Source organism: Sinohyriopsis cumingii, chromosome 2, assembly GCF_028554795.1.
Source record: "Sinohyriopsis cumingii isolate HCF-2022 chromosome 2, ASM2855479v2, whole genome shotgun sequence".
NCBI classification, from domain to species: Eukaryota; Metazoa; Mollusca; class Bivalvia; order Unionida; family Unionidae; genus Sinohyriopsis; species Sinohyriopsis cumingii.
In genome coordinates this window covers 146,114,080-146,186,168 of record NC_142962.1, presented here as the reverse complement: position 1 = coordinate 146,186,168, position 72,089 = coordinate 146,114,080, and positions in this window count along the sequence as shown.

The window sequence follows — 72,089 nt, the reverse complement described above, 5'->3', positions numbered from 1 at the left end:
GGGTGGTACGGTAGGCTTAGTCACAGGGTTGACGTGTTTAGCTCGGGAAGGTCGTATTCTCTTCGGTCGTGATAAAGAAGTCTGATACATTTGTTTCAGACTTCTTAACTCTGCTAAAATGTCCAACAGTACCGTGACCGTTTGATTTTCACCCTCTTGTTTCTTTGCTGCTACTTCTTCTTGCTGTTGTTTTTTTCTTACCTCTTCTTCTTGTTGCTGTTGCTGTAGGAGAAAAGCCTGTTCCGCTTCCTTTTGTCGTTGTATAAATTTCTCCAATTCTTCTTTCTGTCTCTGTCTAAAATTCTCCACTTGCGGTAATGAAGAAGGTAACGAAGGTTCCGGAACAAATTCTTGCGAGGAGAGAAAATCCACAAAATCCCAATTCACCTCTTCTGAAAGTAAGTCCGGGTTCCCTTGGGCGGTCTCCCCTGCTGGTGCACCCCAATGGATCGTTTTCTGAGTTTCCGTCATGTTGAATCACTGTCGCATAGACTGAATGCACACAAGCGCTAGCGAATCTATATTGACTACGTGACGTCACAGACTGCTCTCTTCGGATTGGATGCGAGCTGACTGAATTCTGTAACGCGTGTTCGGATTGGTGAATGAACTCAATCCGTTTCAATCCTTTCTGTCCCTATAAATAAGCGCCGTTCAATGCATTGATTCACCTGTTCTCGTCGCTTCAAGATGTGGACTACAGTTGAGTCATCCACCCTTGTGTCTTCCATGATGTTTCGGACAGACTTGCTCATGTATGTCCGATCCAAGTGGACCGTTGTCCACAGGACAAACACCAGCCTGTGGATACGTAGGATCTACGTCGAAAGACAAGGATGCCTGAAAAGAGTGCTGATGTACGGACCAACAGTAAGACGCAGCCTAAGGACAAGAAGAAGACCAATGCGGTGCCATTTATGTTAATGAATACATTAACATAAAACCCAAAGGCCCTTTTCAGGGCCAGCCATATTTCTCGAAAAGAGATAGTCTTTTGAATTGCCTACCCCTTTTTTAAAAAATTTTTTTTTAAAAAAAATCCCATGTTCAATTCCCCTTGTCCGTAAAGTGACCCACGATTTATTGCCATGTTCAATTCCCCTTGTCCGTAAAGTGACCCACGATTTATTGCCATGTTAAATTCCCTTGTCCGTAAAGTGACCCACGATTTTTCTCCATGTTAAATTTCCCTTGTCCGTAAAGTGACCCAAGGGTGTTTTTAATGCTAATTCCCATTGTCCGTAAAGCGCCCCCTTTCACTACTGTCACAGTCTTTTCCTCCTCTTCATCCTCACTTTCTTCCCTTCTTCTTTTTTTCTCCTGTTTCTGTTTATTCACCTGTCTGCTTTCTTCCTCTTTTTCCTCTCCATCACTCCCCTCTTCTTCTTGCTCCTGTTGTTTCTTAGGGCAATCTGGAGATCAATGTCCTTTTTCTTGACAATGGTAACAAGTATCTTGACTTTTGTCTCTTTTAACCCCTGTTTGGCTTTTTTGACGGTCTGGACACTCTGAAGACCAATGCCCTTTCTTCTGACAGATATAGCAAGTATCTTGACTTTTATCTCGATAGGGGGGTGAGTAGCCCCTCGGCTGGTCTGAAGAAAATTTTCGGATGACCCCTCGCAAAGCTCTGATGAAAAGTTCGATTTGTGTAGTCTCGTCCATCGTTGTGCTCAGTTTGAGAGTGAAATGAATAGTGGAAGGACAAGACACACACCCTTTATATACGCTGGTCTGTCAGGACTTTAAAGTAACCCATGGTGTTTAAATTTTAGTCATTTGACGTTTTGCTATCAAGATGAAACGATCCAATTCATTCAAGAAGAAAGAAGAAGAAATTAAGAGGAAGAAATGTGATCTATCGCCTCGTACCAAGGCTGAAGTCTTGGCACAAATTCATGCCAGTGATTTTGAAGTGGACATAAGTGAACCAGAATCAAAACCCAGAGAGTTTTCCTCTAAACCAAGTTCACCACCCTTAGTCAACCCTGAAAAGTACTATTCCATTCAAGAGACGGAAAAGCGAACCTCTAGAAAATTTAGAACCACGGCTTACAGATGTGCTTAGTCCGAGCCATCGTGGTGGGACGAACCAATGCCAACAAGAACGACACGGCAGAATGGAAAAGAGCCTGGAAAACTATTCAACAATCGGACCTAGCCAAACAACGAAACGAAGCAGAACTCCTGTTGCAACAAGCTGGCCTGTCCAAAGACACACCCTGTGGCATTCCTGAGATGCAAAAATTGCAAGATATCCTAGCTCCACTCTACACCTTGAAAGTGCAACCTCAAGAAGTGCGCGGGCCTCTGTTGTTTCGAGGCCAAGATTTTAAGGATGGAAAATACATTCACCTTTATCATCACGATGAACATTTAGATGCCATTACCGCCATCACCGGATTCCTGGGATACAGTTATTACTGTGAGAAATGTGACTATGACTATAACAATCGAGGGCAACACAAGCATTGTGGATCGAAATGCTCAGGATGTTTGGCCTCTCAACCCTGTCTGGACGAAGGGCAAGAACGAGTGCATTGTCCTGCTTGTCTGCGCACGTTTGTCAGCCCTGCTTGTTACCAACAACATTTGAAGACGCAAGGTTCACAGCAGAAATGTGCTTGTCAACTGCTGAGATTGTGCCCTACGTGTGGAGAAGGCATATGTACCAACAATGCCAAGGCACACGTATGTCGAGGAAAGAAAACGTCACATTTGTCACCACATCGTGGACTTGGAACATCAATGCTACATGCAAAAAATACCAACCCCAACCAGAGAAACAGGATGGTCACAAAAAGAAAGGCAATTTCATCTTTTTCGATTTTGAATGCATGCAAGAGACTGGCATTCACATTCCTAATTTCTGCGTGGCTCATCGAGCATGCGAGAAGTGTATTCAAGAACCTATCTTCAGTTATTGCCCTCACTGCAGCAAAATTCCTGGAGGGCGTGAAAAAATCTTTCGAGGACCAAAGACGCTAGATGATTTTGTCAAATGGGTCTTAGACCCCATCGACAAGACATGGAGCAAAGAGGACATCGAACGTTACCGAGATTGTCATCGCCATGCCACAGTGATGGCTCACAATTTCTCGGGATACGATGGACAGTTTCTTTTGAGGCACTATACGGAACATGGCACCGAACGTCCTAAAGTCACTTTGAACGGAGCCAAAATCATTTTCATGCATGTGGGACAAGTACAGTTTAAAGATTCGATGAGTTACTTGGCCATGCCTTTGAGTCGAATACCTAAAACGTTTGGAATTACAGAAATGGCTAAAGGGTACATTCCACACTTTTTCAATACGGAAGCCAATCAACACGCCGTTCTACCCCATTTGCCTGAGGCTCACTATTACGACCCTGACTACATGCGTACCGAACAACGAGAAGCTTTCTACGCTTGGTACCAGGCTAACGCCTCAGACCCTTTTGACTTTCAGGAAGAAATGCTAAAGTACTGTCGTTCCGACGTGGTCATTTTACGGCGTTGCTGTGGAAAATTTCGAGAACATTTCATGGAACACGGAGGAGTTGATCCTTTGAAAGAAGCTTGCACCATTGCCAAAGCGTGTTCCTTAGTGTACCGACAACGATTCATGCCTGAAAACACCGTGGCTGTCATCAGTCCTCAAACGACCAACTATGTCAAACGTCAATACTCGGTCAAAGCCCTACGCTGGTTACATTACTTGTGCGACAAGGAAGACAAATGGATTCAGCATGCCCGCAACGGAGGAGGCGAAAAGACCATCGGAACGCATTCAGTCGATGGTTGGGACTTAGAAAACCCCAAGATCGTGTACGAGTTTAACGGTTGCTTATTTCACGGATGTCCTGTCTGTTACCCTGACCGTAGCACTAAAAATCAGTTTTTACATCGAACCATGGAAGACTTGTAACAGGCCACTTGTCAGCGACGCCTAAAGTTAGAACAGCAAGGATACCAAGTGGTGGAAATGTGGGAACACGAAAACGATCACCGTTTGAAAACGGATCCTGACTTTAAACGCATCGTAGAAAGTTACCAGTTCATGGACCCCCTGAATCCGAGGGATAGTTTGTACGGAGGAAGGACCTATGCCACCTGTTTGCTGTACCAAGCCGACGAAGAGAAAGGAGAAGAAATCAAATACTTGGACGTGTGTTCGCTGTATCCCTACGTGTGCAAATATTGTCGCTTTCCTGCAGGGCACCCACAATTGTTCACCGAACACATCGACCCGAAAAACATTCGACAACACGAAGGCTTGATCAAGTGCAAAGTTTTGCCTCCAACCGATTTGTACCATTCCGTGCTACCTCACCATTGTCAAGACCAACTGATGTTTCCTTTGTGCCGTACATGTGCCGAAACGTGCAACCAAGACCAGCCTTGTCAGCACACCCAGGAAGAACGCGCCTTGACGGGCACGTGGGTTAGCGTAGAATTGTTCAAAGCTCTGGACATGGGATACCAACTGTTAGAAGTTTATGAAATTTGTCACTTTCCCAAGACACAACAATACCACAAGGGTGACCCTGCTGAGAAAGGCATTTTCGCCGACTACGTGGATGCCTTTTTGAAACTGAAGCAAGAAGCCAATAGCTATCCGTCCTGGTGTCACACTCCCGAAGACCAAAAGACATTCAAAGAGAAATACTGGCACAAGAAGGCATTCCTTTAGATCACATCGAGAAAAACGAAGGCAGGCGATCGTTTGCCAAAGTGATGTTAAATTGCTTGTGGGGTAAAATGGCACAACGACCGTGTTTATCCATGACGGAGTATTTGACAGAACCTTCCCGCTACTTTCAGATGATTCACGACAAAAGCAAATTTATGAAACACGTGGACGTCGTTCGCGAGGATTTGATCTTAGTCAATTACGAAGAAGATCTGGACTTTGTAGAAGCTGACCCCTTTGGAAATGTCATCATTGCGGCTACGTGACAGCTCATGCTCGCTTAAAACTGTACGAAGCTTTAGAACTGTTAGGGGAACGTGTCCTGTACTTTGACACGGACAGTTGCATTTACATCGATCACCCGAGTCAACAGCACCCTGACATCGAAGGAGACCGTTTAGGAGCCTGGACAGACGAACACCCCGGCGACAAGATTCTAAGTTTCGCAAGTGGCGGTCCTAAAAATTACGGCTACGAATACCGGGACAAACAAGGAGAAGTGCACACGAAGTGTAAAGTGAAAGGATTGACTCTGAATTATCGTACCAGTCGAGTGGTGAACTTTGGGGTATTGAAGGAAGCATTACACTCTGGAAAAGATGACCACTTTAAAGTGACCACCTATTAGCCCAACAAGATTGTACGTTTACCCACTCATCACATCGTCAGTCGACCCTTGGAAAAAGTCTATCAAATCGTGTACCACAAGCGAGTGCGACTTCCTAATCACTTTACGTTGCCGAATGGACATGTTGGTATTGGTTTGTATATAAAAAGGGACAATGTCCAAGATCGATAGTTCATTGTGACTACCAAGACCAAACGAACAAGATGAATCCTTTGAAAGAGACATCGTTCCAGTTTGGGGATTGTAAAAATGTTTTATCTTCCCCTAGTGTGACTAATATTGGATGGATAAGACCCATGCATTGCGACGGAAAATGTCCGGAAGGAAACTGCAAGTGTCCGTGCGATTATCATTGTAATTGCGTAACGGAGTTTGCAGACGAGTGCGATTGTGAGCCTTGCGATGGGAGCGATGCTGTACGTTGTGACCTTATCGATGCTGTAAAGCATCAGGGGAACTTTAGTTTCACTACCCCTATCATGGAAAGTGATGCTGTACGTGTCAAACCTGAGGGATGGAAAATCGATGTCCCTGGTCATCGTGGACACTTTATTGGGTTTCATGGTCAGTGTGGATGTCAACCTTCACGTCTACCACCCTACGGTTGTCATCCAGCCCTGAGCAAACTCCTGTCCATGTCACCCTTCCCTCATCGAAACGAACCTGTGAAAGACGAATATTCGTTCCCTGTGCGTTTGTCTGAAAACTACGACTTTGAAAATCGTCTTCAATCGTTCAAAGGAAAATGGTCTAAGTATCTGGGAGGACCAACCCCCGAAGAATTAGCCAGAGCCGGATTTTTCTACTTGGGCGAAGGGGATAAAGTCAAGTGCTTCAGTTGCGGTGTGTCACTTCACCACTGGGAACCACAAGATTCGGCCTACCTAGAACATGCTCGATGGTCACCGAATTGTCATTACTTACCCTTAGTGGGACCGAGAGATTGAAGTAACTTACCATGTCGTTGAAGAAGAAGAAACCAGTTTGGCTAGGAGTCAAATGTTGGACATCACCGAGACCAGTATTTAAACTTCATTTCAAAAATGATATTGAATCATTACCCAAAGAACTGCAAGAGAAGATTTACAAGGAAGTTTGGCAGGGGCTTGCCAGAGTGAAATCTCAATGGGTAATTGTAGAACTTTTGTGTCGAGAAATTCACAAGAGGAACGTGAAAAAGGTCAACCACTGTGTTAGATTTTTGTGGGTCAAGCGTGCATTCATCCTATTATATCGCTTTAGACCGTTTACATCAAAAGATTTCAATGAGATTCTTGGACGTTACCCTGAGTGGCAGTGGTCAGAAATTACTTATTATGTGGATTACTTTTGCTCTAAGAGAAGATTGTAAATTGTACTGACTGACCTATTCGTTGATAATTTGCTAGAGAATATTCGTGGCTTGCCTGTGGAGTTGAGAGAAAGGATTTACCGAGAACTGATAAAAATTCAAGTGAAACGCAAACGCAAAGTCATTCATCCGTTTTTAAATTATGCTCTTTTCCAAAGTATAAGAAGACTGATTATGATTATCAGTCACAAAGGTAAACGAGGCTATTGGCCACCACCCAGTGATTCCAAAAACAGTGTATATACTTATAGATACTTTCCAAGAGAACATTTTGGGCTTGCCTGTGGAGTTGAGAGAACGCATTTACCTAGAGCTGGTCAAAATACAAGTGAAACGTAAATAATAGTTGCATCCGTTACGTCACCAGATGTTTAAGCACTGGTACCTGAATGGTATAAGAGAACTGATTCGTCGGAAATTGTTTCAGTGGTCAGACATTGTTCAACACTTTGAGATAGTGAATGATCGAAATGTTCATCATTTTGGTTACTTCGAGCTTCACCTAGATCAACTAACTGAGGAAGACAAGTTAAAGGATTACCAACATATTTTACGTGGAATCTACTTAGAGGAAGAGGAAACTAATAATCAAACTCTGAAGTTTAGGTAACAGTGTCGAGCATTTAAATTTCCGACTGGAGAACGAAGATCTCTGGCTAGAAAGTACGTGTATTGCTTCCGAAATAAAGAGACTATAAAACAGGCTGCCATTCCAAGGCTTTTATCACATGTGATTGAACAGATTCCGTGGAAGGAACTCAATGAAAATATTCAAACCGTGGATCATTACCATCAATTATTACAAGAACTGTTTCCGTTCAATTTGGGTCGACAAGTGGTGTGTGTCTTAGTGACTTGTTTTCTGGGATTTCGTTTACCAGCCGATTCCTTGTGGACCCTTTACGAACAGTATTTGCCACCCCATTCAACATGAAAGTGGTGCCTTTAAATGTTCATGAGAGACTCATTTTGCCCAAAGCCTTACGTTTTCATCTGGATACTTCTCGACTTCTACGGGAAAAAAAGATTCGTCAACTTTTAGCTACCCAAGACGTGTATGACGATGTGTGTGTAGCTTATGACTTACACCCCCATTGGACAGATGTCCGTGCCTGGAAAAAATGGGATTTTGAGGCTTGGACCCAAGAAGTGGCCCAGTATGCACGAGAGTTGTTCAAGGAAAAAAGTTACTTTTTAACCAGTGTTAGTGACAGTACCAGAAGAAGAACTCGTCACTCAGGACAGGACTGTCGTGGACATGTCTGAAAGACCCTTTCGGGAGGACACTTGTGTGACCTTACCCCCTATAGAACTGGTCAGAACATTACCCAAAACATGTTGTACAGAAACTTGTTTCTATTCCACGTTGATCGTTTTCATGTGCCTTTTATCGTTGTACTTAAGCCTTTGGCTTTTATGTATTTTTGTCTTTCGTGTTCATGTTTAAAACATTCAATAAACGTGTCCTGTAAAAAGTATATAAACTCTTGTCTTGTCTGTTTTCGTGTCAATAGTGACATTCCTAACACTATGGCTACCTCTGCTGCCTCTGCTCCCTCTTCCTCCACTGTCAAAGTCATCAAAGAACACTTAGATAGTGCCAGTTGGGAGGCTTTGTATCTTCGCCATCCCTTTAACATGCTCATTGCTGGACCTAGCGGTTCAGGCAAAACCGAATTTGTCAAACGTTTGATCGAACATAAACATCATTTGAGCGATCCACCACCTCAGCGCATTATGTGGTGTTACAAAGAGTGGAAATCGGCGTCAAGGCGATTCCATCGTGTTTGTGGAAGGCATTCCTAAAGAAGATGACGGAATTGTCTCTGACTCCTGTCAAACCCATTTGGTCATTTTCGACGACATGTTAGGAGAAGACGAAGAAATTAAACTTTGGTTTACAGGCAAAGGGCATCATTGTAATGCCAGTGTCGTTTACATCACTCAAAATTCGTTTCAACAAAGTAAAGCCCATCGCACCATCAGTCTCAATGCGCATTATGTCGTCTTGTTTAAAAGCCCTCGAGATAAATCGCAAGTGCAAGTATTAGCCAAACAGTTAGGAACGCCTTGGCTGACTCAGGCGTACGAGGATGCCACTCAAACTCCACACGCTTATTTACTCGTCGATTTGAAACCTACTACCCCCGATGATTTGCGATTTTGTACCCAATTTTTTCACGACTGGTGCCAAGACGGAGGGCCTGTCCTGTACACGTCTCCCTCCTTGACTTAATTTCACTCAAAAAAATCTATAAAAACCTCAGACACTTTTCGTCTGTCTCACACACCGTCAACATGACGTCCCTTCAGTCGCATCTTCCCGTCAAATTGATTAGTGCCTTGTATGGCATCAGTCGAGAAAAAAATCCACAAATACGAGCTCGTGTCTTAGAAGCTAGTCTCAAAGAAGTCTTACGATGGTTCACGGTGACAGCACGTCAATTGCTACAAGGGATCATTCAGATTCCTCATCAAACCAAACGCTTTTTTGATCGAAACAAAGTCGCTTTGACCCAACTGGCCGATCCCCCCATCGACACTCAAACCAAAAAACAAATCATTTTGAAACCTGGAGGGAGCGATTCTCTAGGAGGGGTCATCATTCGCTCTCTCTTAAGATGGGATCCTAATCCTCCCAAAGTTCTCCCCAAGAAAAAAGTCAAACGAAGCTACAAGAAGAAAAAGAGCCACGGTGTCAAGACCAGGTCCCCAAGGAGACCCGTGTCTCCAAGAACTTCTCCAGTGGCGGGACCCTCCTCTTACCAGTCACCACCCCGGCAAAAGAAAGTCCCCAGAAAAAGAAGCAGAGAAAAAGTCCACAGAAAAAGAAAAGCCCACAAAAAACTGGTCGGAAGAGAGGCACTTCGGCCAGGACGCAACCTTACACTCGCACACAACGGCGGTGACCGCGTCTCCGGTAGCCTCAGGTTCATTCACTTCTCCGTTGATGACACCAAGAACTGAAAAGTACTTGGAGACGTTGATTACACCAAGAACTTCTCCGTTGATGACCCCAAGAACTTCCCCAGTGGCAGGACCCTCCAATTTAGCGGCAGTGGCCGCTGCTCACAATGTACCTGCTCCCAAAATCAACGTTCAAGAAAGATCGGGCATGTTACAAAGTTAACTGGATTTGTCCAAGCAAGAACTGGCTCGATTTAGTCCGTTGCGTACCCCTGCACGACGTGTCATACCTGTCCTCAAGTTGATACGACGTAAAGACAATCAGTGGCGACGCGTTCCAGTATAAAAAAGGTCTGTGACGAAGTCGGGGTATCAGTGTTTTTGGTGCTCCTGAAGACTCAAAGATGTCACCCTCCAGAAAACATTCCTCTTCTAAAACCCAAGGAAAGAAAAGGAAAGGACTACCTCCTCGTTTAGTCAAACATGGGGACATGTTATCTGTCTTGTCCAAAGCTTCTCCACCCTTACGAACAAAACTCATTCAATCAGCCTCCAAAGAGGTTATCGATACCATGTGCGAATGTTGTTTGAACGTCTTGAAAGGTACGATCCCTTTGTCCAAACACCAGAAACAATGCTTAGGCAAACATCGTCACGTTCTTCGCCAAATGGTTCAAAAGAAAAGTCTCATCGGACAAAAGAAGAAGATGTTGGTCCAACGTGGAGGAATTTTACCCCTCTTGTTAGGTCCATTGCTGAAAGGAGTCTTGGGAACCATGTTGGGAGGACTGGTGGGAGCAAGATTAAAAGGATCTCTGAAGTCCCAAGATCTCAGAATTGACCCCTGACATCCCATGGAAGGACGAAAACTAGCTTTAGTGCCTTACAAACGATGGATGGAATACCATCGTTGGCAAGAACAACGCACCCCGCATTTAACTCCCAATCCCAATTTGACTGAGATGTCCCAGTTACAACACGAATTGCAGTCCTTGATGGATCGCCAAGATTTGTCCGAAACAGAAAAATCGCAAAAGTACGGGCAACTCTTGCAACGACTGCAACTCTTTCACCAGAAAGCTTTGGACGAAACAGCTCTACCCAATCTGAAAGATTTTAAGACCTTGATGAATAGTCCATCCCCCACACTATCACCACCACCTCCACCACTACTACCATCCCCAGGGGTCACCAGATATGCTACCCCACGAAGACCTGAGGAAGAAGAGATACGAGAAGTGTTTCAAACACCGTCAGCAGCTCCCATGTCTAGTAAGATTTCAGCATCCTTGTTGACCCCGTCCCCCACACCCCAACGAGAAGAAATTAAAGCTTGGGTTAAAAAGATGATGTCCACTTCTCCTTCGACAGAGGTGAAAAAGAAAGAAGGGAAACCAGAAGTGAAAAGAGAAAAGAAGACCAAAGCCATTCCATTGCCACCTCCACCACTACCTTCGACTTCTACCCCCGTAGCCCATCGGACACGTAAATCCGTTTCCATACCACCCTTTCGTCCCACCCGAAGTAGCATCCTCGAAGAGTGGGTGCCTTATTAAGAACCAAAAAAATGGAGTAGGTGTTAGCCAGCATTTACTACAATCCCTCGCATCCTGCAGGTTACGCAGGAGTTCAAAAATGGTATCGTGCTGCCAAAACTCGACTGAAAAGTCTCCGTTTACCTCAAGTGCAACGATGGTTACAAGAACAAGCTACCTACACTTTACACAAACCCATTCGATGCAAGTTTTCCAGAAGTCGCACCCGACTGGAAGGCATCGATCATCAATGGCAAGCCGATTTAGCCGATGTCTCTCATTTGGCCAGCTACAATCGTGGCTACAAATATTTGTTTTGTGTCATCGATGTCTTTTCCAAATTTGCTTGGGTCGTGCGCTTGACTTCCAAATCGAGCCACGAGTTAGTGCGAGCCCTGCAACGGGTGTTGAAACAAAGTGGTCGTCACCCTCTTCGATGGCAAACGGACAAAGGCACCGAATTTCTGAACCAAGCTTTCCAAAACGAATTAAAGAAACGTGACATTCATTTTTTTACCACCGAGAATCCTTAAACCAAAGCCAATTTCGTGGAACGTTTTCAACGCACTTTGAAAGAACGCATGTGGAAATATTTTACGCATCACCACACTCTGAAGTACATCGACATCTTACCACACCTGGTGCAAGCGTACAACCAATCTTACCATCGAAGCATTGGACGTGCCCCGCAAGAGGTGACTCCCGAGAACGAAGTGCTGGTGTCTGATCGCCTGTTTGGTACGTCCCCGACTAGGGCTGTCCCCAAGAAAAGTGGAGCGTTGGCCGTAGGAGATTGGGTACGCATTGGCAAAACCAAACGCACTTTTGACAAAGGTTGCTCATCTAACTGGACTACCGAATTGTTTCGTGTCACTGAAGGAGTGCATGGCCGTGATCCTGCCGTCTATAAATTGGAAGACATGAACGGAGAAGTGCTCAAAGGAACGTTTTATTTGCCCGAGTTACAACGTGTCACCAAAAAAAAGACGACGTGTACGACATCGAAAGCATTCTCGAACGAAAAAAGAAGTGACCATCATGCCCTTTCACACAGACGCAGCTACGGCTACCACTCCTTCACCCAGTTCTTCTCTGCAAGATTTACAAAAACAACCCTTGTGGGTGTGGTGTGGAGAACGTGTGCCTAAAACGCAAATCGTCTTTTTCTGCCAAATCTTTCTGGTGTATTGTGTCATTGGAGCAGCCATCGCCAATTTGAGTTTGCAAGAAGGAGACAAACAATTGTGGACCATTTTATTGAGCAGTTGCATCGGTTACCTGATTCCGATTCCCTCCCTTAAATTCTCTTCCAACGGGAACAACGGGAACTTGTGTCCAGTGCCAGTGCCAGTCACCACTCCAACAACAATAACAATCCCATTTTGAGCGGAGACACGCCTCTGACGTCCAGTAACCCCTCGGACAGCCACAGAACTCTGGAATTATGAGCAATAACAACCAATTTTACTTATCCTTACCCAGTGACAGTTCCATGGAGGTGTTTCCCAAGAACACGTTGTGCTGTTACACGGTCAAATTACCTCAGACCATCCAATTAGATCACGAAGCCCATTGGGAAGTGGCTTTGGTAGAAATCATTCAACCGACCCAAGTCCTCAATGTCCTTCCTAATCAAAATTTTTTTACGGTGGAAGTTCATGACGAGCAAATGCAAAAGTACTTGAATAGTTTAAACTATGACAATAAAACCTATGATGACAAAACTCAAAAGTGGACCTACCACTTCTTCATTTCCCCAGGATATTATTTTAGTGGTCAACATTTTGGTCAGCACCATTACCTCCAGATTTAATGTCGTGTTTCTGAAAGCTTTGGAAAGTGTCAGAAAAAGTGTCACCCTGGAGTACCACAAAGCAGCTCGTCGCTTCCTGATGAAATTTGACGGGGGTAAAATCATGTCTATTTTATTTTGTCCTGAATTGTTTGACGTGTTGGGCGGAGACATGGACATGAGAATGGCCATGATCAAGAAAAACGAATTACCAGTCATTTCCGACAACGATTCTTTTACCAAGTTATTTCGTTCCCCGGTAGAACTGAACCAAGGACTGAATTTGATCTTTGTGTACTCTGATGTGGTGGAGTATAATGTGGTGGGACACACCTCCGCACCGTTACTGCGTGTTATTCCTTTCAAAGTGGATTCTGCCACGTCGCTGACGAGGAAGGTGGAAACACTTATCACGTCCACCACGAATTTGTACATCCTCACTATTTGCCTGTCAGCAAGTCGTATTTGGACACGGTCAACATTGCTATAAAAGGAGATCTGGAACAAAATATTTCATTCACCAAAGGTAAAGTCACGGTGAAACTCCATTTTCGAAAACGGTTCTCTCACGAGTTGTAAGTCATGTATCCAGTGTACAGAGGGGTTGCTCGACAGCGAGGACACGGTTTAGGAGATATGTTAAAATCGGCTTTTCGTTCGGTGGCTCTGGTGTTGAAACCGATGGTGACACGCGGATTGCACGCCTTGAAAGATGCGGAATTGACACACGGCAAAGAATTTCTCCAAAATGTTATCATCGACAAACAAAACCCCAAAGAAGCTTTCTTGAGAGCAGGCAAAAATGTCTTGCTGAAAACAGGTAAAGACCTTTTAGGCCGACGAGAAACACCTATAAATGCCCTACACGCTACCGAGTCAAGCATTCCTACTTCCCTGAAGCCACAGCAAGGACAAGGCAGAAAAAGACGACGAAGAAAACACCCTTTCACCAGACTTCACACGTCTAAAGCTAGAAAGACAAAGAAAAGAATTACCGTTCGAGACTTAGACGTTTTCGTTTATTGAGTAAGAGAAAAAAATGATGCACCGAGAGTCTTGCGCTTGTTCCAAGTCGGAACTGGATCTGTTTGCCATCCCACCCACCATGATGACGATGCAAGAATCCCAATGGGTGGAATTTCATCCCGTCTCCTCTTTGACGGATTCAGCTCCCATCGAGTTTGATATCAAAGGTCAGCCCGAAGATTACATCGATCTGAATAGCAGTTACCTGTATTTGAAAGTCAAAGTAATCAAAACGGACAAAACCAATCCAGGAGGCGATGCTAGAGTAGCTCCAGTCAACAATTTCATGCATTCCTTGTTCAGCGAAGTGGACTTACTCTTGAATAACAAACTGGTCAGCAGCAGTATGGATACTTACCCGTATCGTGCCTACCTGGAAAATCTCTTGACGTACGGAAACGAAGCCAAGAATACTCATCTGGATGCTTGCCTGGTATGGAAACCTGACACAGCGGGTGATAACACGTTTAACGATACAACCCTCACAGCAGATGACGATCCTCACAATGTGGGGTTAAACACACGTAGAAATAAAATTCTGTAAGGACGTAGTTTAGAACTGATGGATCGTTTGCATTTGGACATGTGGTTACAAGAAAAGTATTTACTGAACGGAGTGGATATTCGCCTGAGACTGAATCGTAGCAGTACCGCTTTCCATTTGATGGCCCATGCTAACGAGTACAAAACCATCATCCAAGAAACCAGGCTGTGCGTGGGACGCGTGGAAGTGTTACCCAAAGTGGGAAACGACATCAGTCAAACGTTGAGCAGAACGACCTCCAAGTATCCCATACGACGCGTGGAAGTAAAAACGTTCACTATTCCTGCTGGACAGCGATCCATAATCGAAGATCATCTGCTCCAAGGCCAGTTACCCAAGCGTTTGATCATTGGTATCGTCAAGAATTCAGCCTTCAACGGAGTCCACAACGAAAATCCTTTCCTGTTTCATCATTACAACGTATCCAAGATCGAAGTCAGTCGCGATGGCAAGACACTGTGTACCGGACCCTTTGAGCCTAAGTTTGGTGACAGGAATTACTTGAGGTCGTACTTGTCCCTGTACGAAGCCACCGGACAGTTAGGAAGCAACACCAGTCACGGCATATCGTACGAGGATTATACAGGAGGCTACGGTTTGTGGGCGTTTGATTTCACTCCAGACCAAGGCAGCGACGAGGGACATTTCCACCCTATAAAATCCGGCCAGATTCGTGTGGAACTTCAGTTTACTTATCCTCTACCTGACACAGTGAACGTCCTCCTGTATGCAGAATTTGACAATACCATAGAAATCAACAGTTTAAGAGAAGTCATTCTAGACTATTAGAAGCTATGGAAGACTGTTATCCCTCTTTACCTAGTGGAGAAACTTTAGACATGGGATGTGAGGAGACTGTGGAAGAAGAAGAATCCCAAGACAAAGACGAAGAAGTTATCATGATAAAGTCAAGATGGCCAGAACGAGAAGCCCATTTAGTCTCCTGTTTTGCTACAGTCCTGGCAGATTAAATGAAAGAATTGATCAAGGAAGAGTGCTATGGATGTCACAACGATCATCCCAGTCAAATTCAACACGACAAATGTCTGATGCTGAGTCAAGAAGAAAAATTGGACGAATATCTGGACAAAGCTTGGGGTCTCATAGAGTTAGAATTCGTGTTGAATGAGTGGTATAAAGGCTTGGATAAACATTCTTCTCCTCCATTAACGTCTCTGGAGTGTCGTCGCATCGAATCTCTCTTTGACCAGAGTAAGAAGTCGGAGCTAAACGCCTTTTACTTGTCAGACATTTTCAAGAAAAAAGTCAGGATCGAATTGATCACTTATCATTACCTGTGAAGAAGAAAAAAAACACACAAAACATGGATACCTGGGAACTTTATTACCTTTTGAACCACAGTTCGTACACTGCTTCTTGGAATCCTGTCGTCTGTGCTAAAGATGAACTCCCTCAACGCAAACCTCAAGACCATCAAGCTTATGTGATCAACACGGACGACAGTCATCTCCCAGGAACTCACTGGGTAGCCGTCTACTTTCCTCAAGAAGGATGTGTGGAATATTTCGATTCGTATGGATTGCCTCCTTTGGAAGACAATATCATTGACTTTATGAGAAGATATGCTCAGACCACACGATTCAATAATGTGAAATTACAAGGCACAAATTCCTTGGTGTGTGGACAATATTGTGTGTATTTTCTGCATCATCTTAGCCTGGGCTATTCCTTAGAACATTTAGTGACTCATTTTGATCCTCGTTCTTCTTCTAGAAACGATGTGAGAGTAGATCGATGGTTTTGTGACCATTATGCTTATCTTTTGTCTCAAGCTAGGAAACGTAGTGTCCATCAATGGCCTAATGACTTCCAACAGTGGAATCCACAATTTCATTCACACCGTTGTGAGCCCTGTCCAAAATAATGTGTTAGTTGAAAAAAGTATTTGCAATTTGAAAAAAATGTTTAATGTTATATTGTTTGATTATTGTTAAAATGTTATAGTTACTTGTTAGTGTTAAGTGATTCTGAATAAAAAATGTTGTGTTTTGAAAAAGACGCCTTTGTGGTTCGTTTGGCTATAGGTATCTTAATTCATACTCTTTGATTTCTCTCTATCCCTCCCATAACACTCATTGAACGTTCAGATTCGAAAACCGTATAGGGATGTTTTCCTTCACGTCCGCGTTTTGACTTTAAAACCGGGGCAGTCTCCAGTCTAACCAAAAATTCTAAAAATTCTTGGGTATGTATTTCGACGAACATCTAAATTGGGGACACCATATACAAGAAGTAGTTAAGAGATGCAATAAGGACCTTAATCTCATACAAAGCCTTAAAGGAACGAACTGGGGGGCCAATCTAGAAACACTGTTAACATTATATAGGGCATTGATCAGATCTAAACTTGATTATGGGTGCCAAGTATACAACCTAGCGCCAACAAACCATCTCAAAAAATTAGAACAAGTACAAAGAAAAGCCCTAATTACAACCACTGGAGCACTGCCATCAACATCGCTAGTAGAACTCCAGGTACTAACATGAGAACTTCCGCTCTATCTCAGAAGAGAGGAACTAATACTGAGATATGCAGCCAGATTACATACTCAATCCAGTACACACCCTACACTACTAGCAATTGAGAAATGTAATATACCTTTCAGAACCACCCTCAAGCATCACATACCAACAGGAAAACTAGCACACGAACTAGTCAAACTACTCCCCATAGAAATAAAACAAACAGAAACTATCAATACCTTCGATAACGAACCTTGGTCTAACGAAGGCCCCAATATCAATATTACCATCACCAAACACGGCAATAAAACAAATCAAGAACTGCAGCTGTGCACTGTAACATCAGAAATATTAACAACCAATTATCCAAACCATTTACAAATATACACAGATGGATCGAAAACCACAGAACCTGCAAAAACAGCAGCTGCTTACGTAATACTTAAACTAAATATAGAAAATGGTCACCGATTACCGGACCACTGTTCCATTTATACAGCAGAATTCTGGGCAATTATAAAAGCACTAGAATGGGTAGAAAAGAACAACCCACCCCAAACACTAATAATAAGCGACTCGCTCAGCGTCCTTACAACCATCCTAAATAACAACACCAAATACAGAGAAAACTTTCTAAACCAAACAAACCTAATACTTAAAAAACTGAAAAGCAATCAACAACAAATAGAATTTCTATGGATACCATCCCACATAAACATACTAGGAAACAATCTAGCAGATGCATTAGCTAAACAAAAGCTAAGCGATCTAAACCACCTACCACTGGCTTACAGTGTTAATGAAATATACAGTCTAATCACAGCCATGATCAACCAAAAATGGCAGGAAAACTGGAACCATAAGATGAAAGGTAGAAAACTATATAACACACTAAATGAAACCATCAGAAATAGAAAACCACCATTACTTGAAGGAAAAGATCAAAAAGTAATAAATAGAATCTACACTGGAAAAACCAAGCTGGCCAACAGCTGTGGAAACACATAGGACCACAACCTCACAACTCAAATTGCTTTTGCTGTCGGGTGCCAGAGGATCTGCACCATATCTTCAATACATGTAGGGGATGTTTTCCTTCACGTCCGCGCGTTTTAAGTGATGATCTAGGTAATATAAGATTTGGGTCTTAGGGGGGATGTTTTCCTTCACGTCCGCGCTTTTCGTATAAGAACCCATAGTGTTCGTCGTTCGCACCATCATCATCATCATTCATCATCATTCAGGCAGGCAGTGGACAGGGACGAAGCAGGACCGGCAAACCAGCAGCGGTGAATGAGCGGGAAAAGCAATAAACACGTGCGTTAGGAGTACAGAACAAAGAATGTACCCACAGCACTGGAATTAGTAGAGTAAAAACTCTAATGCTTAATAACTTCCATTCACTAAAACAACGTTGTTGATTTGAAATACCTACATGACCGGCAAAGGGGAAAGAAGGTAGCAGCTCTTAACTGGCGGCCATCTGACAGACAGTGCGGGGAGGAAGTAGCTATAGGAAGCACTCCACCTGAACCCTGTATACCAACGGAGGGCAAGCTGTGAGAAGCGCACCGCTGAAACCTTGTCTGTGTTATGGGGAATTATACAACCAGCTGAGCGATGAAAGAATGAAATCGCAGAATCTTAATGGGAAGTCTATTACCGGCCGTCCACCGAGGTACCAGAAAGATTTATGCGAAAACCTTCGGACCGCATCAGCTACCTACACCGGTTAACCTGCAGCTCTAGAACGATAGCAATCTATGAAGAAAAGATGGGAGAAATATAAGATTGCTACCATTGCCTTAATGTATACGGCTCTCAACTGGCAGAAAGCCGTATTTAATAATACTCTATCTAAACAAATTTGACCTTATTTGGTACCGCCGTCAAATTTTTTTTTACTTTTAATTATATCCATGCGTGATTTTAACTTCTACAAGTCATTCTGACTTAACTGATTGGTTTATTTATTAGAATATTGAAAGTACACTTTGTACACTAAATTCAAACTTGTCCGTAAAAATTTATTCAAAATTGATAACTCATTTTATTTGATCAATTGCAGAGGTGGCTTACACATTATTGGTATTTTTATTGTCCATTAGCACAACTGGACTTAATTTGAAATAAGTACGGGCTAGCGTTTCAGGAACTACACAACATCCATGGCTGGCTTGCCGAGTGCCTTTTCCTCCTTCACCACGCTCGGATATCGTACACGTGGCAAGATGTGGAACGATTTCCACTTGCCACACGACCAGGTGTCCTAATGTGACGATGGTGGATGGAGCCTACGTAGTGGAAAGGATTGAACGTGAATGGAAGCATGAAGTTACCAGGGATTTTGTTAGAAGGCAAGTGACAAACCTGAAATTAGCTATGGATCTGGTGAAAGAGATGATAGAAGAAGAAGTAAAAAGACTAAGAGGCTTTATTGATCCAGAGTATGTAAAGATTGGTCACTTGAAGGAAGCCATGGATAATGTGATAGAAGTAAGGTGCTTTTTGGAAGACGTAATGGAATGGACAGAGTGGTCCTTTGTCAAAAAAGGCCTGGACCAGCTTAAGAAATCGGAAGAACTTATGAGAAAAGTGATGGAGGAAGAAGTCATGAAGATCAAAAACAAGTGGAATACAGAACGAAAGGATAAGGAAAACTTAAAGAAAAAAGAGGCCTTTGAAAAACTCAACAACAATTGGATCATAATACAGGAGAAATTCAGAGAGATAGGTCATCCAGACTGGATGCCAGAGAAGGAGAAGAAGAAGAAAGGAATGATGGAAAAAGTGAGAACTTGGTCGAAGAAGTGGAGGAAATAAAAGAAGAAGAAGACGATGAAACCAAAGGCCCTTTTCAGGGCCCCTTCATATGCCTCGAAAAGACATTACCGTTCATGCCTACCCCCCTTTTTTTTTTTAAAAAATGTCTGTTGTCTATAGTGTGTGTGTGTGTGTGTGTGTTATATTCCTCTCCCCTGTTCCATTTCCCTTGACGCTATACAGACCCACCCTGTTCAATTTCCCTTGACGCTATACAGGCCCACCATGTTAAATTTCCCTTGACGCCATACAGGCCCACGATCTATTCCCATGTTAAATTCCCCTTGATGCCAAAGGGCCGGAACAGTTTTTCCCATGTTAAATTTACATAGACGCCAAAGAGCCGGGACCTATTTTAACATGAAAGTCCCCTTGACGCTGAATCGCCCCTATACACTACTATCCTTAGTGATGAGAAGAGTTTTTGGTGTTGGTTGAGAAATTCCATGGTATTTTGGATTCAAGAAGGTGGTTTTTCAAAGGAAGGCCGGGGGTGAAAATCACAGAATTCAGACATTTTTTCAGTGGGATGATTGTTTCCAGAAATGATAGGCCTCTCCGGTTTCCATTCTACTTGTATTTTAGGGAGCAAATAAAAGCTCCCCGATTTGAGGTCAACTAGTAGGAGGAAAATTGGGTTTTTGTCGTCCCGGTGTCATGCGTTATGCACGTCTTCTAAGGTCTGACACAGTTTCAACGTGTTCTTTTGTTGGGCTATGACTGACTTTTTATATTTTTGAAATTTATCGTCGGAAAGTTGCATGGTCGCCCGAGCGATGTAGTCAGACGTCTTCATGACAACTACGCAGAACCTCTTGCCTGTGTTAACAATATTTTCACTTTTACGCAGTTTTGTTAGGCGACTGCCTTTTCTGTGTGATTAAAATGTTCTCTTTGACGTGGCTCCTTTCATGAGAATGTATGTCATTTTCTACCGCGGACAAGCGTGTGTTTCGAGCTGGAAGTTTAATAGGGGGTGGGGTGGAATTTACTCGCTTTTCTTGAAGGAATATTTGAGACTCATCGGTAACAACGCTGGGATCTCTAGTATCCTTATTAAACTTCAACAGTTTCAGTCTCCGTACAAAACTCGCAAAGTATTCTTTCAAATCCAGTACTTGTTAGTTCTCGGTTGTAAACAAGAGTCGAGTCCATTCAAGGGGAGACTCGTGTCTGAGTCAGACAACTTAACTTCTGGCAGGTTTACAACAGTGTTCATATTTGTGTTCATATTTTGGTTTGTCGGACATTTTATCCTGCGAAACTTGCTATTCTTTTCCGATTTGGTTCCTTTAGTGACCAAATCTCGTTTAGGATTTCTCTCTAACACGTGATCTTAGAACAGTTGCAGTGCTGTTTGTCAGATAGTTGTCGTTTTGGTCTTGTTTGAAATGTGTTCAGTTGTCCCATATAGTTACTAAAAGTGTCTTCATCGCAAAACCATTGTAGAAGTTCAGTATGAAATTTAACTGCTATTTCCAATTACCTGATTTGATGTAGAGATTAAACTTTCGGGATTTCCCGAAGGTTCGGAGAAGTAAAATTAAGAACAGAGTTCCTTAAGGACGCGGAAGCTTTTCCCGTACATAGGAGCGAAAACGAATTTTCAAACGTAATAGAAGTTTTATTTTCCAAATAGGTTACATAATTGGCAAAACGCTGTTTCACCCTGATTTTCCATTTTGCTGAGAAATTTCAGATTGGAGAAAGAGACCGAGTGTCAGTGCTTAAAAGGATAATATGATACACTAAAATAGGTAGATTGTAAACAGATAACTACGATAAGAGAGACGATAGGAGAGAGTAGACATACATTATACTAATACACAGAGCTAATGAAGAAGGTCGGACTTTCACAAGAAGAAAAAAAATTCTTCCAGACAATGCAGTTTGTGACATACAAATATAGTTTTATTAAACGATACCAATTCTACTAAAGACCTAACACCCCCACCCACCCGCACCCATATATATATATATATATATATATATATATATATATATATATATATATATATATATATATATATATATATATATATATATATATATATTGTTTGACAGAAAATACTGTAGCAAAGACCATTAACTTTTAATGCAAAGTACGTGAGCTGAATGACATAACTATTTTGACATTGCCTGTCCTTATAGATAGGTAATAATGCAACGGAGAAAATTGCACGTGGATCAAGTTTTATCGATCGAAGGGTTCAGCATTCTTCCCGAGTTCTCTGGTATGTCTTAGAGCACAGCAAGCCGTGTATGGCAATTATGTTATGTAATCAATAAATGAAATACATAAATTGGATTCCACAAATGTATATCAAGCGTTTATTTGCACGAGGCAGAACGTGCATTTCCGATGTTTGTGTACCGTATTGCTCGCTTGCAAGACGAGTCCAACTGCAAACTGCACAGAGTCAAATTTGCCGTCGCATAATGAACCGGCAGATCAGGGTCTGTACATTTATCAGGAGTAATCAGTTAAAGAAAAAACAACATAGACTCTGATCTTTCAAGCGCATTATGCTACGGTACATCAAGATCGTTGTAGTTTGCAGTTGGATTCGAATTATAAGTGAGTACTGTATCCCAAACAATTGCACACATCAACCTAACTGTAACCGGCAAAATCATATACAACTTGAATTAGACGTACATAATGTTGTTTTTTTTTTATGACCAAAAGCTACAAAGGTTATCAAGTTTGACAGCGTCTGTCAACCATACGTTTGGTCACACCTGCTGCCTGTTTGACTAACTTAATAGTCATCATCAAAGTGCGACTCTTCGAATTGTTATCCAATTATTTTGATATTAAACTCTGATTGCATGTAAGCTATGGTTTGTGTTTATTGGGTCATCAGCGTCAATTGAAAAATCCTTATGTTGCTTGATTTTATATCATCAACTTAACTAACAATGTTACTTTTTTATAAAGAACAAGCAGGGCATATTCATCGGCCTTTGGAACTAATGAGATTGCAGTAGACTGTATCATTTGACAAAAGGAAATAAATCATTGAATATACCTTCCATACCATGAGCTTATTTATAGGTCATAAATTCATCCTCGTTTATTTCAAAATAATCGGAGAGATTCGGCTGGAAAGATAATTATTTAAGCGCGATCCAAGATATCATCCTATTAGATAATTATTGGAGGCAAAGTACTCCAATGAACTATTGATTATTATCTGTTTATTAAAGAATAATTACAAATTCCCATTAATTATTATCGCCTGAATATTCAATAATGGTGAGCTAGAATGGGTTTCTGCTATAAAATCTAACTGACCGGAAGAACACTGAAGTGCGTAGATAATATGACACCAATTGCCTTATATGCTACAGTGACCCAGATCTATCGGATGCACGATGTCCTCACAATTGTAATTAGTTATTCATGAGTGATAGAGTGCTAAACAATACGTAGTATGGATTCTGTTGATCCTACTCTGTCTCGACGAGCCGAGCACAGTTACCCGGATATAATCTAGTGTAGACTCAGAATGATGCCGCTATTTTCAAGCAATACAGTCGCCTTTGTGCAGACAGCATGGATTTAACACATCTAGGAGTAAGTACGGTATGACCTGTTGATAGATTAGACCCTCTGTCATAGCCGTTTACTGTAGCAAGAACAAGACGTAAATTGGAAATATTGATTATGTTAGGATCAGCATGACTGCGGTGCCCTTTGGGAGACAGGAAGGAGACACACTCTGTCCTGTTGGACAAGTGCTGAGGGGAATCTATTGACTCCGTAACACTTATCATCGGCCTAATTGATTACATCTCCATGGATCGCAACCTAATGTGAACCTGGCATCCCGCAATGGTTCATAAATGAGACACCATGCAGATGAGATCTTTGATTAATCTTCACATGTAAGATGGAAATGATTTTGTAATGCTGTTGCAAAATAGAATGTAGGATTAACTTATTTATGTATTTAGTGAAGGTCTTAGATAGCAGAAAGCACACAATCAGGTGTTTTGTACTTCTGACCACATCAGTACCTCCCAAATGTACGTGTGATTGGACGCCGGTCCATGTTTTTTTGCTTTTCCAACGGTTCTTTAGTTTATTCATCGGAAAACCAAATCTTGCACCCATCTTAACGAAAGACGTACTTCGTTCTGAGGACTTCAGTTCCATTTACGTTAAAAAGCCATCATAATCCCATGACAGTACAATATTAACATTTAAACAGAGTGTTGCAGTCAGGAAAAAGTATACATGAATTATTACCTTCCTGTTTTTAGAATCAATAATTAAAGTACACTGCAAAAAATCGAGATGAGATCATTCCTTGCCACACGACATGACAAGTGATATGATAAAATTCAAGTGCATGCTGATAATTTACGAACTTGGAAATCGTTCTTTCTTCGTGTCTGCCTATCATATGCTGTCTGTCAATATGTTCTTGTCTTACCTAATTGTGTTTGTTTTTATTTTTTAAATTGAATATTCTATAGGAAGAATTACGTATTTGCTGTAAATCGACATAAACTTTCTTTTCGTAGGGAATAAGCGGTGCATTGCCTCTTTATAGCAGATTTTCTTTATCAAGAAACCAATGCTATTGCTAAAACATTTTTCACATCTGTAACCTTTCCTTACCCAGATGGTTGCCGCTTTAGCTCATTCAGCAGAGAACCAAACGTAAGAATGATGATCGACTTCCGGAAAGGGGGGAAAATCGCGTGGAAGAAATGTTTTGGGACGTTGTGAAACTTACCAGGAGCATGTATTTCATGGTCTCTGCAATATATGTTAGTGACCTATTCCAAACAAGACGTGTTTTTTGTTGTGCATCCGTTTCCATCACTCAAGCATTACGCCAAATAGCAGAATAATCATGTACCGTTAAAGTGCAACATGACTACTATCATAATTTATTTTGAAGTACTGACCCAGTGCGAAGTCTATGTTAAAGCCAATTAAATGTAAGCGAGAGTCCACAAGAATGGTTATTTCTAAAGTAAGGACTGAGAAGGGCCCACATTAATGTTTTTCTGCAACTGCAGATGTGATCTATCAATAACCATAAATCAACTACTGCTTAGCAGTGATCGCAGTAGACTCTTAACCAATGGGAATGCGAGCCACCCAACATTCATTATGCAGTTGCCCATTACCACTTGCTCGTCCGATACTGAACCTTTGACACGTCGCATACCAGGTGAAATTTCCTGTATAACAATTTATCTTGCTGTAAGTTTTCTATACATTTGTTCCATTTCATCAAATTTAAAACTGATATTTGCCGTTTTCATAGATATGAAGATTGAAGAGGCTGATACACTTAAGTGTAAACGAAGCAAAGTAGATAGGTCCGTTCTCGATGATTGCTGAAGTGAAAGTGGTACCGTCATTAGTCGCTTATAGTTCGTATCCAGCTGCAAGCAACATATACCCTGATCTGCTATTTCATAATGCGCCTGCAGATCAAGGTCTATGTTGTTTATTCTACTGATTAATCCTTACAAACTGAATATAGCCAGATCTGCGGGCGCATCATGCGACGGCAGATCTGGGTCTGTGCAGTTTGTAAGTGGACTCGTCCTATAAGCGAATTTTTATGGGATTCTATTTTATTTACTTTTATCTATAATTGTGCGAGTATGATCTTGCAAGCTATATTTTATTTATATTTTAAAAGACATTGGACCGCTACATCATTTAAGAACGATGGACTCACTTTGGCATACTCTTCAAAATTAATGATACAAATTGACTATGCACGCACACATGCATGTATATGTATGCATGTATATATGCATGCATGTATGCACATATGTATGTATGTATGTATGTATGTATGTATGTGTACTTCTAAGGCTCCCAATATTGCCATGCAAACCATTTAATTTGATTTTTCAAATGAAATCATTCCAAAGACAATATAAGAAGTCAAAGAACTGTGGTGAAGATATTTATTTCAAGTAAGTTAACATTAAATGCCTACACCCCGCGTGTAAGAAACATAAAATATCGGCTTCATCATACGATTGAAGAATATTTTGATATTCATGTATTTAGATTAACTATTGAGCTGTTGGAGTCACTTTGGATAGAGAGAGAGAGAGGACATACCGATTTTTTTCTCTCACGAGGCACTGTTAGATCGTGGTCCCAATATCAAATCAACACGTCATCGGGTAAGCATGTAAAAAAGAAACATTTATATTGTAACTTTATCACATGACGGAGTGAGTGTAATCGCGACTTCATGAAATCTCTCCATTATTGTTTGTTTGTTTTCCTTGTCTGTTTTTTTTTTATTCTTTCACTTCACTAGAAAAAGCGACTGCACCATTTAGATGGATAAAAACTAACCGCTTGTCTACTTGACATATCGCTTGCTTAAAACGGTAATTTACAGCACGACATAGCCCAGGAGAAAACGACTTTAAGTGTAAAGGTCATGCTGAAGTCATTAAGTGTGCAAATGGAATGAATAACTGAATTCCAATCATAAAACTGTTTTAAAAGAATAGATTATTAAACTTATGATTAAATATTTTACTAACATTTCTAGCAGACATTTGAGGAGTGTATAATTTCCCCTAAAGTGAAAAGGGCCATGTACTGGCCATTTAGCGCAGTTCTGGTAACATTTCCGGTTTTCTCGTCCAGTTAATGTAAACATTGTTTCTGTTTTCTTGATTGAACGACCTGCCAGCGTAAAGTAACCATCGTGCAAGAGATGTTATAATATGGGTTTATCCAGTAAGGTAGTCGTGTTATTAAAGGGTGCAAATGTCTTATAAAGGTCAAGATTCCAAAGAAAAGTAATAAAAGTTAATTAATTTATTGATTGCCTTTTTTCCTTATATATTCTTTTGTATATGATCTGTCAACATTTATTATTTAGGACCTAATTGGCACATTGGATTTTGTGCATGAAACATCAAATATACATTCTCTGAAGTTGATTTATCCGTCGGAGGATTCAAGTGTCATACAGATTATTATAATAATGGGGATTTAAGACCGGCTAATTACTTTTCGGTTCCCAGACCCGAAACCCTTTCTGGATCCCCCAATATGTTTTTCCAATGAGGATTTCTTTTTTGCATTTGCACACGGGTGCATCTGTGATTGTAATTCACGTGAGTCGTGGAAGCTTTGGTTATCAAGCCCACGTCATGTGTTGGGAGCTGCAGTGCTGAGGTTCGCAAACATATTTATATGGACAGGAAAACAGAGATATTTACTGAATGTAAATCAGCTAGCACCCCGGTTCCATATATGCGAACGTAGTCTTCGGTGGTTTTCCATTTCGACCAGTACCATTTCAAACTTAGCCATTTTAATTGCTGTCAATGGCCACTAACAATAGTTTACTGATTGTGCTGACACTAATTTGTGCTGCACGAGAATTTCTGAATAGATTCACCAATGCAGCCGTTACGAAATTATTTTTCAGTGACATATTCAGCAAAGCTTACTATCGATATAACAGTGACATCAAATCAGAATGGTGTACGGATGATGGTTGCTGTTGTCACAATTTCAGAAATGCCCAGGCCAGTGGTGTTCGCTGCGGTGATTCCGCAAATAGTACATACAACCACACACCGGTTTGAATGTCGCGAATAAAACGTGTATATTTGTGACAATTTCATCTCGCAGCAGTTGTTCCGTTTCGATTTTTTTTCTTCACATCGGTAACTTGAATGATCCATCACAGTTCTTTTATAAATATTGTCATGCTGAATTACAAACGCTTGACAGTCTGATCTTGTTGACATATAAAACACACACGTTCTTTCAACCCATTACCATTATTCTTAACTGGTAAAACTGCCATACCATTATAGGAATATATTCATGGGAAGTATCTGTTTTCGGGGACTGTGCGTTACTGGGTCTTGGCACCACGTTCACTACGTTCATTTAGAAAGAGATAGATTAAACCCGTGCTTGGTGTCAGAAACGATTCGTCTAAATGTTTCCCAGCAAGTGTTTTGCAGACAAGTAAGTCCTTTCTAAAATAAAGTCGAGATGTTTCTATGTTGGTTCGATATCATTGACGGGGAATAATATTGGCGTGGTCTGGTTGATGAATTCCACTCTATTGCTGTGCTAGCAATTCCTTGATGCTTTTACGCATGGTGGGTAGTCAGCTTTCTAATGGTATGATAACAAGCTGGCGGGGTAAACTGCACACTAAAGCTATGATTCCAAGCTGGCATCGACATGGCATTGATACACCAAGATGTGATCCAAGCGGTCGATTTCTATCTGGTCCTTACCAAGATTATATTTCTGTGCATATACGAAGGTCTGCTAATGTCATAATTTTTAAGTACATATTCGTTGACAAGTGGGACAAAATTACCATTGATGTTGCCATCCTCTTTCAGCTATCAATCACCTAGTCGGCAAACTGCACACCATCATCGTCGCGTGGATGATCAGAATCCATGACGTATACATAATGATAAATCTTAAACACGAACACCAAAGACCGTTAAGCACTCTTTCGGATGGCGACCAATGATATTGATATTGTGCGTGTAACATATTCTACAACACCACCAGATTTATCAATACGAGATATTGGCCAGAAACAAACCATGACGCCGCAAATTATTCACCATCATTACTATTCTCTCAGACCGACAATAACTTTCGCTTATGGTAAACCAGTATGATCCGGACTCAAGCACCTTAAAGATGTGACGTTTAAGTGTATCAAAGCCATTTTCAGAAGAATAGAATAAGTCGACCACTTACTAAAGTTTTAACTTTCTATCAATTGTTTCTTTAGTTAATATTTCCTGAATTTGTCTCCCAAAAAGTAGTACGTGTCTTGGTAAGGGTAGGGCTGGTAGCATGGTGGCAGCATTTACGTCCACGTACTGTTTCATTATATTATTAGCATCGTCGACGTCATGTTTGATAAATTCAACCGATACACTAGAGTCTCTGATTCCGTGGGTCTCTGCTATTTAGGCCGGATTTTTGCGATGGCGCCTTGAAGCTTCTAAAGAATATTCTGGATGTTCAAGTGTGACGTTTACAGTTTTCCAGTTTGATCTCCACCTGGCGGAGTCTCATCCATACTGAGCTACAGACTTTCAACAGAAGAGAATTGCAGAGACAGTTGTGAAACACGAGCAAAAAAGGAAATCTCTAAACTTCAGCATGTCCTATATTGATCCAGCAAACCCAAGCGGTATCTTAAGTCGAATGTGCCACAGACAGTTCAGAGTATAAATTGGCTTCATTAGCCATTCACGTGTTTACAGAAATCAAGCCAGTTAATAATGCCATGGTCATCTTTGAACATAAAGGACGAACAACAACAGTGCCATCCGTACATAACAATACTATTTTCCACCGCTAGATTATATCCTACCAGAAATTTCATTGGCTCATAGAGTACTATATCTGCCCACATTTAAATGGAAATTAAAACAAATAAGTAGATGTTCTTTCAGGCAATAAATGTTACGAGGTGCGAAGCGAACTTCCATGGAAGCTTATAACTCCGAAAAGGAAAGCAAAATAAATATCACAAAGCTATCCCAAATCCCACCGCTGCACCATAAAATCTTTCTTGTCACAAGCAAGGGTTCTCTCTTTACCGAGAGAATCAAACACTTGAGTGAGTCTGATTTAAGGCCGATTGCTTTCCCATATTTCCCAATGACATCAAGACAACATTCGTTGTCAAATGAAAGATTGTAAACCCCGCAAATACGACAATATCATTTTTCATCTAACTACCTATTGACCACACATCACAAAAGACTAATAATTTCACACTTGCATATTTTGCTCTTGTTTCACATTTGTCTAACTTTTTAGTGAGCCTTTCTGAGCTGAATAATATAACTTCACGTCATGCAATATAAAACACGACCCAAACATCCAATACAAGGAATTATTGATATCTCATTCCTGAGTGTTTACGCCTATTTCCCCAACCAAAACCTTTATCGACGTATGGGCATTCTATATGCTCATCGTGGTTGTTTAATTGCTTTACATTTTTGAGTTTGATTCCGTTCGATCCTTGCGCGGCCCATATGACAAGACTACTGTGAGGAAACTATTCGGGCCCTTGGTGACATGCTGCAATGTGGTCTGCGGCATACCAGGTCCAATGAATGTTTGCAAGGATGTGCCGGTCAACCCAACGAAATACCATCCACATGCTGCAGTTGTCCATGGTCATTTAAGGCACGCGTGCTTATCGCTGTGTCACATTGATCACGGTTTTGTGTCTGTACCGGCCATGGAAAAATGTTATAGCGGGATTGTCTTGCCGGTCAAGTAATGTATCATCGTACAAGACAAAACATTATGCTCCAGATCAAGGCTGTCAATCACAGGGACTTGATTTATAGTGAAAAAGACCTGATTGATGGAGGACGAAGATATCTTTGACGACACAATCGCGTCCGTGAAATCCTTGGGTATATCAAAGCACAGTTGATTGGCCGCGTATAGTGCAGTCACGTGCAACCGATCACACGTTAACTATCGCATGATCGAATACAACTGTTGAATGCTCTTGATTTGGCTGGGACAATGATCAGCGCACGAGTTGAACTCGGAAACATGGAACACTGTTTGAGTGGTCGATGCTTCACCGACACAAAGAAATCGATGATAGTGTAATCTTTTCTCGTTTGTAATGCAACGTTGAATATTAATTGTTGTATAATATAATGACGTCTTCATACTGTGTGTGATGACTCACAGAACACGTACCTTAATCCAACCTGCGTTCGATGTGGACCAAAGAAATTTACATTTATAAAATAAAAGTCGGTTTGAATGATCTAGTTACCGCGCTAACAAAGCTATCGGTGATAAAGTTCAGTCAATATTCTGGTGGATAACATATACCTAGAAATAATTGTTGTGGGCCTGGAAAACGGCTAGACATACGACTTCATGAAAGCTGACAGAAGCCCTGAGGAGAGATTGTAAACCGCGTTGATGTTGCATGTTACTGACATAAAATGATATACGTACACGTTAAAAATCTGACGTGGATCTCGTCCATGACTTAAATGCAACTGCAGGATCAACTGCCAGAGAAAGAATCGCCAGATGGATTGTCATAGGAGATATTAAATCATAGGCTGAATTTGATGGACTCTAGCGAGCTGTTCAATAGAAATAAAACACATTTATATAACAAATATGGACTCGAAACTGTCCCCGGTATACTAGAGTCTACTCAGTGTGTTGAAAAGTTAGCGAGAGCGGCAACAGTTACTCATGGGGTCGCTCGAGTCTGACTTGCTAAACAATCCTCTTGGCAGTTTTATCCACCCAAACAGTCAAATTTCCCGTGGATCATTTGATATGAAGCTGGTCTTTTGTTTCTCCCACATGATCAGGTAAGTTCGCGTACATACAAATTACGCGTTAACCGTCGTGAATGTTGGCAGCAGATACAAGGAGCCGCTGACGTCCAAATATTCAGTGAATGACAAACACGCGTTTAAACGCATCGATGAACGTTCACCGCTAACACGACTGTGGCTTTTGCAGGTGGACTCAGACAAAAAAAATTTCAGGAGCCTTTACTGTATTGCCGGTGAAACATGATGTGCTGGTTTGTCGTTGACCTGTCGGAATACATCGTTATCAGGCCATCATGTCACCATTTAACCATACACATGCGAAACGATTGTTCGGGTACCAGTACTCGCAAGAAGTATTGCTGAATCGTGAACCATGAGCTGATGAATGGGCGACCATGCTTCGGTCGGTCATAACAGCGTTAATTGATCAAACTACACGTTTACATGGGTTTTATAACCACTAGTGTTATACCCACTCTGAAACAATTTAAGTCGGTATTCGTATACAGAGAGGTAGTTTGAGGGTGGAAAGTGTCGTGCTACTGACCCGATGTGGTCTATTGATGCATTTAAGATCTCACATCGAATCGATATTTTGGAGCAATGGGCGTAATATAAACTCCCATTGTATAAACTCCCTTCGGTTCTCACGGACGAGCGAGCTGTACAACCACCAAGTAGAGCTTTTGTGCGAGAGAAATTACAAGTCATTTCAGCAAAGACACAATTATCGCCAAGATTTTGCGTACGGTAATGACACCATAAGGGATAACCCATCGGTTGGTATCCTGCGGAGACAAAATTTACCATGGTCATATACTATACACCCATACTATGGTTCCTTGACCGAATAGGATTTGCTGCGTGAGTAGTGAATAGGGGCGATAGGGGGACTATAGGGACTATCATTAAAAACCACCCTGGTGGATATAGGGACTATGTAAATTTAACATGGGGAAAAGTAGACTTACCTTATAGGGACAATGGGAATTTAACATGGGAATATAGTGTGGGCCTGTCTAAGGACAAGGGGAATTTAACATGGGAATATAGTGTGGGTCTATCTAGGGACAAGGGGAAATGGAACAGGGTCGGGACCCTATTTTAATACGGTCCCGACCCTATGGGTCTATGGAAATGGAACATGGGAAATTGAAACAGGGAGAGGTCTCTATTTAAAAAATGGGGTAGGCAATGAAAGTCAAGATCTTTTCGAGACCTATGAAGGGGGCCCTGAAAAGGACCTTTGGGTTTCTTCTTCTTCTTCTTCTGCTTTAATTTCCTCCACTTCTTCCACCAAGTTCTCACTTTTTCCATTATTCCTTTCTTCTTCCTCTTTTCAATCTCTGTCATCCAGTCAGGATGACCCATCGCTCTGAATTTCTGTTAGATCTTCATCCAGTTGTTATTCAATCTTTCAAACTCTAATTTCTTCTTCTTATTCTCTTCTTCCTTTCTCTCTTTGCTCCATTTTTCTTTTATCTTCATCACTTCATTACCTCTCTAATTAGTTCTTCTGCTTTTATCAACTGGTTAAAACCCCACTTTACGTACCACCAGTCAGTCCAATAAAAGCTATTTTCTAGGAAGCTCCTGACTTCTATGACATGATCCAAGGCTTCCTTTAAACTACCTACTCTCACGTAATGTGGGTCAATGAATCCTCTGATTCTTTCTACTTCTTCCTCAATCATTCCCCCTATTAGGTCTTTTGCTACTCCAAGTCTCTTCACATTGTTCAGGCTACCTTCAAATCTTCCTTCCTTATTCAATCTTTCTACTACATAAGTCCCATCCATGATCCAAAAATAGCTATGTATTAAATCGTTAAATAAACTTGTAACTGTTGCCATGTTTTTCTTTCAGTTATTCCTTAGAATGGTGCGAACGACGAACACTATTAGGTCTTATAGGAAAAGCGCGGACGTGAAGGAAAACATCCCCCAAGACCCAAAACTTATATTACCTAGATCATCACTTAAAACGCGCGGACGTGAAGGAAAACAGCCCCTACTTTTCTCATCTCATATTATCTACTATTAACACAAACGTACTTGAGTGCTTACAAACACACACACACACACACATAAACAAATACAATCACACCAGGAAAAAAGAGTCTGTGTTTATATTCACACTACTCCACAAACACACATTGGCAAATCGATTACTATTTCTTTTCTAAAGGTTTGGGTAGCCCTGAAAAGGGCTGGGGTTTTTTTTAAGAACTCTACTACACCTGGTTAATGATGGCACCTTCCAGGCCTGGCACCACACACACATCTTCTACTCCAATCTTTCCAGTTGACTCTCTTAGATGGGAGTGCAGAGGCTGGATGAGTAGAATCTTTACCCCAATCTTCTGTCTCTGTGATTCGGAACACTTCTTCTTCATTCTTTCTTTCCTTCTCCTCTTTTATTCTGCCTTCTTGTACGATGTCCTCCGCTGCCAGTTCATTTAGTATGCGCCTGGCATATTCCAGGTGCATCTGGAGTTCTAACAGTTTAGCTAGTCTGGTGTTCATTCTCTAGTGTTGATCAATCAACAAGGGTAGCTAGACTGCCGAGCGATTTTCAATTTATACGAAAAGCGCGGACGTGAAGGAAAACATCCCCTAAGACAAAATTTATATTACCTAGATCATGACCAAACAACGCGCGGATCTAAAAGAAACACTCACTCACTTTTTTACTACCCATAACTAATTTAAAAATGTTCATTAAAGAAATAATGTACTATCCATACACATAAAGCAGTCAAATCAAACCCAAATCTACTATTCCCACACTTCAAACAACAAAAAACATTACCATAATCTACTATCCACACAAACGTACGTGAGCGCTTACAATCACACACACTTTCTAAGCAAGATAAATAATTCGTGTGCTTATAAACGCACTTCTATTTTTTAACTTATTATAGGCAATCGATTTTTATTTCTTTTCTAGAGGTTGGGGTAGCCCTGAAAAGGGCTGATTTTTGTTTGCTATGGCAATCTTTTTTAGGTTCTAAGATTGCGGCCTCCTTTGACGATAGGCTTTCTCCCAGGATAAGGTCTGCTTCTTCGGAAAGAGAAGAAGAACTCTTTGGTATCGATACGACAGTCGACAAAGCCTCTGTCAGGTTCAGGTTGCTGTTGCTGCTGCTGCTGTTGTTGGTGTTGCTGCTCTCTCTGTTGTTTCTGAAGTCTGTACTTCTCTGTCCATTCTTCTTTCTCCCTGTTAATTTCTTCTCTGAAGAGCTCTTCTATCAGGTCTTCAGTGACTTTTAACATTCTCACATTCTATATCTCTTCAGGCTTCGGTATCAGACTGTGTCTGACCCTATGCAAATTCACGTAGGCTTCGTTTAGCTTAGCTAGTCTGGAGCACATCTTCGTAGGAGGATGAGTCGACAATGGATGGTTAGACTGGAGACTCCCCCGGTTTTAAAGTCAAAACGCGGACGTGAAGGAAAACATCCCTACACGGTTTTCGAGTCGGACCGTTCAATGAGTGTCATGAGAGGGATAGTAAGAAGTCAAAGAGCATGAATCAAGATTCCTATAGCAAAACAAACTACAAAGACATTTTTTTTCTTCAAAACACAACATTTTTATTCAAAGTCACTTAACACTAACAAACAATTAGAACATTTTTAACAATAATCAAACAATATAACATTAAACATTTTTTTTTCAAATCACAAACATTTTTTTCAACTAACCCATTATTTTGGACAGGGCTGACAACGTTGTGAATGAAATTGTGATTTCCACTGTTAGAAGTCATTAGGCCATTGATGGACACTACGTTTCCTAGCTTGAGACAAAAGATAAGAATAATGGTCACAAAACCATCGATCTACTTTCACATCGTTTCGAGAAGAAGAACAAGGATCAAAATGAGTCACTAAATGTTCTAAAGAATATCCCCGGCTGCGATGATGCAGAAAATACACACAATATTGTCCACACACCAAGGAATCTGTGCCTTGTAATTTCACATTACTGAATCGGGTGGTCTGAGCATTTCTTCTCATAAAGTCAATGATATCGTCTTCCAGAGGAGGCAATCCATAGGAATCAAAATATTCCACACATCCTTCTTGAGGAAAGTAGACGGCTACCCAGTGGGTTCCTGGGAGATGACTATCGTCCGTGTTGATCACATAAGCTTGATGGTCTTGAGGTTTGCGATGAGGGAGTTCATCTTTAGCACAGACGACAGGATTCCAAGAAGCAGTGTACGAACTGTGGTTCAAAAGGTAATAAAGTTCCCAGGTATCCATGTTTTGTGTGGGTTTTTTCTTCACAGGTAATGATAAGTGATCAATTCGATCCTGACTTTTTACTTAAAAATGTCTGACAAGTAAAAGGCGTTTAGCTCTGACTTCTTACTCTGGTCAAAGAGAGATTCGATGCGACGACACTCCAGAGACGTTAATGGAGGAGAAGAATGTTTATCCAAGCCTTTATACCACTCATTCAACATGAATTCTATCCCGATGAGACCCCAAGCTTTGTCCAGATATTCGTCCAATTTTTCTTCTTGACTCAGCATCAGACATTTGTCGTGTTGAATTTGACTGGGATGATCGTTGTGACATCCATAGCACTCTTCCTTGATCAATTCTTTCATTTTATCTGCCAGGACTGTAGCAAAACAGGAGACTAAATGGGCTTCTCGTTCTGGCCATCTTGACTTTATCATGTTAACTTCTTCGTCTTTGTCTTGGGATTCTTCTTCTTCCACAGTCTCCTCACATTCCATGTCTAAAGTTTCTCCACTAGGTAAAGAGGGATAACAGTCTTCCACAGCTTCTAATAATCTAGAATGACTTCTCTCAAACTGTTGATTTCTATCCTATTGTCAAATTCTGCATACAGGAGGACGTTCACTGTGTCAGGTAGAGGATTAGTAAACTGAAGTTCCACACGAATCTGGCCGGATTTTATAGGGTGGAAATGTCCCTCGTCGTTGCCTTGGTCTGGAGTGAAATCAAACGCCCACAAACCGTAGCCTCCTGTATAATCCTCGTACGATATGCCGTGACTGGTGTTGCTTCCTAACTGTCCGGTGGCTTCGTACAGGGACAAGTACGACCTCAAGTAATTCCTGTCACCCAACATAGGCTCAAAGGGTCGGGTACACAGTGTCTTGTCAACGCGACTGACTTCGATCTTGACTACGTTGTAATGATGAAACAGGAAAGGATTTTCGTTGTGGACTCCGTTGAAGGCTGAATTCTTGACGATACCAATGATCAAACGCTTGGGTAACTGGCCTTGGAACAGATGATCTTCGATCATGGATCGCTGTCCAGCAGGAATAGTGAACGTTTTTACTTCCACGCGTCGTATCGGATACTTGGCGGTCGTTCTGCTCAACGTTTGACTGATGTCGTTTCCCACTTTGGGTAACACTTCCACGCGTCGCAGGTAGAGCCTGGCTTCTTGGATGATGGTTTTGTACTCGTTAGCATGGGCCATCAAATGGAAAGCGGTACTGCTACGATTCAGTCTCAGGCGAATATCCACTCCGTTCAGTAAATACTTTTCTTGTAACCACATGTCCAAATGCAAACGATCCATCAGTTCTGAACTACGTCCTTGCAGAATTTTATTTCTACGTGTATTGAACCCCACATTGTGAGGATCGTCATCTGCTGTGAGGGTTGTATCGTTAAACGTGTTATCACCCGCTGTGTCAGGTTTCCATACGACGCAAGCATCCAGATGAGTATTCTTGGCTTCTTTTCCGTACGTCAAGAGATTTTCCAGGTAGGCACGATACGGGTAAGTATCCATGCTGCTGCTCACCAGTTTGTTATTGAAGTACAAGTCCACTTCGCTGAACAAGGAATGCATGAAATTGTTGACAGGAGCTACTCTAGCATCGCCTCCTGGATTGGTGTTGTCCGTTTTGATTACTTTGACTTTCAAATACAGGTAACTGCTATTCAGATCGATGTAATCTTCGGGCTGACCTTTGATATCAAACTCGATGGGACCTGAATCCGTCAAAGAGGAGACAGGGTGAAATTCCACCCATTGGGATTCTTGCATCGTCATCATGGCGGGTGGCATGGCAAACAGATCTAGTTCGGACTTGGAACAAGCGCAAGACTCTCGGTGCATCATTTTTTCTCTTTCTCAATAATCGAAAACGTCTAAGTCTCGAACGGTTTTTCTTTTCTTTATCTTTCTAGCTTTATATGTGTGAAGTCTGGTCAAAGGGTGTTTTCTTCGTCGTCTTTTTCTGCCTTGTCCTTGCTGTGGCTTCAGGGAAGTAGGAATGCCTGACTCGATAGAGTGTAGGGCATTTATAGGTGTTTCTCGTCGGCCCAAAAGGTCTTTACCCGTTTGTACCAAGACATTTTTGCCTGCCCTCATGAAGGCTTCTTTTGGGTTTTGTTTGTCGATGATAACATTTTGGAGAAATTCTTTACCGTGTGTCAATGCCGCATCTTTCAAGGCGTGCAATCCGCGTGTCACCATCGGTTTCAACACCAGAGCCACCGAACGAAAAGCCGATTTTAACATATCTCCTAAACCGTGTCCTCGCTGTCGAGCAACCCCTCGGTACACTGGATACATGACTTACAACTCGTGAGAGAACCGTTTTCGAAAATGGAGTTTCACCGTGACTTTACCTTTGGTGAATGGAATATTTTGTCCCAGATCTCCTTTTATAGCAATGTTGACCGTGTCCAAATAAGACTTGCTGACAGGCAAATAGTGAGGATGTACAAATTCGCGGTGAACGTGATAAGTGTTTCCACCTTAATCGTCAGCGACGTGGCAGAATCCACTTTGAAAGGAATGACACGCAGTAACGGTACAGAGGTGTGTCCCACCACGTTATACTCCACCACATCGGAGTAGACAAAAGTCAAATTCAGTCCTTGGTTCAGTTCTACCGGGGAACGAAATAACTTGCTAAAAGACTCGTTGTCGTAAATGATTGGTAATTCGTTTTTCTTGATCATGGCCATTCCCATGTCCATGTCTCCGCCCAACATGTCAAATAATTCAGGACAAAATAAAATACACATCGTTTTACCCCTGTAAAATTTCATCAGGAAGCGACGAGCTGCTTTGTGGTACTCCAGGGTGACACTTTTTTGGACACTTTCAAAGCTTTCAGAAACACGACATTAAATCTGGAGGTAATGGTGCTGACCAAATGTTGCCCACTAAAATAATAGCCTTGGGGAATGAACAAGTGGTAGGACCACTTTTGAGTTTTGTCATCATAGGTTTTGTGATCGTATTTGACATGGGTATTCAAGTACTTTTGCATTTGCTCGTCATGAACTTCCACCGTAAAAAAGTTTTGATTAGGAAGGATATTGAGGACTTGGGTCGGGTGAATCATTTCTACCAAAGCCACTTCCCAATGGGCTTCGTGATCTAATTGGATGGTCTGAGGTAATTTGCCCATGTAACAGCACAACGTGTTCTTCGGAAACACCTCCATGGAACTGTCACTGGGTAAGGTTAAGTAAAATTGGTTAGGGTGACTCATAATTCCAGAGTTCTGTGACTGTCCGAGGGGTTACTGGACGTCAAAGGCGTGTCTCCGCCCAAAATGGGATTGTTGTTATTGGAGTGGTGACTGGCACTGGCACTGGACACAAGGTTCCCGTTGTTCCCGGTCGAGGAGAAATTCAGGGAGGGATTGGGAAGCAGGTAACGGATGCAACTGCTCAATAAAATGGTCCACAATTGTTTGTCTCCTTGTTGCAAACTCAGATTGGCAATGGCTGCACCGACGACACAATACACCACGAAGATTTGGCAGAAAAAGACGATTTGCGTTTTAGGCACACGTTCTCCACACCACACCCACAAGGGTTGTTCCTGTAAATCTTGCAGAGAAGAACTGGGTGAAGGAGTGGTCGCCGTAGCTGCGTCTGTGTGAAAGGGCATGATGGTCACTTCTTTTTATAGTCGATGACTTGCGAAGCGTCGATCCAAGAATCAAAACTGGCTGGATATCCTTTCCAACGTACTTTGATTACTTTGACACGTCGTTTGCCTACTTTACGGGTTCTGCGTTCGAGAATGCTTTCGATGTCGTACACGTCGTCTTCTTTTTTGGTGACACGTTGTAACTCGAAGAGGGTGACGACCGCTTTGTTTCAACACCCGTTGCAGGGCTCGCACTAACTCACTGCTCGATTTGGAAGTCAAGGGTACGACCCAGGCAAATTTGGAAAAGATGTCGATGACACAAAACAAATATTTGTAGCCACGATTGTAACTGGCCAAATGAGAGACATCGGCTAAATCGGCTTGCCATTGATGATCGATGCCTTCCACTCGGGTGCGACTTCTGGAAAACTTGCGTCGAATGAGTTTGTGTAAAGTGTAGGTAGCTTGTTCTTGTAACCATCGTTGCACTTGAGGTAAACGGAGACTTTTCAGTCGCGTTTTGGCAGCACGTTACAAGTTTTGAACTCCTGCGTAATCTGCAGGATGGGAGGGATCGTAGTAAATGCTGGCTAACACCTTCTCCATTTTTTTGTTTGTTTGTTAATAAGGCACCCACTCTTGGAGGATGCTACTCTTTTTCTCTTGGGTATTTTCTTGGATTGCAATGCTTTGCGTGTGCAAGCAGCAATAGGTGTTGCAGAGGAGGATGTCTGAACAGGGGATATCGGTTCTTGTTTCACTTCTGTCTTCACCTTCTTTTTCTCTTCTGATTAAGAAGGAGTGGTCATCATCTTTTTAATCCATCCAATTCTAGAGGCAGGTGGTGATGTTTAACTTGCGTACTTTTTCTGGAGGAGTTTGAAACCCTTCCTCTTCTTCTTCTCCTTTTTCTGTCTTGGTCACTGGCAGCAGTGGTGGTAGTGGTGATGGTGCTGAACGTTTCATCAAGGTCTTAAAATCTTTCAGAGTGGGAAGAGCTATTTCATCTGAGGAAATCTGGTGAAAGAGTTGCAGTCGTTGCAAGAGTTGACCGTACTTTTGCGATTTTTCTGTTTCGGACAAATCTTGGCGATCCATCAAGGACTGCAATTCGTGTTGTAACTGGGACATCTCGCTCAAATTGGGATTGGGAGGTAAATGCGGGGTGCGCTGTTCTTGCCAACGATGGTATTCCATCCATGGTTTGTAAGGCACTAAAGTCAGTTTTCGTCCTTCCATGGGATGTCAGGGGTCAATTCTGAGATCTTGGGACTTCAGAGGTCCCTTTTATCTTGCTCCCACTAGTCCTCCCAACATGGTTCCCAAGACTCCTTTCAACAATCGACCTAACAAGAGGGGTAAAATTCCTCCACGTTGGACCAACATCTTCTTCTTTTGACGAATGGGGATTTTGTTTTGAACCATTTGGCGAAGAACGTGACGATGTTTGCCTAAGCATTGTTTCTGGTGTTTGGACAAAGGGATCGTGCCTTTCAAGGCGTTCAAACAACATTCGCACACGGTATCGATGACCTCTTTGGAGGCTGTTTGAATGAGAATTTTTCGCAGGGGTGGAGAAGCTTTGGACAGGACAGATAACATGTCCCCATGTTTGACTAAACGAGGAGGTAGTCCTTTCCTTTTCTTTCCTTGGGTTTTAGAAGAGGAATGTTTTCTGGAGGGTGACATCTTTGAATCTTCAGGAGCACCAAAAACACTGATACCCCTACTTGGTCACAGACCTTTTTTATACTGGAACGCGTCGCCACTGATTGTCTTTACGTCGTATCAACTTGAGGACAGGCATGACACGTCGTGCAGGGGTACGCAACGGACTAAATTGAGCCAGTTCTTGCTTGGACAAATCCAGCAAACTTTGTAACATGCCCGATCTCTCTTGGGCTTTGATTTTGGAAGCAGGTACTTTGTGAGCAGCGGCCACTGCCGCTAAATTGGAGGGTCCTGCCACTGGGGAAGTTCTTGGGGTCATCAACGGAGAAGTTCTTGGTGTGATCAACGTCTCCAAGTACTTCTCAGTTCTTGGTGTCATCAACGGAGAAGTGAATGAACCTGAGGCTACCGGAGACGCGGTCACCGCCGTTGCAGGTCATGGTTTGCGAGTGTAAGGTTGCGTCCTGGCCGAAGTGCCTCTCTTGCGACTAGTTTTCTGTGGGCTTTTCTTTTTCTGTGGACTTTTTCTCTGCTTCTTTTTCTGGGGACTTTTCCTTTTCCGGGGTGGTGACTGATAAGAGGAGGGTCCCGCCACTGGAGAAGTTCTTGGAGACACGGGTCTCCTTGGGGACCTGGTCTTGACACCGTGGCTCTTTTTCTTCTTCTTGGAGCTTCGTTTGACTTTTTTCTTGGGGAGAACTTTGGGTGCATTAGGATCCCATCTTAAGAAAGAGCGAATGATGACCCCTCCTAGAGTACCGCTCCCTCCAGGTTTCAAAATGATTTGTTTTTTGGTTTGAGTGTCGATGCGGGGATCGGCCAGTTGGGTCAAAGCGACTTTGTTTCGATCAAAAAAGCGTTTGGTTTGATGAGGAATCTGAATGATCCCTTGTAGCAATTGACGTGCTGTCACCGTGAACCATCGTAAGACTTCTTTGAGACTAGCTTCTAAGACACGAGCCCGTATTTGTGGATTTTTTTCTCGACTGATGCCATACAAGGCACGAATCAATTTGACGGGAAGATGCGATTGAAGGGACGTCATGTTGACGGCGTGTGAGACAGACGAAAATTGTCTGAGGTTTTTATAGATTTTTTTTGAGTGAAATTAAGTCGAGGACGGAGAAGTGTACATGACAGGCCCTCCGTCTTGGCACCAGTGGTGAAACAATTGGGTACGAAATCTCAAATCATCGGGGGTAGTAGGTTTCAAATAGACGAGTAAATAGGCGTGTGGTGTTTGAGTGGCATCGTCGTACGCCTGAATCAGCCAAGGCGTTCCTAACTGTTTGGCTAAGACTTGCATTTGCGATTTATCTCGAGGGCTTTTAAACAAGACCACGTAATGCGCATTGAGACTGATGGTTCGATGGGCTTTACTTTGTTGAAACAAATTTTGAGTGATGTAAACGACACCGGCATTACGATGATGTCCTTTGCGCGTAAACCACAGTTTAATTTCTTCTTCGTCTTCTCCTAACATGTCGTCGAAAATGACCAAATGGATTTGACGGGAGTCAGAGACGATTCCGTCGTCTTCTTTAGGAATGCCTTCCACAAACACGATGGAATCGCCTTGACTTTCTCGCAAGAGGCTGTACGCCGATTGCCACTCTTTGTAACACAACATGGTGCGCTGAGGTGGCCGATCGATCAAATGATGTTTATGTTCGATCAAACGTTTGACGAATTCGGTTTTGCCTGAACCGCTAGGTCCAGCAATGAGCATGTTAAAGGGATGGCGAAGATACAAAGCCTCCCAACTGGCACGATCTAAGTGTTCGTCGATGACTTTGACAGTGGAGGAAGAGGGAGCAGAGACAGCAGAGGTAACTATAGTGTTAGGAATATCACTTGTGACACGAAAACAGACAAGACAAGAGTTTATATACTTTTTTCAGGACACGTTTATTGAATGTTTTAAACATGAACATGAAAGACAAAAATACATAAAAGCCAAAGGCTTAAGTTCAACGATAAAAGGCACATGAAAACGATCAACGTGGAATAGAAACAAGTTTCTGTACATGTTTTGGGTAATGTTCTGACCAGTTCTATATGGAGTAAGGTCACACAAGTGTCCTCCCGAAAAGGTCTTTCAGACATGTCCACGACAGTCCTGTTCTGAGCGACGAGTTCTTCTTCTGGTACAGTCACTAACACAGCTTGAAAAGTAACTTTTTTCCTTGAAAGTTCAAAGGAAGGATCACAACTCTCGTGCATACTGGGCCACTTCTTGGGTCCAAGCCTCAAAATCCCATTTTTTCCAGGCACGGACATCTGTCCAATGGGGGTGTAAGTCACAAGCTACACACACATCGTCATACACGTCTTGGGTAGCTAAAAGTTGACGAATCTTTTTTTCCCGTAGAGGTCGAGAAGTATCCAAATGAAAACGTAAGGCTTTGAGCAAAATGAGTCTCTCATGAACATTTAAAGGCACCACTTTCATGTTGAATGGGGTGGCAAATACTGTTCGTAAAGGGTCCACAAGGAATCGGCTGGTAAACGAAATCCCAGAAAACAAGTCACTAAGACACACACTATGCGTCGTCCGAAATTGATTGGATACAGTTCTTGTAATAATTGATGTTAATGATCCACGGTTTGAATATGGTCATTGAGTTCCTTCCACGGAATCTGTCCAATCACTTGTGACATAAGCCGTGGCATGGATTCCTGTTTTTATAGTCTCTTTATTTCGTAAGCAATAAAGGTACTTTGTAACTTGAGATCTTCGGTCTCCAGTTGGGAATCTAAATCTTACATACTGCAACCTACACTTCAGAGTTCGTTTAGAAGTTTCCTCTTCCGCTAAGCAGATTCCACGTAAAATATGTTGGTAATCCTTTAACTCGTCTTCCTCAATGCGTTGCTCATGGTGAATCTCAAAGTAACCAAAATGATGAACATTTCGTTCATTCACTAACTCAAAATGTTGAACAAGGTCTGACCACTGAAACAATTTCTGACGAATCAGTTCTTTTATACCATTCAGGTACCATTGGTTAAACATCTGGTGACGTAACGGATGCAATTGTTCTTTACGTTTCACTTGCATTTTGACCAGTTCTCGGTAAATGCGTTCTCTCAACTCCATCGGCAAAGCACGAATGTTCTCTTGTAAAGTATCCATGAATGGGTCATACTAAATCATCTTTTGTCTGACACAAGAAATGTACCGTTTGCACAGACATGGTTTTAATTCATTGTCGAATCTAAATCGTTTAATCACTAATTTACACATTACAATTCGTTCAGAAGTTTCATCTTTCACTAAGTTGACATTGTGTAAAAGATGTTGGTAATTCGTTAACTCTTCCTCTGGAATTCGATGCAGTAAGTTTACAATGTAGTACATAGAATGATCAATAGCAAACCAATCCTTTTTAAAACCAGGGGTTCGTTAATCAATGTCTGTCCAATGGAACACTTTCAATTGAATCAGTCCTTGTATAGCATTCAGGTACCAGTGGTTCAAACACTGGTGATGTAACGGATGCAACTGTTCTTTACGTTTGACTTGTATTTTGACCAGTTCTCGGTAAATGCGTTCTCTCCACAGGCAAAGCACGAATGTTCTCTTGTAAAGTATCCATGAATAGGTCAGTCAGTACAATTCACAATCTTCTCCTAGAGCAAAGTAATCCACATAGTAAGTGATTTCTGACCACTGCCATTCAGGGTAACGTCCAAGAATCTCATTGAACTCTTTTGATGTAAACGGTCTAGAGTGATATAATATGATGAATGCACCCTTGACCCAGAGAAATCTAAGACACTGGTTGACTCTTTTCACTTTCCTCTTGTGAATTTCTCGACACAAAAGTTCTACAGTTACCCATTGAGATTTCACTCTGGCAAGTCCCTGCCAAACTTCCTTGTAAATCTTCTCTTGCATTTCTTGAGGTAATGATTCAATATCGTTTTTGAAATGAAGTTTAATTACTGGTCTCGGTGATGTCCAAAATTTGACTCCTAGCCAATCTGGTTTCTTCTTCTTCAGCGACATGGTAAGTTACTTCAATGTTTCGGTCCCACTAATGGTAAGTAATGACAATTCGGTGACCATCGAGCATGTTCTAGGTAGGCCGAATCTTTCGGTTCCCAGTGGTGAAGTGACACACCGCAACTGAAGCACTTGACTTTATCCCCTTCGCCCAAGTAGAAAAATCCGGCTCTGGCTAATTCTTCGGGGGTCGGTCCTCCCAGATACTTAGGCCATTTTCCTTTGAACGATTGAAGACGATTTTCAAAGTCGCAGTATTCCGACAAACGCACAGGGAACGAATATTCGTCTTTCACAGGTTCGTTTCGATGAGGGAAGGGTGACATGGACAGGAGTTTGCTCAGGGCTGGATGACATACATAGGGGGGTAGACGTGAAGGTGGACATCCACATTTAAAACGAAACCCAGTAAAGTGTCCAAGAGGACGAGCGGCATCGCTTTCGCATTCCTCAGGTTTGACACGCACAGCATCACTTTCCATGATAAGGGTAGTGAGAACAAAGATCCCATGATGCTTTACGGCATCGCTAAGGTCACAGCGTACAGCATCGTTCCCATCGCAAGGCTCACAATCGCATTCCACTTCAGAGGCCCCAAACTTGAATTGTGCCTGTCTGAACTTGTTTTGTGTTTCTCTGAAAGTATTCATCTTGTTCGCTTGGTCTTGGTAGTCACAATGAACTATCAATCTTGACCATAGCCCCTTTTTATACTAGTCGCAATGCAGTCTCAAGCTTGTACATCGTTCCTTTTTTATGTCTAGTTTTGGAAGGTACCGTCTCTAAGGTACCGTCATAATTGTACCGTAGTGTAATGGGGGGAAAGGCCATAGAAAGGTTAGGGCAGTGCGGAGACCATCGAGTATGTCCCAGAATAGCTGAATCTTTATAGATACATAGATCCATTTGTAACTTCAGTCTGCAAGCGAAACACTGTACTTCGTATCCCAGTCCAGACTCAGGTCCCAAGTAGACAAATCCTGTTCTAGCTAAAACATGCGAAGAAGGTAATCCTTACCTATCCGTAGGCCATGCTTGTAACCTTTCCAATCGACGGGCACAATCACAATAGTCAGGTAAGAAGACCGGAAAATGGTAGGGTTTGAACTTGGAGTTCTCACTGGATTTCTCACTCGATTCTTGCTGTGGCGAAGTCATGCTTCTGGTGGGTGGCTATCCTCTTACAACCAATGTTTTATACCGACATGTCCATACGGCAAAGTAAAGTGGTTGGGAAGCTGCACTCGCTTGTGGTACACGATTTTATAGACTTTATCCAAGGGTCGACTGACGATGTGGTGAGTGGGTAAACGTACAATCTTGTTGGGCTGATAGGTGGTCACTTTAAAGTGTTCATCTTTTCCAGACTGCAAGGCTTCTTTCAATACATCAAAGTTCACCACTCGACTGGTACGATAATTCAGAGTCAATCCTTTCACTTTGCACTCCGTGAGCACTTCTCCTTGCTTCTCCCGGTATTCAAAGCCGTAATTTTTAGGTCCGCCACTCGTGGAACTTAGAATCTTCTGGTCGGGATGTTCGTCTGTCCAGGCTCCTAAACGGTCTCCTTCGATGTCAGGGTGCTGTTGACTCGGGTGATCGATATAAATGCAACTGTCCGTGTCAAAGTACAGGACGCGTTCCCCTAACAGTTCTAAAGCTTCGTACAATTTTAAGCGAGCATGAGCTGTCACGTAAGCCGCAATGATGACATTTCCAAAGGGATCGGCTTCTACAAAGTCCAGATCTTCTTCGTAATTCACTAAGATCAAATCTCCGCGATCGACGTCCACGTGTTTCATAAATTTGCCTTTGTCGTGAATCATCTGGAAGTAGCGGGAAGGTTCTGTCAAATATTCCGTCTTGGGTAAACACGGTCGTTGTGCCATTTTACCCCACAAGCAATTTAACATCACTTTGGCAAACGATCGCCTGCCTTCGTTTTCTCGATGTGATCTAAAATGATGCCTTCTTGTGCCCAGTATTTCTCTTCGAATGTCTTTTGGTCTTGGGGAGTGTGACACCAGGAAGGATAGCCGCTGCCTTCTTGCTTTAGTTTCAAAAAGGCATCCACGTAGTCTGCGAAAATGCCTTTCTGCGTGGGGTCACCCTTGTGGTATTGTTGTGTCTTGGGAAACTAACAAATTTCATACACTTCTAACAGTTGGTATCCCATGTCCAGAGCTTTGAACAATTCTACGCTGACCCACGTCGCCGTCAAGGCCCGTTCTTTCTGGGTGTGCTGACAAGGCTGGAATTGGTTGCAGGTTTAAGCACAAGTACGGCACAAAGGAAACGTCAGTTTGTCTTGGCAATGGTGAGGTAAGACGGAATGGTACAAGTCGGTGGGAGGCAAAACTTTGCACTTGATCAAGCCTTCGTGTTGTCGAATGTTTTTCGGGTCGATGTGTTCCGTTAACAATTGTGGGTGCCCTGCAGGAAAGCGACAGTATTTGCACACGTAGGGATACAGCGAACACACGTCCAAGTATTTGATTTCTTCTCCTTTCTCTTCGTCGACTTGGTACAGCAAACAGGTGGCATTCGTCCTTCTTCCGTACAAACTATCCCTCGGGTTCAGGGGGTCCACCCACTGGTAAATTTCCACTACACGTTTAAATTCGGGATCGGTTTTCAAACGGTGATCGTATTCGTGTTCCCACATTTCCACCACTTGGTATCCTTCCTGTTCTAACTTTAGGCGTCGCTGACAAGTGTCCTGGTACAAGTCTTCCATGGTTCGTTGTAAAAACTGATTTTTAGTGCCATGGTCAGGGTAACAGACGGGACATCCGTGAAATAAGCAACCGTTAAACTCGTACACGATCCTGGGGTTTTCTAAGTTCCAGCCATCGACTGAATGCGTTCCAATGGTCTTTTCGCCTCCTCCGTTGCGGGCATGCTGAATCCATTTGTCTTCCTTGTCGCACAAGTAATGTAACCAGCGTAGGGCTTTGACCGAGTATTGACCTTTGACATAGTTGGTCGTTTGAGGACTGATGACAGCCACTGTGTTTTCAGGCATGAATCGTTGCCGGTACACTAAGGAACACGCTTTGGCAATGGTGCAAGCTTCTTTCAAAGGATCGACCCCTCCGTGTTCCATGAACAGTTCTCGAAATTTTCCACAGCATCGCCGTAAAATGTCCACGTCGGAACAACAATACTTTAAAATTTCTTCCTGAGAGTCGAAAGGGTCAGAGGCATGGACCCGGTACCAAGCGTAGAAAGCTTCTCTTTGTTCGGTACGCATGTTGTCGGGGTCGTAATAGTGAGCCTCAGGCAAATGGGGTAGAACGGCATGTTGATTGGCTTCCGTATTGAAAAAGTGTGGAAAGTACCCTTTAGCCATTTCTGTCATTCCAAACGTTTTAGGCATTCGATTCAAAGGCATGGCCAAGTAACTCATCGAATCTTTAAACTGCACTTGTCCCACTTGCATGAAAATGACTTTGGCTCCGTTCAAAGTGACTTTAGGACGCTCGGTACCATGTTCCGTATAGTATCTCAAAAGAAACTGTCCATCGTATCCGGAGACATTGTGAGCCATCACCGTGGCATGACGATGACAATCTCCGTAACGTTCGATGTCCTCTTGGCTCCACGTCTTGTCGATGGGGTCTAAGACCCATTGAGAAAAATCGGCTGTCGTGTTCGGTCCTCGAAAGATTTTTTCACGCCCTCCAGGAATCTTACTGCAGTGAGGGCAATGACTGAAAATAGGTTCTTGAATGCACTTCTCGCACGCTCGATGACCCACGCAGAAATTAGGAATGTGAATGCCGGTGTCTTGCATGCATTCAAAATCGAAAAAGATGAAATTGCCTTTCTTCTTGTGACCGTCCTCTTTCTCTGGTTGGGGTTGGTGTTTTTGCACGTAGCATTGGTGTTCCAAGTCCACGATGTGGTGACAAATGTGACATTTTTTCTTTCCTCGACATACGTGTGCCTTGGCAGTATTGGTGCATAGGCCTTGTCCACACGTAGGGCACAATCTCAGGAGCTGACAAGCACATTTCTGCTGTGAACCTTGCGTCTTCAGATGTTGTTGGTAACAGGCAGGGCTGACAAACGTACGCAGACAAGCAGGACAATGCACTTGTTCTTGCCCTTCGTTCAGACAGGGTTGAGAGGCCAAACAACCTGAGCATTTCGATCCGCAATGTTTGTGTTGCTCTCGATTATTATAGCCATAGTCACATTTCTCACAGTAATAACTGTATCCCTGGAATGCGGTGATACTGGTAATGGTATCGAAATGTTCATCGTCTTAAAGTCTTTCCCTCGAAACAACAGAGACCCGCGCACTTCTTGTGGGTGCACTTTCAAGGTGTAGCGTGGAGCTAGGACATCTTGCAATTTTTGCATCTCAGGAATGCCACAGGGTGTGTCTTTGGACAGGCCAGCTTGTTGTAACAGGAGTTCTGCTTCATTTCGTTGTTTGGCTCGGTTCGATTTTCGAATGCTCTCCCAGGCACTTTTCCATTCTGTCGTGTCGTTTTTGTCGACATAGGTTCGTCCCACCACGATAGCCCTGGCTAAGCACATCTGGTCTTGAGAATTGTGAATTTGGACGAGGCTACGCTTAATGCTGCGAAGACCGTTCACCAATAACACCTTTTTGCGTTGTCCGGTCCCTTGAGGAGGAGAGGCGTGGGTCATGTCCACTGTGGCTTTTCCATCGGTGATGTCAGACTGGTCATTGGATTGTTGTACGTGTTGAATCTTGTCCATGACTTTGGAAGCGGTCAATTCTGCAGGGCTGCTAAACTCGATCCAAACAGGGGATTTCAAACCGTCGTGTTGTATGGAAAGTCTCAAGCGATCGTCTTCTTTGGGTTGACATTGTCGCTTGAGTGTGGTAAGCAAAGAATCCCACACCCCGGTGATGAACCCTTCTGCTTTCTCTAAGGGTACGTCGAACTTGAAATCTTTAAACTTCACCGTGTATTTGTAAGCCGTGATTCTAAATTTTCTAGAAGGACGCTTTTCAGTCTCTTGAATGGAATAGTATTTTTCAGGGTTGACTAAGGGTGGTGAACTTTGTTTAGAGGAAAACTCTCTGGGTTTCGATTCTAGTTCACCCATGTCATCTTTAAAATCACTGGCATGAATTTGTGCCAAGACTTCAGCCTTGGTACGAGGCGATAGATCCCGTTTCTGCCTCTTACTTTCTTCTTCTTCTTTCTTCTTGAATGAATTGGATCGTTTCATCTTGATAGCAAAACGTCAAAAGACTAAAATTTAAACACCATGGGTTACTTTATAGTCCTGACAGACCAGCGTATATAAAGGGTGTGTGTCTTGTCCTTCCACTATTCATTTCACTCTCAAACTGAGCACAACGATGGACGAGACTACACAAATCGAACTTTTCATCAGAGCTTTGCGAGGGGTCATCCGAAAATTTTCTTCAGACCAGCCGAGGGACTACTCACCCTCCTATTGAGATAAAAGTCAAGATACTTGCTATATCTGTCAGAAGAAAGGGCATTGGTCTTCAGAGTGTCCAGACCGTCAAAAAAGCAAAACAGGGGTTAAAAGAGACAAAAGTCAAGATACCTGTTATCATTGTCAAGAGAAAGGACACTGGTCTCCAGATTGCCCTAAGAAACAACAGGAGCAAGAAGAAGAGGGAAGTGATGGAGAGCAAGAAGAGGAAGAAAGCAGACAGGTGAAGAAATAGAAACAGGAGAAGAAAAGAAGAAGAAGGGAAGAAAGTGAGGATGAAGAGGAGGAAAAGACTGTGACGGTGAAGAAATTCAAAAAATAGAGAGAGTGAAAAAAAGAGACAGAAGAAATCTATGAACTTTTTAAAGTGCTATGTTGTGAATTGTGAATTGGATTGTAAATATTTATAAAAGAATAAATTAGGTATAAAGTTAAGTGTCTTTGGGTTTTGATTTTAAAAATAAAAAGCTATACTCACACACACACACACACATACACACACACTCATACACAGACACGTACTATAGGGGTAAAATGGGTTTGTTTTTTTGAGTTTGAATGGATGTTGGCAATTGAAAGACTATCTCTGTTCGAGAGACATGGGTGGCCCTGAAAAGGGCCTTTGGTGGGGTAGGGGTGAGTTTAAGCAATCAACTTTAACTGCCTTAAGCCTTTGCCACGTCCAAGGCCTACTGCTGGACTGCGTACTGTTGATAATGATGATAATTTGGTTGAAATCACTAAGGGTGGTACGGTAGGCTTAGTCACAGGGTTGGAGTGTTTAGCTCGGGAAGGTCGTATTCTCTTCGGTCGTAATAAAGAAGTCTGATACATTTGTTTCAGACTTCTTAACTCCGCTAAAATGTCCAACAGTACCGTGACCGTTTGACTTTCACACCCTTGTTTCTTTGCTGCTGCTTCTTCTTGTTGTTGTTTTTATCTTTCCGCTTTTTCTTGCTGTTGTTGCTGTAGGAGAAAAGCTTGTTCCGCTTCCTTTTGCTGTTGTATAAATTTCTCAAATTCTTCTTTCTGTCTCTGTCTAAAATTCTTTACGTGCGGTAATGAAGGAGAAGGTGGCGAAGGTTCCGGAACAAATTCTTGCGAGGTAAGAAAATCCACAAAATCCCAATTCACCTCTTCTGAAAGTAAGTCCGGGTTCCCTTGGGTAGTCTCCATGGCTGGTGCACCCCAATTTATCGTTTTCTGAGTTTCCGTCATGTTGAAAAACTGTCGCATGGATTGACTGCGCACAGGCGCTAGCGAATCTATATAGGATATGTGACGTCACAGACTGCTCTCTTCGGATTGAACTTGGGCTGACTGAATTTTTGTAACACGTGTTTGTTAACCAACTCAATCCGTTTCAATCCTTCCTCTCTCTATAAATAAGCGCAGTTTACTGCATTCCTTCACCTGTTCTCGGCACCCCCAACATGTGGACTACCGTGAAGTCATCAACTATCATTTCATCCATGATGATCCGGACGGACATACCGATGTATGTCCGATCCAAGTGGACAGTTGTCCACAGGACAGACACCAGCCTGTGGATAAGAAGGATATATGTGGAGAGGCAAGGATGCCTAAGGAGAGTATTAGTATATGGCCCTGCAGTCAGGCGCAGCTTGAGAAAAAGAAGATCTCACAGATGCCCTCTATGTTAATATTAAAGGTATATTAACATAAAACCAAAGGCCCTTTTCAGGGGCCCTTCATAGGTCTCGAAAAGATCTTGACTTTCATTGCCTATCCCATTTTTTAAATAGAGACCTCTCCTTGTTTCAATTTCCCATGTTCCATTTCCATAGACCCATAAGTTCGGGACCATATTAAAATAGGGTCCCGACCCTGTTCCGTTTCCCCTTGTCCCTAGATAGACCCACACTATATTCCCATGTTAAATTCCCCTTGTCCCTAGACAGGCCCACACTATATTCCCATGTTAAATTCCCATTGTCCCTATAAGGCAAGTCTACTTTTCCCCATGTTAAATTTACATAGTCCCTATATCCCCCAGGGTGGTTTTTAATGATAGTCCCTATAGTCCCCCTATCGCCCCTATTCACTACTTGCGTGTGCAAATTCGCGTCTCTCGCGTAAAGCACTTCACATACATGCTGTAGCGAAGAACCTTTTCATAACATTGCCAGAGTCATCGGCGAGACCAGAGCCAGCCACAGTCGAGTACATTTTCTGACATTGTCTCAAATATTCCTTGATTTGCTTTCAACACTCGTCTTCCAATTTCCACCATACATTTTTTAGTGTTGCTTAACAACCGATGGTCCTTAAGATATTCACTGCTGTCAAATTCGTTTACCAGCGACGCCTCACTCATGCTAGCGTAGACATCATCAATCGTAATATACAGAGTATATAGACCTGTACATCATCTTGACGTGGTTGCAGTACCTCGTCGAGTAAACTCGCACATCTCTAATTTGGACAAGTCCGGCACGGACGCACCAAAACTAGATCGCTTTATTAAAGTTTCTGTATTCAGTTTTTTATATTGTGGACGGCAAACAAATAATTTCGCGTCTGCGTTCGGCCTGTTCATTTCGTCTTGCTCGCTATCGTGCGCAATGTCTAGGCGGATTCGCTTCCGTATGTTTTCCATATTGTTCAGGAACATATGTATCATTATCCAAGAGCTTGAAAAAATCATTCTGAATCTTGTTAGTTGCCATTGTGAGCACATCCATATTCATTGTATATATATATATATATATATATATATATATATATATATATATATATATATATATATATATATATATATGGCGCCAATGAGACTCGCTGTCGAAACCATAGCACCCGTTGGACTGGCAGTACTGCAGATATAATTGTAAGTTGCGCATGAGGACTACATAATTAAGTTTCTTGTGCAGCTTAACCTTGAATCATTCCTAATATTTGCGTCAGGAATCCTCCACAACTCCACACTGATATGGTGACAGCTTCCGGGATCATTGTGGATGTTGTGTAGAACGTCTGGATACTCCAGGTCAACTTCGAGGACGTATGTTTGGTCACTGTTGCTGTTATGCTTGTGTATACTTTTATGTATGGATCTATAAATAAAAACTCACCTACAGGCATGGGTTGCATCATCACGCAGCCTTACATAATGTAATTGTTTGAAATAGTCGAGTCATGCCCGTCCATGTTCGGATTGTTCACGCAAGCGTATGTGTGACTCGCCCAGGAGATCTCTCCATGAATACCACGTTCGATAAACAAGCGTTGATCGATATAATTGAATAGTTCCAATTCGATCTTGCTTTCTGACCTCATGCATCCCAGGTGATAGGAAGTAATGCTCGGGATTGAACGTGCTCACGCGCATGGCATTATCAAGAAACGTCTCGAAGATATCCACGAACAGTAACACATCCGCGGGCAGTTACATATCGTGATATTAGCCAAGGTTTTGACAACCAAAGTGGACCAGACATTATTCGCCTGCGTGTAGTCGTTGGCGGAAATATCTTCGCGAGGCAACGAAAAATAGAAGGCCTCAGTTGGCAACAAATGAGTTTCAATAAACTACTCCCTGACACTCATGTACCCGTGTGGGCAAACTCCTTTGCGAGTGAACAAATCAAACTTTTTTTTCGGTTTGGTAGGGGAACTAAAATCGTTTCGCGAGTAATCTTAAATATTTCTTTGGATCCCACGTTAAGGTTTCTCACGAGTTTGTCATGACTAGAATCAAGGAAGTTCAGCAAGTCAATGAACTGGATTTTTCCCAGTCTAAACGTCATATATATTTTTCCATATTGTTATGGATGAAGCCTATCGTAGCATTCGATGCTGTTGAAACTCCTTGCATCCTGATATGACCATCACACCCCGGATGATTATGGAGCTTTACGGGAACATTCGTTTTGTTTGGGTAAATTCGAGGCTGCAGAATGGGTGCGTTGTGTGCGGATCCTCTGTACACATCAGTGATGTGACAGTGATCGGAATTAGAACTTTCAGTCGCGGTGGAGATGAAAGCTCCATCACAGATCCAGAAATGAGTGGTTGTGGAAAACGTATGAATCTTATAATTGGTCATAATCATGCCCCTTAGCGAGGAGAGCTATTATCGAATCCATTTCATTCTTGGAGCGATTTAATAAACAACTGAACGGAGTCATAGCCAAAATACAACATTAGTAGCTCAGTCACTCCGTCACATCTGACAACATTGTAGCAAACCGGCATGAGATATGTTAAGCAACTTGCATCATATTTGATTTAACCGCGGCAGCGACTTTGGGAAACGACTCTTCCTTAGATGACTTCTAGGCGTATACGGGAACGTTGAGATATCCGCGTATGTCATATACGGGATGGTCATCTTCCATTGCACTGTGGCAAATTTCAGAATATTCTTGCCAAGTTCCTGCATGATGGTATGGCCATCAAGCAGCTGTTGGATATTACAACAGGCATGCAGTTTCGACTTGGAAACTTTTTCCCCTTGTGCTTAATGTGCCGGTAAACCAATCGAGAAAGATCTTTAATCCACACATGGTGATAGCGCACCACAAGGCTATCCATGTTGCTCACTAACAGAAACCAGTTCTGAAGTATACATGCGAAAATACTGCCGTAATCAAATCGGCTAAGACATGTGCTTCCAGCAAAACATTAAAAGCTAAACTAGGGTTGAGTTGTTCAAATATTTTGATGTCGATGACCTGCATAGAAATTTCAGTGTGACAAAACTTGTGTTCGCCCATATGCTTCTTGTATTTTTGACGCTCTTCAGTGTGATCATATGTAGGATATATCGAAAAAAAATCGTCCATTCCAAAACACTGGTAGTCGTCATTTTCCAGGAGTATCACTGCCACAAATGGTATACATCTTGACGCTCTTAAATGCATCAGGCAAGAGTTCATCTTGAAAATGCGCTGTTGTATGTTTCCAATGTTTCGAGAAGCTTTGCAAAAACTTTGTCGATTTCATTAGTAATGGCCTCGGTGTCTTCACGGTTCAGTATTCTATGGGCACCACAATAAACCAAGGTTGTGTGATTTATAACAAATCATTGTCTGGTGAATCGAGTCTTTTCCTTGGATCAAGAGGTATAATCATTCACACAGCGCTAACAATGTCCACCTTAAACCGAGGGGTGCAAACGTGCGTTAACGTTAATACAATTCCCGAACGCATTTTCGCGAGAAGCTTCAGTGTCTTTACCTGGCTCGTATCCGATTGGTGTCCTATGTTTTGGTAAATCATTAGAGCACATGTGCAACGTAAACATTGGAACTTAGACTTGTCACGCATGTTCATCAGCCTCAGCGGCAACAGAAGCTGTGATACGTCAGCGGTGTTTTTCCTGACCAGCAACTACAAGTGCGATTTTGGCCTGCTGGCTTGCTGAGGAATCTTGATATCTAACTGTACTGTTCTTTCACGAGGTTTCCTCGAGCTGATGTGGCTCGCCTGCGAGTCCTAAAAGGAGAAGTGTATCGGCTTTTCTTGCGCCTCTCGGTAGCTTTATTTCTACGTTCTGACGTAGATTGTATGAGCTGTTTTATAGTTATTGTAGCAACCATGCGTGGTTCATCTGGGGGAATTGTCAAACAACCAGTCGTGGATCATCTGTGAGTTCTAAATATATCTACCTTTCTCATACCGGCTTGGAATCCTTATTCCATGCTCTCTCGCGGATTGCTTAAATTGATTTACAGTCGACATGCCTTGTTATAGGAGAAAAGTATTGTCTAATTGCTTACTTACATATATACTTTCTTATAAAAAAATAGAAAATACATTTGTTTTGATCCTTGACAGACAACATCGTGGGCTTTTTCCATAATAATATATTTACCTTTTCTTGACGGCCGCGTTAGTAAGTTTACACCACCGTTCATGAAAATGTTTGCGAGCAGATCTGCATGGTCAGGGAAGCTGATTACTCGATTTGACTCGACAACATATTTAAGGCATGGTCGAACACCCTGGTCTACACGCTACGCAATCATGTGGGATTTACACTATTCGTAATAGCATGTTCTGTTGCAAAGTTCCCTTTTTCCAAGGCATACGCTTTTGCATCCTACTGCCAGTGAAGTTTCTGTTTATGAAGAAAATTTATCAGTTATTATGAAATACTGTTTACCTCTCCTCTTGATTCATTGAGGTTGTAACCAAAAAGTGGCGCTTTATCGGATTATGTTGCACTGGATAGTATTCATTGTTACTAATAGAAACCGTAAAATATCTTGGGCTTATCTTGGGCTCATGTTGTTAGTGTTAAAAGGCAGAGTAGCGTCTTTTAGCAAGCTATTTTGCCAAGCGGCAGTCTCTGCTTTGTGGTACCAAATCGTTCATCCCGTTCAAATAAAATTTTCCTCCACTGCACACTTACCGTTGTGATAATGCGTCGCACCAGTTCGAAACTGCCCACATATTATATGTTCACATCAAGATTTTCAAATATGCTTGTGAGCTTGTCTTTGAACCTGATTACCTTGTCGTCCCTAAGCGTAGACTTTATTGGTTCTGTGTCTATTCGCTGCAATAACTTGTTACAGAAATGTCGAAGTTCCCCAGATTTGTGTATAATTTCTTCATTATTTGTTATTACTGTAAATACGTGCAAGTGACATAGATTTTTCCGTATGTTATTCTGAAAGTATTTCTCTAATTGATTTACCCTTCGTGATCTTCGCTGTCTTCAATGGTCACATTAATGACTTCACTAGTCATTTCAATATCGTCACTGTCTTCACTAGTCATTTCGATGTTGTCGCTGTCTACACCAGTCGTTTCGATGTCGTCGCTGGGTGACTCAGTCAGCGTCAAAGATTTAAAATGTTCGCGTACAATATCATACACTGACACTTCTGGTCTTTAATTATATTCATCGCCAAGTTTTCGACGTGCGATCTCCAACTCACTCATTGACCTGATTAATGTATTAAGATTCTCCGTCTTGGAAATTTAATATTTTGTGACCTTACTTACCATACCATGGATCTAATAATTTAATCTCCACATTAGCCGCAGACGTGAATTCTTTCATAATTCTATACGTGTCAAACAGTGTTGTGTTTGATGTTATTATATAGTAGTCCACTACAAATCTCTGACAGTAAATCATGTATGTGCTCTCAGTGTATATTGATCTGTCTGCGAGCACAATACTGCAGTTCTCAACCCATGACAATCAAAGCTTCAACGTCGAATCACCTGGGCTATAATAAAAATCATAAATGAACATCTCTGCAAAAAATTCTCAGTTGAGAAACGCTATGGGGGTTTCGGGTCTTGGAACTGAAAACGGGTTAGAAATTCTCAGTTCCCACTATTTATCACCTTATAAGGTCAGTATCCGAAAATATCAACAAATTACCAATCTGATGTATGTGTTACGAACAAATTGCTCCTTTTTAAAAGTTACGCATATGGATTATTTAGCTTGGAAACTGACCACGTTGCTGAAAATCTTGTCTAGTGTATTGAAGCCAATAAGGTAAACAGATTCCCATACAATGCAGGAGAATAAATGGGTCATTGAAATTGCATCAATGTTTTTAATGGGTTTTCTATGTAATTTTATGGACAGTGGGAAGGGTGAGAAACAACTCGACAATATTTTCAGACTTTTAAAGGGCTTTGGAGTAGAATCAACATAGCTGTTAAAGTTTGCAATGTTTGATGTTCCCAACTAAGTTGTCGATGTAATGTTATCTAGGCTGGAAGATGATTGGAGAGAGAGAGAGAGGAGGTGTGTTTTTGCGAGAGTACATATTTTTATCGTTTATGTTTATATGCATCATTTACCTTGTATGAAACTATTAATCATACAGGGTTTAGGGTTGATGATAGGGAGGGGCTTGTCTATTTGGCTGATATACTATTGTTGGAACATATTGTCCTACTCGTTTTATATGAGACTTCATGAAAGTGATTTCATTATTTAGAGGTAAACTTATCAGCTGAGTCAGATTACTGTATTGACTGTACAAAAAAGTCAGTTCATTGATTCTGATTAATCAACATCAAAACAAAATTTATTTTCAATTCAAACAATGATTTGGACCGTATGATAAACAACAGAAATTTCTATCAGTCTATCAGAGAGGTGTACATACATCATATTCCTTTTTTTTGCTGACTGTAAGTCTGATGTTTAAATTACCAAATCTTTTCAAACACCCATGAGTCATATGTAGACGGTGTGCTTCAGAAGGGTAAAGTTCCAAAGTTGGTGAAAAATAAACTTGCATCCACTCCATTGGCATATGTCTATTACAAGGGTCGATCAAGACACATAAGCTAGAGGGAATTAATTTTTCGTGAGTATTTCTTTGTTTATGTGTCGTATAATTCAGGGCACTTACCATTTTAAGAATATTGATAAACATCCTTTTGCTCTTGCATTTGGATCTTAAGGTAATGAGTGGTGTTTAGTTATTTTATCGAGCACTGTTAAATAATAGTAATTGATTATTAAAATATAACGAAACAGTCCTAATATACAAAGTTCCAAACATGGTATAGTCGAATCAAGCTGTTCATTATATTTTACTCTCTATTTTATGTAACCAGTGGGGGCCCCGAGTGGCCGAGTGGTCTAAAGCGCTCTCAGTTACGGATCACTGCCATCTCACCTCTGTCTGCGTGTGTTCTAGTCTCGGATTCAACCAATGGGGGTATGTGAGAAAGCTTGCCAGTAGCTTCGTGTGGGTCGATGGTTCTTTCAGGGGTTTTCCCGGGTTCTTCCTCCACCATTAATACTGGCCGACATGTATAGCCTATCGTGTGCTGAAAAATGGCGTTAAACTCTACAACAACAACAAATGTAACCGTTGGAGTTGCTGAAAATAAAGATTTAGTGGATGTTGAATATTTTCATCTCAATGAGTCACAATCTTTTACAAACTCTGAAGCGTTTTGAGAGATAAGAAGAAAAATGTCCCGAAATATTGAACATCAATCAAAATGAGGTAACACGGAACAATAGTAAAAAATAATTCGTCTATTTTAAATCAAATGCTATATTCGTTTCAAATGATTTAACCTGTAGAAAATTTTGGAAATTATACAGCTTATATTGTTTATTCATGATACAGTGTTGGCAACTGTAACATCTACAAGCATTTCATGAGTGAAATATTCAAACTTGACATGTCTCAGTATACAGAAAGATTTATTTGCATTCTCCTTTTCTTCTGAGTGATGCCAATCAGTAAATCCTTGGTGTAATACCGAATGTATACATATAGCGTTGTCGGTACACTAAGTTGAAAGTATCATGTATGAATTTAGCTTCTTATCAAATTCATCAATATGTGTGCTTCCACATCAGTAAATGCACATACCAATGAAAGGTCATTATCAAGCAATAAAATAGAAAGGTTTGTCCTCAAATTCACCCTTCGAGAATTCCTACAGTAACAATGGACTAATCACTGTCAACATTAAAGTGGTTCCAGATCGGCTGTTTTCATATGAGCTAATAAAAATGATGGTGGTAAATTTAAATATAAAAAATTCATAATTTGTGTAGCAGAGCATTATGACTGGCAAGATCAAATGTTAACAGTATTATACCAACAAAATTCCCTTCATATATTACCCAATTATTTTTTTTAAAAAAATGTTTTTCATGCATCTTGAAGCCTTGTTAACAATATTCGAAGGAAAACTTGATGAATGTTTAGAAAAAATTATGTTAATTTAAAGGAATGAAAATGAATATAGATACGTGATTAGATTAATTTTGGCAATATGTGAAGAACTATAATTTACCTATTTTATTTATTGTCTCTGGAACATTTTATGAAGAGAGGTGTGACCTGAGCAGATTTTCATTGGTGTGGAAAAGAAGTAAAGTAAAAGAAAAGTTTATAATGGAGGTAATGTTTTGATAAATATGGTCAACACCAATTTCTGAAAATTGTACACCGATTCAAATTAGGCCAGTATATATCTTATGATCAATGAATTCGGCAATTTACAACATTTGAATTGTTAATGAGTTGAATATCTTCGTTGGTATCTTCATGCAATTTGATAGATACCAACTCTCTGAGTTTCATTGTCATTGCATCACTATAATTAGTACGCACTTTAATGTATTCCGTAGCAACATAGGTAAAGGTTCATTAGGAAGCTTTCTTTTGTTTTCTGTATCTGTAATTTCTGAAATGGTTGCTGTTGAAAAGGCATAGTATAGTAGTGATCTTTGAATTAGGCCCACTATGTTGTAAATATTTCCAAATTTCATTTGAAGTATTTACACCTTGAAGCAGGATATTGCTTTAACCGGTACATTACCATTCTCTTGCACGCCTTGGTGCAGTATGCACAGTAAGAACTTTATACATGTCTTTGGAAATTGGATCTGCATTTCAACTGTTTAATAATCAGTCTAGCATAGTGAAGTGCCCAACTCGAAAAAGTAAATGATACACGTGTTGGTCCTGCTGGAGTATGCCCTCAAGACCTAGGAACGAAAGTTACTTGATAGTGAGTTCCTTTTACATATAACAAGACTGCAATGTCTCTAATGATTTCATACAAATAAAGAGACCCGTAATTAATTCAACTACGCGACAGCTGTTGATGATGCATGCTACTTAGCATGCAGCTTCTCAAGACTGGACAGAAAGATCTTCACTTAAATCACCACTTCTAAAGATGTTATGCAATGCAGACACTCAATGGACATATTTTATGCACTTTTATCGATATATACATCAACTGGCCAGTGATACTGATACAGGGCATGGGAGCCACGGGAATACATTTTCTCTTCTGCTTGCCAACCTTGATAAATTGCATCAGCAGTTTCCTAGTGTCCTAAGCAATACCGTATAAAAGGCATACAAAACATATAAAGTAGTTGCCCTCTGAAGATGATCCGGGCAGTAAACATATTTGCCTCTGTTTGGTGTAGAGGTGTAGAGAGGCATACACCAGTCATTATTAGGACCACTGTCATTAATATGACCCAAATGAAAATTTGATAAGGTAGGGATATTCGCTTCTGCGTCAGCAATATGCCATCGAAAAGTATTTTTAAAGTTCATGACATGTGTGTTGGGAGACTGTTACGAGATTTTATTAGTTAAAAACAGGCAATCTTAAGGCAATTGCCTTCATTGGATAGGTTTCAAGAATTAAAGAAGTTGAGCTTTTACGCTGAAGTGGGTTTAAATGTAAGATCAATGCAGTTCATTTTGTCACTGAAATAAACACTAAAATGGCCTTCCTTTTAAAAAAGAAAATGTACACGCCTTACCTTTGTGTCAATAACTTATTCATTGAATCTGCTGCTATCTCTGTCTCACTGAGTCAGCAAATAAACATGGAGGAATGAATTATGGGAATGACCCATATGTTATGTTACATGTCAAACTTATCTAGAATGGTATTTAGCGTACAGAATTTCTTTGTTGATTAAATTCCAGACATAATTGTAATGCTCAGTGCTGAAATTATTGCCACACATCATAAATAATCAGAAAAGCATTTAGTGATTGAAAGCTGTCAATGTACTAGAATCTTTTCAAAAAAAATACGGACAGTTTAACTTCTTATGTTGACGATAAACACGTAAAAAGATATGCAATATTTATTTTTTTCGAGCAATGCGTTTAAAGTGTACATAAAACATTGGATGAAGCAAAAGAGATCGTATTCATATTTACCGACTTTTGGTTGAAATAAGTAGTGGACGTATAGCAAGTTCTAGGAATTAACAGGTAAATAATGGTATATAGTCGCATTGGTCAGTAAGCAAAGTTGCGAGGCTCGGACGTAAAACATAAACTACAGATTGTATGGTCTGTGCTTCAAAATTCAGCTAAGGATAGGAGATCTTTTGATATGTAAAATAACCAAACGTTAACGTATTTCTAGGTTGATTTGACCGTTGATACATTTTTATCTTGATGATATCAAATAAACAATAAATGACGCACGTGTGCATCATAAACGGTAACGCATATGTAACGATAGACGTTGAGTTATGCATATACAATAACCAAAACACTTACACATAAAACAATAAAAAAATAGTTAAGTATATGGACTTTTCAGTTTAATAATTCAAAATGAATGGTTCGATACTTGTTTCACTAGAGTTAAGAAAGTGAGAACAAATTGCAGACTCTAATAATACCTCTTCCAACTGGAAAAAATATTAAGAAAAATTAAGAGGCTGAATTCAAACAGACATAAACGAAAGAGAAGGAGAGAGAGATAGAGAGGAGGAGGAGGGGGGTTATGAACGCTTAATGACATTCTACTATATTTAAATAGACGATCAGTCTGTAAATGTACAAACAGACTAGACAATTAGATTTATGCCGACAACACTCAAAAAGGAGAATAAATCAGATATACCTCTGGAGACAATGAACAGAAGCGAAATACAAATGGTGACAGGAAACCTCATTGAATACTTCACACAAAATGTGAACAGGAAATTAGTGAAAGTAAAAAGTATATATTTTCAGGATATAGTACTTAACATAACACGTAGAAATATAACAACCGCCTTAAGGACTTTCATAAATATACCCGAAAGAGTAAGAACAATAGAGCTTGTATCCGCGTAAAATGTAAAGACATCAGATATTTCGTTCATGTTGTTGAATCGGTGTTCATTGCGTAGATAAACTTTCAAAATACAACTTTGATGCAGTAATGGGTTTAATTCTGTCTGGTCAAACAGAGGACATTAACAAATATGAAAATGAGCTTGGTGTATTTGGACATGTCTATTAAATAGGAAAATTGTTTAATAAGAAACCTGTTAGATTAACTGAAAGAGAAGATTAAAAGATGTTTAAGTGTTAATTGTATTTCAATATGCCGGTCCTAATAACTGTAAAAATGGAATATATCACTATGTTGACTTCTTAACATTAATGTCAAGAAATATAAACTTATATTACGGACAGAAATACATATGAAGAAGCTGCTTGATTTTTGGTACAGCAGAAACATTATTAGATAATAGACTCAGTTACTATGTTATAAACTCTGTAGGCATGATTCCCGAAGAGGGCTCCTTTGTAAAATTTGAAAGACATGAATATCAATTAAAATTTCGTATTGTATTCATTGCAATTTTTTAAGTGCTATTGTGCATGGATACCTTAGATTGACACACAACGACAGAGACGCTGTGAATCAGAGTTTAATACAGTATCCTGGCTAATACAAATAGCCAAACACATTCCATGTGGATTTTGTATTTATTTATTTATTTCAAATAAATCCACAAGATATATAAACCAATAGGACATAAAGAAACAGAATGTATTGTACGATGCGTGTTTAAGATGCAAGACTAGTGGAATAAGAATTAAAACACAAAAATTAAACGCTTCAACTCAACAAATACATTCCATATTTGTGGGAATGAACGAACAGATCATATACTATTGACCATGGTCACAAAGCAGGCAAGTACATAGGTCGAGCGCATAATGAATATGAATTAGAATTACAAATATTCGAAATGCATGCCATTGTTTATTCAATAGCCGTCCGGTTACGACATACACTTGATATTGATTAAAAATTAAGAGGAAGAAACAAAATCATACGAACAACAATGAAAAATATGCTTTATTCAAAGTGGATTTCATAGTTAACATGTAAATGAAAATAGGAATTGAAGTAAGAGTTTCAAGGAAAACCAGGAGTTTACATTTTCGAACAACGTATAAAACTAATCTAGCAAACAAATAAAATGATGAAAGATTTACAGAGACATTGAAACTCTTGTAGATGGGATACCTACATATTTGGTGAAATCCTTTAGCCAAAAATTACATTGATAGCGTTCAACGGTTTAATAAAAAAGCTATATCTACCAATATAAGTTTTATTCCAGTTTAAACGATTCTATTATATGAATGAAGATTAATAATACCTAAAGATATTATTAGAATGTTAAAACTTTCAAACACGTGGTGAGCTTCAAGTACCGAGTAAGCAACGTTGTTCTACAAATTTTGCATGTCAGTAGTTAAGTGATTTAAATGGTTTAATTGTACTCTGTATACTTTGTACGACGCCTTCCACGTAATTTTCATGTTCATTTCTTTATTTTTCAAATCCACTAGAATCACCTAATTCAAACAGACCGTTTCTTTTTGTAAATGATAGACCATGAGCTATTGCTCGTCCAGTGATTACCATCGTTATTTAACCAAACGTTATTCTATTTAAGAGCAATTAATGTTGATACCTCTACCATTTAGTATTTACCTCTTTACAGAGTGGATATTTCTCTCATGTTCTGTCAAAATGTTGAAGCATTCTTGTCTTCTAGATAATATGTATGTTTGTCTATAAAGAAGAGACTCGGATTCATTTTCAAGTCTAATATGTAAGCAAACGTACGTTGTTTATCTCAAATGTTATTTTTTAACGTTGCTTGTCTTCTTGTCTACTTTGTAACATCTCAATGTTATTAGCCACTTCTTGATCGACTTATTTTTTTGTATGTATTTGAGAATAACATTTAGTTTTGTGTTTTCATTCCTCTCTTTATTTGTTTATGTCTGTTAAATTTCATTTTCGTCTACAGCATTGACAAGTAATTATTGTTAGCGGTTATTTCAAGCTTGTATTTTATGTTAAAATCAACAATTAGCTTTTTAGTCTATTTGTACTTTGTTGATCGCCATTATTCAAAAGTCCATGTCAGTCTCAAAAGCTCATTGCTCACTGTTAGTTGTAAATATTATAGAATGTAAAGCACTGACTCTTCAACGTCTACTCTTTCTCTTACGGTTTGCTAGGCTTTTATACAGTTCTGTATCTCTTTGTCAGCAAATCACAGGTATGTAAAATCTTTTTGTGTTCTAATTAAACTCATTTTATTGCTCTGAGGTTTTATTAGATCTGCCTGTGTTCAGTAACTTTTAGTTCATTGTCCATTTGTTAGTTTGTTTTCTTCTTCTTTGATATCTTCCAAACTAGTACACGTCTTGGTTGCATCAAATATTTTAACACGATCAGGAAATTGTGGGGCATGGTTAGTGTTAATGTTTTAGTCAGTAGCAATGGCCTGACCTAGTGTTACATCTGTCCTATCTATTAAGTGGCTGGGACATTTCATAGATATTTCTGTCTTTATTTTATTTTTGGTCTGACGGACGTGACAAATATACGTTACAGGCATATGCTAAAAATCTATTACATTTTCATTATCGTATTTTATACTGATATTCAGTCTGTATATAGGACCTCTTTATAATTGCTAAAAAAAAAACTCACCATTATCTGAAACACAGACGATGTCAAAAATAATTTTGAGAGGAGAGAACTATGGCAAATGGGTACCGTTAGTACTCTTTATAGTGAGTTTTAATGAATGGATTCAAACATCCACAATATAGGATATGTGTAAATAAATATTAGGATACTAAACTCTATCACTACGCTGTTTGGGTTTTAGTCGGATTGATTTTACCTCTTGAGCTGAACTTAGGTATTCGATTTCCCTATTGTCAGCATTTACAGTGATTCACGTTTGTGAATTTGTCTTTAACATTCAATTTTATGAAACCATTAATGATTTCGAACAGTCACTGTTTCATTCTTGTCATTGATATGGTAAAATATATTGCATTTGAGTTCATTGGATATTATAGTGATCCATAACAAAGTCTATTCTCTGGAATGGAAAAGATAGTTTTGCAATTTCCTTCTGGAAATGGATTGGCAAAAATTTCTTTATTTCTCCAGGAAAACTATTGAGTATAATATGTGTTTCCATTTGCGTGGGAAAATATGAACTGTCCACAATTATATAGTTTTTGTTGTAAGTTTTTCGGAAATAGAATTTAATTCCATTGCTTCCGAAATCTCTTTGTCCTTCAATCCTTCCCTTCCTCCAAAGCAACCGCGATATTTTAACTCTCTATTCTTTATTTTATTTCTTTATGTTGTTATTTCCCTATCTCTGTTGTATTCTATGATAGGAGATATAATTAACTGCATTGTCACATATTGGATAGCTAATCATATCGTCATTAGTACTTAACTTACTAATGGCAGATATTACTCTTTCATTGTTTAAAGATTTTGTGGTGGATAAATCTGTTATTGAAAGCTTTTGCGAGTACTCCTTTTTATGTTGCTCTGATTCCACTGAGATTGTTATTAGCCAGGAATGTTCAAGTATTTTACAGTATGAGTTGGACTTTTCGTTTACTTGTTCTGCTTTACCAATTTGTTAGATAAAGTCCACGTGACATCTGGTAGTCAATTTGCAACTGATTCAGTGAAAGTGAAATAATTAGTTTTACATTTTCCATAATATTGATGTTAGATGATGGATGTATTTACTTCTTAAACGACGTCCTACAAGCCATGATTTAAACAACTGTGAGAACAGAGTTTAATGTGGCGCGGTATTAACGATAGTATTTTCTCGACGCGGCATTTGTCTGCAAGAAAAAAAAAACCATCTTATTCATTAGCTGTAACACTTTCGGCATAAATGCTGTTGACCTTTAATTATGCTGAGTTTAATGCTTTCTATAATTATGTTTTGTACTTAATTCATCTGTTTTGGATACAGAACAACTGTACTTTTAGACCAAAGAAATAAGATGCATTAAACATCAATACCACTGCTTATAAACAAGTATATTTTGTTTGATCGTCGGAGATTGTACAAAGCGAGACTTCGTGAAGTTCTGTCGTTTCTTTCGCGTCGTGTGTTTTCAGCATCTTGTGAGTTACCAAGCTCTTAAAGTTATTTCTTGAAATTTTCAACTTTGGCATTTTCGATTGATGTGATGGTTTGTCCAAGGTGTCTGCCAAGTTCAATGTACTGTGGGGTTGTGTGTGTGTGTGTGTGTGTGTGTGAAATAAACCTTGTTTTCGTTTTCAATTTTATTTCGCTGGCTTCCATTTACTTGGAAGTGTAACCCAATGTAAATTTAGATCGGTTAAATGCAAGTGATCATGTCAAAGACAATGTAGCACAATCTCAAAATATTACTTTAAGCAGTGAAATAAAATGTTACATTTAATTGATTTTAACTGGTCAATGAATACAAATAAATGTTCTTCTATTCCAAATGTTTTAAATACGTAACTTAGTTCAATCAGAAGAAAAGTAAAGTAAACCCAACCATTGTCAACGAAAGAAAACAGTGAACATCTAAAAGTATACACCAACGAGTAAATAAAAAAAAAAATTTAAAAAAATAAAAATACCGGCAATTTAAATTTAAGTAATATTAGCAAATAATGAAGAAGTTTAGAAACACAAAATAAGACCTATTTCAGATACGACTTTGAAAATGGTAGGTGTTCTAACTATTGAGATACGCGTAGTCGACTAAATTTTGCAACATCTAAAGGTTTTATTGAAGATAAATTATACACAGATCATGTCATATCATGCGTCTCTATATACCTTTCCGATCATAAGAAACAGAGAAAATGATTGAACTAGTGAAACGTTAACTGCATGACAGCCAGTGAAAATAGATGAACAAGTCCTAAAGATACCTTCGAAAACAAAGATTGAAGAACACAAGCGAAAAGTGAATCATCTAAGACGCTTAACTTTACCATATCAACAAGGAATCTTTGAAAGCATTATCCATTCTGTTTTTGACTTTGTTGCACTCTCTGTAGTTACTCGTATAATAACAGATACTCGTATAACAGCTACTCGTATAACAGCTATTGTAAAAATTGTTGCAAAAGACACAAATGGATCAACAGCATAACAACCATTATGCAAGTATTTATTAGCACATTTTCCGTAATTTCTGTTTCCTTCTTACTTTTGCCTTTTTAAAATGAATACGTTTCAATTTTATAAATAGGAAAAGCCATTGAAGTATCCAATCGCTTTTAAGGTCACGTAGACATTGTTCATTTTGTAAACTGTCTCCATTATCGATTGGAAGAAGTGTTCATATTAACAATGTCGCGGTGTAGATTATTACATCCGAAAATGATAAGAAAATATTTTCAGGTCTGGAAGTGACATTGACACGTTTCCTAATTTATTGTTCCAACTCTTTTTCAGTTAACTTTGTACCCGCCATGTCTTTGCATACTCGATTTGAAGTAGCTGTTTTGCCCCTTCGTTTCTGTGGATAGTATCGTTTTTTTTTTTTTTTTTTGTTGCCATAGGTAAAGTGTTCCTTTGCAACAGCACAGCGGATGAGGTTCTTTTAAACATCCCACAGTTCTAATTTTTCCTTCTGGTTGTGTATTGTTTTTCTATCAACACTATTATCGTTTTATCTTCACCATTTAATTAACCAAAATATGAATGTTCTTTTTAGTTGCCTTTATTGTGATTTAAGCACAGTAAATGACAGAAGGTGGAGATGGATTTGATTAAAGAATTGAAATGTGGTAGATACACAAGTTAATTCAGAAGTTGGCAATAGTGTCCATATTAAAATTGTTGTAATGAAACTGCAGCACATGCTGACGAAACCACACCAAATGGATTAAAAAACGTTTTGCTATCACTGATTGACGATTTCAACAGGCACCTAATAAAATGGCTTAGCATGGGTGAAGTACAATGCCATCTGGAGAAATACAACTTAGAATCAGAAACAAAATACACTGTTATGTTAAACTTGAATGTTATGGGTAAAACAAAGACATTTCAAAGTTGTATGAAGGACAATATCAGATCAATGCTATCACCAAGCACTACCGAAGGCCAGACTGAAAAAGAGTTTTGTTTCATTTTAGACTGGACTAAGCAAGGCAACAAATGGTTACATCCTGACAATACAAAACCTGAAGTGTATTGAACACAGATCGAGGGTTGTACAAATCACGAGATTGTAGCTAAAGACTAAAACAAAAAGCAGTACTGAAAAATTTGTGGGAATAGTATGAAACGATAAAACACCATTAATGGGATATCTAACATAGTTTAAGATATATACTAGAAAAAATCATAAGGACAAAAATTTTATCGAAAATTAGAGATATAAAGCAAGCATGAGAAATATTAAAGAAAGAAACGGTGTTGCACTAGATCACAATATCAAGTGTTGCCCTGTCTATAGCAAAGTTTAGTGAATGGTCTATTAGGTGGAACAAGTGGCAGTTGTACTCCATTAAAAGGAAAGGGTCATTCTTCAATACATGCAAGTATTCTCTGAATTAGCCAAACAAGCAGCACCAGCTTTGCCTGGAATTATGAAAACAGATTGACGGGTTGTTCTCTGCTAACCAAACATGTTGTTTTATTTGTTTTGGTTTTTGTTGACCTTTAATTTGTGTTATTAATCTGTTGTGTACACAGTGTGAGAAACATGCTTAAAAAGTAGCCAATCTCGTCGCCCAAGTTGATGTGTTTTTTTAAACATTATCGTGCTCATCACTTGTGCCGATCTCTCAGTCGGAAAACTCTGGAGATGATGACAACGGCATTATTCGTAAATTATTTCTAAAAAACTAAACTACCACACAGTTCCTTCAAACACGATTATCAATACCAATAGCAATCAATGTTTATTTAGTTAATAATACATATTGTTTTATTGACGATTGGTAAATTGAAATATATCAACACTTTTGATTCCCATGTTCTATTTAAAGTCTGATTATCGGATAGCATTAACATATTCTGACAGGAAGAAAATCATTATCCTTTTTCTCTACATAATTCTTACTTACTTTCTCTTTTTCCTCTTTTCCTGTCGCACTGTCATTTATTGTCGATCTTGACATGTTGTTGTTTTCTACATATGCATTGAATGTAGGGTTTAATCCAAGTTGGAATGGATTTCTTTAAATTATTATTGTATCAGATGACACTTCGTTTCCTACATGTGTATTGGAGGTATGGTTAATCCGAGTTTGAACGGATTTCTATAAAGTATTGTTGTATTCAGTGATACTTCGTTTACTACATATGCATTGAATGTAGGGTTTAATCCGAGTTTGAACCAATTTCCTTAAAAGTATTGTTGTATCCAATGACACTTCGCACTTTCAAAACCATTTGACATCAACATCGCAATCGAATTTCACTTTTGAATCTCTTCAAGTATACAACTCTATTATCGTATATCGGAAAGTGAACACAGAACCATCTATATATATTTCTTTCGTAACTTCAAAACTTAGGATGTATATTACATCTGTTATGATGTTTTAATTCATTCTTGATATTCTTTTGATATCTTGCAGAAAGAAGTAGTCAAAAGTTTCATTGTTTCAATATTCTCATTTATATAGCTGTACTGTAACCTTGCAAAACTTCCAACCTAATATATGAAATTCTGTTTCCACGGTTATTCTATCCAAATCCGATAAATATTTGCACTAATTTGAATAGCACCTATCATCATCTATGCCTCTTTTATCTAAAATCCTATTGTAGTAAAATGGTAAAATGGATGCGGATCAGATGAGATTGTTTTACTGTGATTAATGGGATGAAGAGCATATTTTCCATGCAAATTTATCTTATATTCTGAAAACAGTTTTCTTTGATGGAAATAAACATGAAACCTGTAAGTAGACTTAATTAACTCTGGAACACTATGATTTTGTTAAACACCCGCAGCAAATTTACAACCATATGCTGACATTTACATTGCAATTTAATTGATCCTGACAAAAAAATTATAGCGCCATGAGCTATATGTCTCTTGAGAGACTCTTCACTGTCAAACTTTAAAGAGTATTTATCAAGAATCTAATGGATTGTTAGCTAAAATCGAGTTTCGGTGTAATAACATTTTATTTCGTGAAATAATTGTACATTACTTGTGGTATCTGGAGCACTAAACTCAGTTACATAGGATGAGAAAGTTGCTGTGTTTGCTAGTTTTACAAATCTGAAGTCAACTTTTTTTAATTTCAAAAATAATTTGAAATTAGCCTTCTCTGTGTAAAATGTAGTGAACCTCTGTTTTCTTTATTTTACACAGCCATATTTAATTCTTTGTTCATTCAACTCTCTCATCTTTTTATTTTCTATACTGTAATATGATTTTGATCTCACTGATACTGTACTCCTTGCATCTCTGCTACGTTATATTTAGGTTTTCTACTTTTCGAATCAGTTTCTGAATGCTGAGCATGTAGCAGTTTGCAAACGAGTGTGTCTCAAATATTGATTATCACATTTAGGTCTTTAGTGTCATTTGAATTACTACTAAATGTTAAATGAAAGTTCAGAAAAATCGTATCTAAGAATCTCTGTATAGCTACACTCTCTGAATCTGTACCGACTTAAGACTTCATCCGCGTAATATAAAATCTCCGCCCAAAACAAGAAGCAAATTTTACCTAATCACCTACAAATGAAATAAAGTTAGAAGGGATTTTATGTCAACATGGTAAGTGAATATGTACAAAAGTAAACTTCGATAAATATCCAACCAAAACCAGCTAATCCTTATAATTCAAATGTTTAATCTTTCTGCCGACAAATCAGCAGATTTCATCGAAAAACATTCGATATTGCGTAGCGCGTTTTTTTTAAAAAAAAATCTCTTCACACTTCACAACAATATCTTGCTCCGTCTTCGCCACCCAAGGGTCGACGGTCAATAATCCCTCATCGTCGATATAGACCTAAGTGTACCATTATTACCCTTGGCGAGCGAAAATGATCTTGCCCTGGCAAAATCACAACACACGAGTTAATGAGAATCACCGTGATTTATTTTATTGAGCAAATATACTTTATGCCCTTAACATTCATAGTTCTTGCTTTATAGGCAAATCGATCTTTATTCCCGCCCCCCCCCCCCCGCCCCGCCGAAAAAAAAAGTCAAATCCATTTTAGTGAGATCCGCTGCTCTTACCTCGTATGACCATGGCCCTCAGTAATAGCTGATTGAAAACACAATGTCAAGCAAAAAATGCAATACTCAAAGAAGGTACATTTGCTCTTAAAAACTGCAACTTACTTTGTTCGGCATCATCGGTGAGTGTTTGGACGCGGCA